Consider the following 63943-nt stretch of genomic DNA (forward strand, 5'->3'; position numbering starts at 1 on the left):
AATACATCACTCGTTCACTAAAATATTAATCTATAGTAATTCAATAATAAAGCAACAAGTGTAATCAGTCACCTTAAATGGGGAGTGGCATACACTCAGGTGAAAGGTTCAGTAAAAAAAAATCATCATATTTGCCCAACTCACAATTTCCATACCAAACTAACAGAAAAACACCAATCAAATCTCATATGAGCATAGATATTGCAGCATAAAAACATCAAATTAATATACAGATTTACAGATATCGGTGCAATAAAGGTATTTAACCTATATGTATATAATGAGTTAGGATGTTCTCCAAACCTGTCGTAAACAGAAACTTAACCTGGAACATCATATACCACATGCATTTCATCCAATATCTATTATTGCCTAAGGTCACAGTTTGATTTATATTAAGGTTCAAGGTTCAAGGAGACTTTATTAATACCCATAGGTAGATTTATTCTGCAAAAAACATTAAAACCCTGGACACATACAGGAGACAGATTAAAAACAGCACAGACAAAAGACATGGACAGGTACTCCCAGCAGCTTACTCATCATTGTAACAACATACTAGAAATAAATAGATTAAAAACAGACTAAAATACATACAAGTCATCAGATGTCACTAAAAATGCCAATATAAAACCTGTGAAAAGCATGATAAAAACATGATATAATGATATGATACAAGGGACAATAAATAAATACATAAATGATAAATAACTTAAGACCAGGTTAAAATAAACCAAAACCCAATATTAAGCTTTTTGACCAATGTATATAAATTTACATATTTGGTCAAAATGCATCTTCTTACCATTAAATTATGCAGTTTGTTGCATATAAATAATAGAAACATGCATGTATCTCTCAAAAATGATAAAAAAAAAAAAAACATTTGGTGTTTCCGAACTTTGGACCTTCGCACTATAACCTCACAGAAAAACTATCAAAGCTTCACATGATAAACTGTGACTAGAAAATACTGAAGTATCAAAACATAAATGGATATATATCTCTAGATATCTATAACACAGACCTTTGTGTGAAACAATACAGGGAGACTATTTATATTAACCCATAAAGACCCAAACAGTCACTGTTGACCAAAACCATCGACTGATTTTAAATGTTTAATCCCCATTGATCCACTAATCCTATCAATACATGTAAATAATTGTTGTAAAATACAGTTTGTCATCTTTTCATGGTCATCAGATATGACCCATTTGGACATTTAGAGGCTCCGTAGTGAACATGGAAACACCATCATCTTCTACAACATTGATTCACCAGTAAAACCCATGGACTTGGATCAATGACAGTGGATGGTTTATGCTCAGCTAATGGAGTATTTTACTGCAAAAGTCATTTTTTCTAAAGTTTTCTCTATTTTTGATATAATATTCCTCAACTTTAATCTGAGCTTTGATGAACATGTACATTATCATTGAATTAAATAATGGAAAATACCTGATTTTAACTGGAAAAAATGCAAAATACAGAGGATTATATCATAATAACTGGTGATAAATCAATTAAGAAAGGTTAAATATATAGAAAAAATCATTTGGGAACTGACATAAATTTAGCACTGGGTCTTTATGGGTTAAACACATTTAAAGATAGTGATGCAGTTTCTATAATAATAATAATAATAATAATAATAATAATAATAATAATAATAATAATGTCAGGTTATATGTAAAATAAACTTACCTTGATGGTAATGGAAGGACAGGCAGACAAATGTGACCAGGACTGTTCACAGTACATCACCTTATGAAGCTACTCTCCTCCTCTTTATGACCAAACAAACACCACCACATCATATACGCATTTATGTTGACACAAAAAGTCTAAATATACTGACAATGGGACCTTATTGGCCAAAAATAAAACTATTCATTGCTCTGACACAATAATCAACATCATATATGATATATTTATGTCTTCTGTATTTTATACTTTTGTATTAAACTGATTTATAAAGTCTTTCCTCTGCTAGCATTTAATCTGAATAATTCAGAAAAAACACCTGATATTACAGGCTACTTCAGTAAGAAAATTATTTTTCACATTCATCCAAGAGCAATAAAAACTTGTGAATGCAAATCTAAATTTAGAGGCCTCACAGGAGAGTGTGTTTAGTCAAATGTCAAAATGTGTTTGTGCATCAGTTATGAAAAGAACATGAAAATATATGGTTATTTTACCAGCATACGTGAAAAAAGCCTTTGTTTTCAGAGGCTCGAATGTACAGTGACATTGTAGGTTGAATTATGTCAGAATTCTCATTTAGTCTATAAATAAATGACTTGTACTCTAAACTGCATCTTACTACTATTGTGTCTCAACCTGACAACATAAACTGCATTTTAAGGCATAAAATATTAAAGGAGATGACACTGTTATTCAGCTGTTGTCACTGATATCATAAGAAATATTCAGATCATTTATCTTATTCATTTATTTATTTTATTACTCAGAATGTGAAAATACTTAATGTTCTGCATTCAAGTTTTTATGTAGGAGTATATAAGCATTATCAGAAAGTATGAAAAGTAAAAGTCACTGCATGGTCAAATTCATCAGATTCAGATTCATGTTACTGCTGTAGATTATTAAGGTTACTCTCATTTGAACTACTTTCAGGGTTCATTCAAATTTTTCAAAGTCAGATTCAAGCACGTTTCAAGCACTTTTAAGGGTCATTTACAATTTTACCTTATCACTGGGGTAAAATCCATATCTACAAGAATACATACAATTATGATTTTTTTTTTTTTTTCACTTTTTTAAAACAATGATGTACATCGTATTATGCTGTAAACATCTAAAATTATATTTCACAATAGCAAAAAATGTAGAAATTAAAGGAAAACGCAAAGTTTTATCCAAAAAAAGGGGAGCCATTTGGTGTTCTTCAGACACACTCACACTGAGACAGAAATTAAGATCAAAATGTACCTGGAGTCGACCTGAGAACACCTGGGAATTTGTTATTAATCTTTTTATTCAGAAGTTAGTCACAAAAACATCTATTGTTACAATTTGTCCACGTTTTGAGAAATAAACACAGAGTGAACAAACCAAAAGTACAACAGAGGAAAGCAAACATAACAAACACACAATTTAACAACCCTCATCCACCCACCCTCCCACCCCCCATCCCAGGACTTATGACAGACATATCACACCAAGGGAGGCCACATAATTTCTAATTATATTCAGGCTGAGTTATCAATATATTGTTGAAGAGGGATTCCAAATCTGATTAAACTGGTGCAGTTTATTTAACAATGAGAACTCCAGGTGAGAGAGTTGAACCATTTCTTCCAGCCATGATTTAACTGAAAGAACTTCTGATTTTTTCCAGAACAACAAAACAAGCTTTTGTGCGTAAGATAGCAGTTGATGGTGGTGTTTGTTAAGTTGCGAAAATTGGTTAGACTCCAAGTATAAACACCTGGGAATTTTATTTATGAAACAGGATATAAAATAATAAATTATGAAGTTTTATTTTTATAAATGTATCACCTCTGTGTAAGTAGCTTTGGTATGGCACAGCTAATATTAAAAATAAATAAATAAATCACATGAAAGAGTTATAATTTCAAGCACTTAACGTGAAATTCCAACACTTTTCAGACCTCGAAAACACAACATTGAAATTCAAGCATTTTCAAGGATTTCAAGCACCCATATGAACCCTGTACTTTATGTACAGTAAAACTCTTTCACCTACAGTAATGTGTCATATGTTTACTGTTAGAACTACACATTTCTAAAAACTCAGCTTTTCATGAGCTCAGAAAAACATGTTATTTGTCTTTGTGATGATGCATTTCCAACTAATCCAATGTTGTATTTACACTAAGAAAGAGAAATTTCCTGTCCTTTGTGGGAGTAGGTTTCAGTTGTACACATTAAGCTCATTAAGTCTGAATAGATTTATAGATATAAAAACAGTAAGGTAAAAGGAAGAGGGAGATAAATGTATATTACTGATGTTTTATGGAGGGGGGGTGGGATTAAATAAGTTGCACTTCTTTCCACCCCTTTTCGTGCATGTAAATGAAACTGTTGTGCTGTTCCTCTGTCTAAGATTGTCTTGATTGTTGATTTTTATATTATATATGTTTTGCTTGTTCACATATATGTTAAATTTGATCGCATGTTCGGAATAAATCACTAAATCACAAAAATCACAAGCTTCCTGAGGATATTTTAAGACTTCAGCACTTTGTTTCTTCGATTCTGCTGAATATTTGTGCACTTTTCTGTGTCTTACATGTATCACTGTATGCTCAAAATGTCTTTATTTATTTGAGGAAAACAAAAAAGGCAGGTTAAACATAATGAAATACTAGGTGACAGATACAGGGTCGGCATCTTTACTGTAAAAAGAGAAAATTACACCAGTCTGGAGCCACACAAAATACAGGCAACACATGACATTATGACGATGCACAGTTTTATGGGATAAACACTCCAACTCTGTCTGTACAGTAGAGGTTTTACAGGCTATTTCTAGCTTTTTAGGCTAACAGAGCTTGCGTTTTATTCTGAAACTGTCCCCTTTCTTGGACTTCTTGGTCTTTTAACCCATAAAGACCCAGCTCTACCTTTGTGTCAGTTCCCAAATGAAATTTTCTCTATATTTAACCTTTATTAAGAGATTTATCACCATTCATTGTAATATTATCTTCTATATTTTGCATTTTATCAGTATAAATCAGGTACTTTTCTATATTTAATTTACTGATCATGAAGATTTTCATGAAAGTTCAGATTAGAGTTGAAGGTTTTACATCAGAAACAGAGAAAACTGGAGAAAAAGTGACTTTTTCAGTAAAATATATCATTAACTGAACATAAACCAAGCATTTCCATCCACTGTCATTGATCCAACTCCATGGGTTTTACTGGTGAATCAATGTTGTAGAAGATGACGGTGTTTCCACGTTCACTATGGAGCCTCTGAACGTCCAAATGGGTCATATATCTGATGACCATGAAAAGATGACAAACTGCATTTTACACCAATCATTTACATGCATTGATAGGATTAGTGGATCAACAGGTATTGAACAGTTTAGATCAGTTGATGGTTTTGGTGATGGATGTTTGGGTCTTTATGGGTTAACAGATTTTTTTTATGTTCAAACCTGCTTAGTTTGTGTCTGTTTGGATCCAGCTCACTTCTGTGGCATTTAATCTCACCTGTTTGGGGTTAGATCAGGGGTCTCAAACATGTGGCCCGGGGGCCAAATGCGGCCTGCCAAAGGTTCTAATGTGGTCTGTGTGATGAATTTACAAAGTGCAAAAGTTCCACAGTCAAGGCTGTTGAACTCATTTTAGTTCAGGTTCCACATACAGACCAATATGATCTACAGTAAAATAATAACAGCAGAATAACCTACAAAAATAATGACTCCATATTTTCTTCTCAGTTTGATGTGAGGAAAAAAAAAATTACATTATGCTTATAAATAATGACAACTTCAAATTTTTGTCTTTGTTTTAGTGCAAAAAATAACATTAAATTATGAAAATATTTATTTTTACAAACTATCCTGAAGCAATCAAATGTGAATAACCTGAACAAATATGAACAACCTGAAATGTCTAAAGAAAATTAAGCACAATTTTAACAGTTTTCTGCCTGTTCCTCAGTGTTTAGTGTCTCTGTAGATCCGATCCATAATGCACATGTAGAAATGATAAGTTGAGGTATAATATTGTTAAAATTGCACTTATTTTTCTTAAGAAATTTCAGTTTTTTCAGGTTATTCACATCTTTTTTGTTTGAATAGTTTATAAAAGTAAGTATTTTCATAATTTAATGGGTTTTTGCACTAAAACAAAGACAACTATTTGGAGTTGTGATTATTTATAGGTTATTACGCGATTATTTTACTGGTTCGGCTCACTGGAGGTCAAATTGGGTTGAATGTGGCCCCTGAAAGAAAATGAGTTTGAGACCCATGGTTTAGATGGTAGTGAAGTAAAACAGTGTGAAATGAGTAAAAGTATGTAAGTTTTTAATAGTCTGTTACTTTTGTCTATGGATTAAGTCTCAGAAGGGTTAAAGAGCAGCATGTGGACCTGGATCAGAGTGAAGATCATGGGTGAAGGCATCAGCTGAACATTAAGTCATTGTAAACCTTTATAACTCTTGCTCCCTCCTGTGGTAGAATAAAAAACAACAGAATGCAATACAATTCTTCGAATATGTGTCATTTTTAATATTTTAACCCGTACAGGACCATTTCTACTTTCGTGGCACTTCCCAAATGAATTTTTCTCTCCATTTAACCTTTCTTAATTGTTTTATCACCATTTCTTACAATATTATCCTCTGTATTTTGCGCTTTTCCATGTAAATCATGTATTTTCCTATGTTCAATTCACAGATCATGCAGATGTTCATGAAAATTCAGAGTAAATTCTAAGGTTATTATATCAAAACAGAAAAAAACTGAAGAAAAAGTGATTTTTTTCTACAAAGATATCAATAACTGAACATAAAAACAAGTGTCTGCCATCAGTCATTTGTCTAACTCCATGGGTTTTACTGGTCAATCAATGTTGCAGAAGATGACGCTGTTTCTACGTTCACTACAGAGCCTCTGAATGTCCAGATGGGTCATATCTGATGACCATGAAAAGTTAAAAAACTGCATTTTACCTAAATTAAAAGATTAGGGGATCAACAATTATTAAATTTTTTTGATCAGTAGATGCTTTTGGTCACTGGTGTCTGGGCCTTTAAGGGTTACATAAAACCTTGAATGATAAATAATCAAAGTAATTAAATAAATCCTACAAAGATGCAAAATACAGACTTAGAAGCTAATAGTTTGTTTCTTTGCGTTAGACTGTGGAGGTGAACAATAGTACGGTGAATTTGGTGGTTTCTCTGAAGGCTGGTTCTTTCAACATCCACCTGCCTGTCTCCACCTTCATACTCTCACTTAATTTGCTGATTTATCTACAAGGAAAAACAGAAGTACCAAGTTGCTTAATATTTCTAGCCTATTATGCATTATTTATTTTTTAGCACCTTATTTGCTCCATTTATGAAGGGCATTTTCAAAGGTATGCTATTTTTTTATTGTTACTAAACTGCAACTAACGTGCAACTAATATGCCATATTTATACCGTCAAAACCCAACTGTTTAATACTATGTTGCATCGTTGAAAATGAAAAACAAATGACAGAAGTACTTCATTTTGCCTTGTGATGACATTCCTGGTGTCAGGTGATTTAATGGTGAGTTGGTACGTGTGCCTTTAAGAGAATGGATGTAAAATTTAATATCACATCAGGCACTACAGCAGACTTTTTTAAATCTTTATGCTAAAAAATATCTATTTATTTAGCTCTTCTTTTTAAATCTGATATAATTAAATATCTACATCGACACAAAACTTTAATAACTTATCTCTTTACTGTAGTTACATAATTCACAGATATAATGTGGGGTGCAGTCGTTCTCCTCACTCTGGAATTCTGAGGGATCTCTGTCACTGCGTGTGTTTCAGGAGGTGCCTCACATTCTCATGAAATAAAATAATGAGTTCATATTTCAGTCACAAAGCTGTACAGAGTACTGTGCGCAGGCTCTTCACGCAGGTGGAGTGAGGGTCATGGCGGCAGAGTGGACGGTGAATGCTGCAATGCTGATTTGACGCTTGACTTCCCTCCAGGCCCTCTGTGGCTCAACTGAGTTTTCAATGTCAAACAATGCATCATAGATTCCAGGAAAAGACTCTCCTGCGTATTTATTATGGCTGCTGGGAGCAAAAATCACATGCCTGAAAGAGACAGAAGAGCATTTGTTTTTCTGTAGTGGGTAAAACAAGTTCAACATATATAAAATAAAACAGTAATAACAACTATTACTCCAGTGTTCATTCCAAACAGTCAAGTCGTACAGTCGTTGAAAACATTATTTGACCAGCCCTTGTTTTCTTCAGTTTCTTGTTCATTTTAATGCTTGGTACAACTAAAGGTGCATTTGTTTGGACAGCTATGATGATAACAACAAAAATAGTTCATTAGAGTTTAATTTCAGAGCTGATATCTTGCCATTTTCCATGTTTTCTTGATAATAACCAAATCACTTCTGTTCTTACATCAATATCTATGGCATTGTACTGACAAAAACAGTGTTTTTAGGCATTCCATGTTTTCTTTTCTGTCTGTTTTAGTCACAGTATACACACAGGAGTTAGTACTTGATTGCACCAAAAACCATTGTTTTTGATGACTTTTGATGGACTAATAATTTTTTCCGCGACTGTAGTGTCAGTCCTTGTATGTCCAGACTCATATACACATGTAGCCTTTGAAAGATTTGAATAAAAGGTCATGTTAAAGAAGCTACCACTATACTAGCTTGTGTTATTCTGCAATTTAGCATAGAGAGCTTAGCTAATATATAGAGGAATACATGTATATATTTTATATATTATATTTACATAAACTAATATAGTTTGTGGGTTGTATACAAATATAATTCAGATAGTCATATATAGTTTAAATTATAGAGAAGGTTGTACAGAATTATAAATTATAGCAGATTGTATATCATATTTATATTGGTTTATATTTAGCACATATGTAGTGGATTATGATGAAGAATTATATAAAATGATTATAATACTGATTGATATAACATATGTTATATTTATATTCTATTAATATGAATTAATATAATTTGTGTGTTGGTAATGAGCTGAATTTGGGGTAGGAATGAATACACTTTTGTTTCAGCCTACTCCATCTCAATCATATTATGGAAATGATATAAATGTATGTATTTATTTATTATATTGCTCTACACATGGTCTTATCTTAAGGACTCTTTTTTTGTTACAAAGACTGATACAGAACTTCATCTCACGTGCAAAGAAATCACCTGAAGCTCAAATATTTTGGACATAAAATGTCACTATGTCAGATTTTCCAAATGTTGTGTCATGGATAAAAGTATGTTTTAAGGACACAGGGGCCTTGACCTTTGACCTACAAATTTCTTGTCAGTTCACCCTCAAGTTCAAGTGAAAGTTTGTCCCAAATTTGAAGAAAATCCTCCAAGACATTCCTGAGATCAAGTTTGCAAGAACAGGATAGAGGAATAACCCAAAAATTCAACAATGTGAATTAACAAAAAAATTATAGGAATAAACCATTCCACATTCCTCACAGTGCGGTTAAAACAGAGCTCAACTGTACAACAATATCAAGACACTTTCAAGTCTAATAAGACACTGTATGTACAAGCTTTACAAACACCTGAAATGAAAAAAAAAAAAAAAATTGCAGTAGTGTGTGGTCAGATTGTCATAATTCAAAGAAAATATTAAAGGTAAATCTGAGAAGTTGGAAAAGAAATAACAAAACAATGGCTGGATATAACAAAACAACTGTTAGATGCTGTTACAGCTTCTAAAGGTACAATCAAGATAAAAATCACATGGGTTAAACTGCAAACAACCAGCAAAACAACAACCATTTAATGATCACAGGTTTGCTTCACTGTAAGTTTTTGCAGGTTAGGGTAAAGATACTTTTTGTAGGATATTACATTTTTTGTGCATATATATGTCATTTTTTACATGAAGAAAATCCACTACATGTAAATGAGCATTAACCACACCCCACAATGTCAAAAAGTCACCATACCATCCATAAACTTCATTAGTTGGTGTGTGACTAACCTGTAGAAAGGTCTGCCAGGTAATCCCAGAGGGTCTATAAACCCTCTTTCCAAGTACATGAGTTGATCATTCACAAGTCTAACCTGCAGCGGACTGATGCACACACACACACACACACACACACACACACACACACACACACACACACATACACACACACAAACGCATGCATGCATGCATGCACGCACGCACACGCACACACACACACACACACACACACACACTAAATGTCATTAGTCCTAATAGAACTAGAAAAACTACAAATGTGCATCATTCGTTTTGCATTAAATGCTAAACCTGTGCTTACTCAGCTCGGTTGAGCGTCTCCAGTCGCTCATGGAAACCTCTGGCTGCAATAGTGAAGTTTTCCACTGCAGAAAACAGGGAGTCTGAGGATACACAATGAATAAATAGAGAGTTATTGGACAGGCCAACAGGTTTGGACTTTTTATTCCAACTATTTGAGCTAAATGCACTCACCAAATGACACTTGATACATTTGCATCTCCTCTGGATGCATCTGTCCCACATGTGCAATGCTCTGTGCGTACTTCCTCAGTGAGTCTGCATACTGGTTGGCATCGAGTGGGAGGAGCAGTGAATCAGCCAATGAGAAGATGAGTCCACCTCGGACCTGGGCCACGGCCTGAAGCCTTCTGAAGGACGGGTCATAAAACTTCTCCACAATCTCAAAGGTTTCGTACACACTGTGATAGACTGGATAACTGCTGTATCGCTCAGTTTTCTGAAACACACACAAAAATTTTGAGTCAGAAATAGATGATACAAATACAATATTTAAGGAATAACACAATCAACATTTTCACATACAGATATTCATAGTGTACACATGCACACACAATGATCTGTGTGTACAATTATGGACATAAATACTGTATGTGTGTGTTTCTCACCTTGTTTTTGGTGTACCTTGCTCTGCCAGCTGCAATTCCCAGACGGATGAAATAGGCCTCAAAGTCACTGCCTGAGCCCAGCTTACTGATCCTACAGTACACCACAGTGAAGGACACACTGACTTAGACATTTCCTTCAGTTAATGAAATATGAAATAAGAAATAAATATACAGGAGCTAAAATTATCAGAAACACACCCCTTTTCTTTTGCAGCTCTCTCCTCTCAGTCCAGATAAAACAAAACAAATACAAATAATCTGAACAAGTTTACACCACTATGGAAAACAGAAAACCCTCAAGCCACAGAGTAGAGCAGACGAGTCACACCTGACTGAATCAGATCAGTGATCAGTGATTACAGTTGTCAGTGATGCATTTAACTCGTGTCTGAAAACATGATGTACGTATGATTAACCAAATCTGTGTCACGGGGTAAAATTTCCACACACTTTACAGTAATGCGTGGAATTCTGTCAGACCACATCAGACAGATAATTATAGAGTTTTTGCCAAAATACTATCAACCATTGCTGTTGCCTCTTGGTACAGTCTGCACAGCTCCACAGAATCCCCATCAGCAGGATATGTTTTGTAGTTTGCTGAAGCATTAGGGCTGCAGTTTTAATTAAGCTCAGGTGTAGTGTACATTGAACATAGTTTCTCCAAACTTTGACATTTCATCATGAAAGGAAATGCTATAAAGTGGAATTTTAAATATCTTAAATCAGCATCTTGATGACATTAAACTGAAAATATGAAGAAATGATCTAAACATAGTCAGATAACTTAAATATTTTTTAATGACTGTCAGTGGACTAAACATCAAATAATCTCTTAACCTGAGCAGCGTTTTCTCAGACTATTCCACCCACTAGTGACAGAACAAACTGTAGTCTCTGTCTTTGCATCATTAAGAACTCTGTTTCTTAAAGCTGCTGTCATAGCTGCTTAAAACCCATTATATGAATCCCATTACTATATACCCATAATACTCTTTGTGCATCCTGGCTCTGGAGCAAAGATGTAACTCATTAAGGCACATCGTACCTGGGTGCATCACGATCATTTGTCCAATTGTCCCTCTTATGCCAACTCTCATACAGAGACATTCCCTCCTCTCCTTCTTCAGGGCTTGCAATCTACACAGAGTAGAAAAAGAATGGAAAAAAAGAGTTGATTTGCTGCTTTATGTTATGCGTTTGTGTGTTTGCAAAAATCTACTCACCTGTTTGGTGATATTATATACCAAAGTGTGCAGAGATGGAGAGCAGTCCACCCTCAGTGTGTACATGCCTGAAATACATGCATATCACATGTATCTCAGCACATCAAAACTATATTCAGTACTTTAAAAAGGATCAGTACAACAAACTAACTCACCCTCTATGGCTGAGTCTGCATTGATGTAGGCCACAGCTCTATCCTGTAGCAGCTTGGCATTATCCTGTTGTCAACAGACAAGTGGGGTTAGTACATATTTGTGCCTATGTGCATGGGGGAGGGGTCAGTGGGTTGTTGTGTTTGGTACCTCTGCCCATTCTGTAGATCCCTGCAGTCCAAACTCCTCTGCATCCCAGCTGGCAAATATTATAGTCCTCCTAGGCCTCCAACCTACACACAAATACTATAGTGACTATAATATTAATGAAAGTATATTTCACAGTAATTCAGTCACTGATGAAGTAATAAAACAAATTACTAGTAGTGTCTCTGTGATTGTCATGAAAGAATCAATTAACACTGAAGAACTACACACTAGTACAGGGTGGGGAAGCAAAATTTACTATGAACATTTAGTTGTTTTTTCTCAGCAGGCACTGTCAGTTGTTTTGAAACCAAACATATATTGATGTCATAATCATACCTAACGCTATTATCCATACCTTTTCAGAAACTTTTGCCCATATGAGTAATCAGGAAAGCAAACGTCAAAGAGTGTGTGATTTGCTGAATGCACTTGTCACACCAAAGGAGATTTCAAAAATAGTTGGAGTGTCCATAAAGACTGTTTATAATGGAAAGAAGAGAATGACTATGAGCAAAACTATTACGAGAAAGTCTGGAAGATACTATTAAAGAAGAATGGGAGAAGTTGTCACCCGAATATTTGAGGAACACTTGCGCAAGTTTCAGGAAGCGTGTGAAGGCAGTTATTGACAAAGAAGGAGGACACATAGAAAAAAAACATTTTCTATTATGTACATTTTCTTGTGGCAAATAAATTCTCATGACTTTCAATAAACTAATTGGTCATACACTGTCTTTCAATCCCTGCCTCAAAATATTGTAAATTTTGCTTCCCCACCCTGTACATCCATCCATCCATTTATTTTACATCATTTATATTTCTACTGGACTCGATCGAGGAGGTGACAAACAGACTGTAGAGGCCCTGAGTAGCTCCTTTAGCACCAGACCCTTACATCCCCTGTGCAAGAAGGAGCACTTCTGCAGGTCATTCCTCCCCACAGCTATCAGACTTTATAACAGTTCCAGTGACCCCCCCTCCTCATATCACACCATGTACATGTGCAGCCATGATAATGATGATGTAAATATGTAAATAATATTTAACTTTTAATTCAAATTCTTTATTTATATAAATATTAATATAAATACCAATTTCTTTTTATTTTTCTCTTTACGTTTTACATTTTCACTCATGTGGTTTTTCTACCTGTCTTTTCTCTCTGCGATTGCTTGTTGTATGTTGCTGCTGTTAACTGTGACATTTCCCCTTGATGAGATAAATAAAGTCTTATCTTATCTTATAAGGGTCTGTGTCTATGGGAATACCCAGGCATACCGAGTACACAGAATACTAAGGCATTCCTAGGCCAGCTGAGATATAACCCTCCAACATGTCCTGTTTCAACCCTGGGGCCTCCTCATGGTTAGATATGCCTCCAACACTTCACCTAAGGGGAGTCCAGATATAGTAAACTAAACATATCCAATCTGTCGGGTGTAGGGTTTTGGAGGAGTTTATCCTGAAACACTTGCAGCTATTACAACGGTACACAGAGCATTATTTACTTATTCACTGGGCTGCAGGCCTGTACCTTTACTGATCAGCCTGCCAGCACTCCTGACCGTCTCATGAACCACTGCTGCACCAGACATGGGATCAATTCCACCGAACACCCAGGCATCCCGGTGACCTCCCAGAATCACATACCTGTCTATGCAAACCCAGATGATGGTGTTCATAAGATAATAACAATTACAGAGAATATATTTCCTTATTTCAAGTAGTTTTTTTTCAATGTACAAATATTCACATCAGACAGTTTGGTGCATGAATGGCTGATAACAGCAGGTTGGGTTTCTGTACCTGGCTCCAGGGCTCCTCTAATCTTACCGATGACATTGTAGATCCTAGTTACCTGGTTGATAGTGTGAATGTTCATACGCACCGCACTGGGACAGACAGATTAAGAGGGGAGTGATACACACAAGGAATGCACACATAGATCTATAAAAAGAATAATCAACACAGATTATGGGGAAGGGGGAGCTGGATTACAAAGAATAGAGAAAGGAGGAGGGCAGGGAGAAGGGATCCAACTTAATGCAAATCCTATTCATGAAATGTTTTCTGTTTCTAAATTTAGTTCCATTGAAAATTAAATTAGGACAAAACAATCAACCTATGCCACTGTATTGTTTTTGTTGTCGCTCTAGAAATGTGCCTAACAGTCTGTACTGTTCAGAAGCACAAACACACACATTACTGCTGTTAGTTTTGGCTGCATACTACATGCTTAATTTGTGGGGGATGTATGTGTATGCATGTCTCTCATACACCGGGGGTACAAGGGGCTCCATTGTGCTTTTGTTTGTTACTTGCCATTGGGTCATTAAAGCTGAACAAAGCAAAAGAGCAACCAAAAGGGAGAGACGATTCAAAAGCTACAAAAGCTGAGCAGAGACAGCAGTGAAAAGTATGTGAACAACAGAGGAAAGAGTTTTAAGTGACGAAATCCAACGCTATTATTTTGACACTGAATTTCAAAGAAGTATCACAAAACTCCGTACTGGCTCTTGAAGTCGTCGATAAATCCCGGCCCGATCCTGTAGGACACGTTCAGAGCTCCCTTCCAGTTGTTGGGTGGGGTTTTTCCTCCCATATTCCTGTTGAATGGTAAATTATTCAAATATTCTGTTAATAATGCACATCAGCTACTTATTTTAAGTTGGGTCCATGATGAAAATTTTAGTTTCTTGCCCTAAATTGAAGAATTGAAATAAAAATAGCATTGCTCTCAATGACTGCAAAAAGGAAAGGACAAAAAAAAGACAAATGTTGTCGTACTTAAGCAGGTGAATTGCATCGTGGTAACCTATGGGATGCACAGGGATACTGGGCAGTCCCACTCCATCTTCAAAACTGTATCTATATGTGTATTCTGCAAAGAGGAAATAAGGACAGTGTTAGATATAGGTATTATTCACATATATACGATTACAATTGTTGCTTAATGGTTAAGTGATTGTATTGGTGCAGTCCTGACCGCTGAATAACATTAGGTCACTCCTTTCCTCTGCAGACTTAGAAAATGTCACCCAAGCTTTTATTTCTTCCAGACTTTGTTATTCTAAGGTACTTTCTTCTGGGATCAGCAGGTAAAACATCCAAATACAGAATGTAGCAGCTGGACTTTTAACACAGGAGCAACCACATTACACCAAGCCTCTACCAGTACCTTTAGTGGTTACTTTTGAGCTATAGAAGGGATTTTTACTTTTTTGCTGTTTGTTTTTAAAGCCTGACTCCTGCCCTTGTTTTTTTTATTTGTGAATCAGTCAGTTCCTCTTAGCCTGATTGCTACTTGAAATCCTGCATTAGTTTCAAAATCTTGATTTGAAGTAGGGCTGGGTGATGCTGGATGAACTGATACGCTGGTGTCAGTCTTTTTCATATATTATCATGCTGTGGTGTACTTGAAACAGCGGATATAATGCTTTGAGATAGAGCAAATTGCAAGTGATTTTTTTGCTAATGGAAGCTGTGCAGAGAGTTTTGAGAGGAGACCCTTACTTACTATTCATAATCTTATTAAACACTAATATTATAATACTGTAATTAATATAATATTTTGTTTTACAAGTAAGTAATGTCCAAGTTGCTGACATGCCTATTTTGTTAACTTCTGCTTTACTGAATTGTTTACATTCTTTATCTGTTTCTTGCAAACTGATAACTTTGTCACAGATTTTAAAGTGACAAAACCAAAGAACTGAATTGAAGCTTGATTTTAGGCAAAGTCAGGATACAACAAGTACACCAAGAGCAAGCACCCTCCAAAATGAGGAGGCTTAGATTGTTGACTCCGACAAATATTTTGTTCAATTCACAGCTCTAATTTAAAGAAAGTATTGAGCTGATCTACTGGTTCAACAGGATGCCTGTGAAGAAGAAGAACATTGTAAACACCCTTGTCAAAGAGTGTTTTAAGATTATTGGCATTTTGTAGAATAATCTGTACACCGATTATGGCTGAGAAAGCAAAAATAGTTAACAGCCAACCAGACCACATTCTGTTGACCAAGTTTGTACTATAGTATTGCTATAATGTGCCCAGAAACTAAAGAAACTGTAATGCAAAATGTTTTTTTAGACTATTTTTTGGAGGATTTGAATTTATTTATTGAATTTCAGTTATTGTTTTTTATTAATTTGATGATTTTATGGGCCCATATGTCTCTAAATGTCTCCTTTCCTTTACTAATCGTTGTTGTATGCATGTGAGAAAGCTACAAATTAATCATCCATTTGGGATAAATAAAATTGTTTGAACTGAACTGTTTATTGTGTCAATTTGTGAGGCCAAGAAAACTGTTTATTTATCAAATCATATTCATTATGCACTATGTAATTATATGTACTCCTGATAATAGAATACATCACAAAACTTATACAAAGGCATGACTGTGCATTGAAAAAATATTGTGATCTTGTGAACCTGCCAGAATTATAAAAAAAAAAAATAAAATAAAATAAAAATACAGTGATACAACTTTTTGGCAACATCACCAAGCACTAATTTTTGCAAGTTGTTGAAGGAATATTCTCATAAAATATTTCACTGCAGGTAAAAGTCCTGATTTGAAAGCCTTAATGATGCAAAAGGATGCAAGTATCAGTAAATGAATGAAGATGAACTCACACAGAACTACCCATCTCTTTTCACAAACTTAGAAAATATGCTGTTTTCATGTTTTGTGGCAGTAAACTTTCCAAATAAACCAAGACTTTGTTTAACTTAGATCTACATATTTTCACCTCACTTGCATCTCATTTTCTGGCTTTTGTAATGCACTTTGTAACTTTGTTTTAAAATGTATCATATAGGTAGATACTATTATTATTATTATTATTATTATTATTATTAAATCCAGGTTCTGTGGGTAGCTGTGCACAGATGCAGTACCTTTAGCTGGGTATCCTGGGGTCAGGGGGTCTCCAGCTCCGTTCAGGTTCAAGACGTTTCCTCTCTGAGCTCCTCCACCAGGCAGGTTCCAACCGTCAGGGTAAGGCTGTAAATACACAAATACACATGCTAAATGTTTAATGTAATGCTTTAAATCACGTTATATTCATGGTTCACGTTCTTATACACTTATGAGCACAGCTTGTGTACTTTCTTGGGGAATTTAAACATTAGCGATAAATGCTAACTACTATGCTAATGTTAGCGTGCACTATGTTGTTTCAGTTAATCATGTTCACTCGTTAGCATGTGCTCTTAAAGACTAATTAGCATTAGAATTGCAAGTATTTTGTCTGAAAAAGTACAATATACTCCGCAAATATTGATGTTAAATTGATAAATTTTCTGAAAAACGCTCTGAAGCCAGTAGTAGTGTAAGAAACTTATTTCTTTACAACATTTTAGCCACCATTAACGTAATGAGTTTCATTGTCTGCAAATCCTTAACATATTGTGGTTAAAATGAGGAAACATACTTTACCTGGACTCCATCAGCACAGTAATCTGCTGGATCTGAAAACATGATGATACCCTTTGCACCTGCTAACATGGCGTTTTTAACCTGTTGTAAAAAAAAACACAGAAAACACCTGCTGAATTTTGCTTTTTTAATTTATTTATTTTTGGATGCTGTGAGTTTTTTTTTTTTTTTTTTTACCTTATTGCCTCTGAATATCTTTCCATATCTGACAATGACAATCTTCCCAGTCACGTCAATCTCCATCTGCCTCTGCAACTGGAAAAAGTCTTCTGTACGCCCATAATTCACATACACCAAATCCCCCTGGAGAGAAAAATCAATATATGAAATCTTTCTGTGTTATTGTTTAACCAAATACACATGGATGGCACTGAACAATATTTAATATCCAGACTAACCACCTCTGAAGTTTTGTTAGTGTTTTAATACTGTAGTATCAAGGCTGTTTGTGTTTGCATTGTGTGTACCTTAGGTTGTCCTCTTGCAGAGAAGGCGCTGTATGGAGGCACAATATCAGAAACATCCTCATACCCCTCAGGAACAGGCTCAGCCAAGGAGGTATTAAAAACCTAGAAAAAAAGGATTAGATGTTTATCTCTGGTGATCTCTGCGCATCTGTTGTACATACTCATGAATTTTTGACTTTTTTTGGGATCAAATGTTTCGTGAAATTTTAGTCCACTCACATGTTGATGTCATATATAAACCAGCCTGGAAATAATCATTGGATGCCAGTGAGAAAGTAGTGGAAAATCATTATTTGTTGTAAATGTGACCTTTAAAGCCATCAGTTTTCTTGCGTGAAAACGTGAGGCAACAGTCTGGAAAAAGATACACTGACAACGGCACAATATCAATATGTATAATTTCTACAGAAAATCAGAGGTCATGTAATAATATTTTCCATAGCTGTACATGTTTACACTTTTAAGTCCATGCTGTTTTTTGATTTTTTGTCACGCAGTTTTCTTTTGTGTTATGGAAGTATTGCTACTCATGAAGTAAATACATTCATAGGTTTATCTCACAACAAGGCTATAAAAGGACCTTGGACTTGAATGAGCTGCCTTACACTGTTTGTGGTAGGGACAAACAATAGGGAGGTGACGAGAGGAACATTATGTGGTAAAACAAACTGAAAATTGGAGAAGAAGGAGTCATCACAAATCCCTATGAAACTCCAGTCACCGTGGATTAGGTCATTATCCACAAGTAAATGCAGCAAAATGGGTAAAAATTGGAAAAAGGTTGCTGCATATTTAACCAATACATTCTCTGTTAAAACACTTTGCTCACTTTATTCACAGTGGGTGGGGAATGATTAGGTTTGTCATATGTGGAAGTTTGTCTTCAGGCCATACCTCATTTCCATTTGCGTCCACTATTGAGATGTAATTAGGCCGTGATTTGTTTGGATATGACAACAGGACATCGTAAGGCACCATCTCCACAGAGTCCAGCCCAAAGTCCTGCCACTCTTTCATGATCTGCTCAGCATATTTCAGGTTCTGCTCTGTACCAGCGAGGTGGGGGAGGCGTGTAAAACTCCTACAAAGAAAACAGTAGCAGTTATCAACAGGGGTGACATGGTTAAAATGTTGAATCTCGTTCATAACATTCACCATCTGCTAACACTACTTCCACAAAGACAAAATGCAAAATGAATACAAATGTGACGTAAATAATGTCAGTGTTCTTGATAAATCTAAATATTTATCTTTGGCACACAATTGCAAGACATACAACCTCTTAACTCTCAGATTTCTTCTCCCTTTTCCGTTAAATAGCCTGAATGTCACAAAAAAAAAATTACACATTTTGTTGCAGCAACTATTTTGTTGCCTAGTCCAACTATTAAAGTTTACATAGAAGGATGAGATTTCTTATACAGCATTTAGTCAAATGGAAACTTGTATGTCTTTACAGTTCTTTATACATATTTCCTAGAATGACGCTGCTATTTTGACACGTAGAAATATCTGCATGTAGATTTTGCGTAGATTTTCAAATAAAGTTTATTATGAACATTGTGACTACACAACAAGAGATTGTAATGACCTAATGATGCTGTTAGTGTCATTAGTTTTAGAGTTAATAGTGATAATAATAATTATAATGATAAGCTATATTTGTTTAGCACGTATCTAACTGTGTTACAAAGTACTTTTGAACAGACAAAATATAACAACATGTGTGAAAAACTAGGCAGACAGTGGGAATAAAAGAGAAATAAAGCAAAGGAGGAATGAAAACCATAAATAAAACACCAGTGAGTCCATTAAATCTTAATATTAGAGCAATGCAACACTTAAGTGTAATGCTAGGAAAAGTGCAAAGTAACTCAAAAGTCTGAACAAATAAAAACAAGGAAACAAAGAAAAAATACCAAAATACCAGAAAAAGTCCTTAAAAGCTGCAGTCTTGTAAACATGTGCTATTGCTATAAAGTAAATTGTTTTGTCCAAGGAGCTGTTTTTGTCTATTTTGAACAAATTTTATGGCGATCATGCAATATTTCAGTCATGTTATAGCTGAACACTGTATATTCTTCTTATATGGATTCTCTTAGAGTTTCTTGCCTGATTTAACCTTTTTAATTTGTGTAAAACTACTGTATGCCTTTTTGTAATTTTCATGATTACTTATAAGACAACTCTGTCAGGGTGTGTGTTTATTCTATGATTTTTACCTGAGATGCTGTCTGATCGTCTCTGGACGCATTTCATCCAGAAACTCTCTTAGATAGTGTCTGGAATCACTGCTGTCTCCACTGTTTGGATGTGTGGGCTTTGCAAACCAACCTTCAGTGAAGAGTAAAAAGACAAGCAGTCAGTGCCAGTACTCATATGCATGAAATTATAAAGTAATTTATATTATGTTATATATGACAAGAGATGATAAACCTTTTGGCTTCATGCTCAGTTTGCTGAATTTTAACATAAGCTTTCCACTGTGTGGGTAGTTATAATCGAAAAGACTTGTGACTATGGACAGCCAATGTAAACTGTCAGCATACGGACGTGAAAAACGTAAGAAAGGTGACAAACAATAAACTCAGTTGCACACACTCTGCAAAACACCACTGCATTTAGATTCAGTGTAATATTGGAGAAGTTAAACTGAAGAAAAGTTAGGGTTTGTATTTTTTGTCATCTTACCTATGATGAAGCCCAGAAAGAACAATGCTGTTATAACCACAATCCAGAAGATCCAGCGTAATAACTGGCTCTCCTTTCTCATTTTGAAGAAGTACCAGAGGCTTCCACAAACACGAAATGACTGCAGAGCACGCTTGCAGAGATAGCGATAGAGTAATTTGTTTAAGTAGAGCACAGTGGGAGCAGTGGGAGAGAGAGAGAGAGAGAGAGAGAGAGAGAGAGAGAGAGAGAGAGAGAGAGAGGGGGAGGGTGACACTCAGTGTCTGGCAGGAGAGAGGCAGTGAGTGAGAAGTTGGAGAGGAATACAAAGGCAGAGCTAGTCATTAGTGCCCTGCTGGGACAGTAGACTGGTGATTGCCTTGTGCACCTTGGCTGTTACTCTGCTGAGTCAGTATAACTGAACCCACATCAAGATCAAGCTAAGAGTAGCATACAAAGACAGTATTTACAAAGGCATGTACAAGCACCATTTTCAGGTCAGACAGGATGAGTCAGAACTGTCAAAAGAGTGAGTGCATCATACATCTGCCACTCTGGATGCTATTCTGATGCAGAAAGCAGGACATGCAGAGCAGATTTTAGCATTCATTTCAGACATTTAATAGTGAAGTTAATGCAAAACAATGAAAAGCAAACGTGAGGTACAGTGGAATAATTTCAGGAATATGAATCATACACTGTTGCCTCTAAAGTTGAATTAAAATATTTCTACCTCTTCCTGAAATGATTATGAGAGTGAGATTTATTCTTGATAGAGGTGAATTACTGATGTGTATAAATAGGAATAAAAAGAGGAGTGTGTGTGAAAACAAAATTACTCCAACTTTATGGGCAACAGCGCACAAGGAGGATCCACAGGAGATTCTGGACAGACATACTGTATCCAGTCATCCAGTAATGGGTCACTGAGGTGAAAAGGCCGCTCAAATGGCAACTCCTGACTTTTGATCCACTTTAGACATCCAAGTTTAATAGCATCTGTGTTGTCTGGCGTTAGCATCTACCGTTAGAGTTACTCCCCCTGCAGCCAAAGGTTTTTATTTGCATGTAAAATAGTCAAATTAGAATCTCATGGCATCTGTCTGCTCCTCTAACCTAAAACCCATTTACAGTGAACAGAAGAAGTGACCTCTATCCAGTGTAACTCAGATGGGGTGTGCGTGGCTCTGGCTGTCTTCTGAAAATATGATGTCGAAACAAAAGCACAAGGAAAAGTTATTAAGATGGGGAGGGGCTCAGTATTGAAGGTTTAAAGACATTTGGACAGATATCAAAATGTTCCCATAGGATTTTCCCAGTGAAAATAAGACAGCTTCAGAAATGACAGTAGACAAGTAACTCAATTGTATTTATACGTGTTAGTAATTTAATATTGTTAATGTTGGAATTTGTTTGCTGATATCCAGGATTAACATTTTATCCTGAGCTTGTACCTAATGTGGACAGCAGTGTGCTCATTTTATTGTGAAAAAATGTTGATGTTATGTGACTTTGTCATATTTTTGTAAGTGCCATTCCCTGGGACACATCCTGTTTGAGATCCCCTGTGTATGTTTGTTGCAGCTTCATATATGCAAACTGATTTGTGTAACAGAGCAGTCAGTCCTATCAGCTCTAAACATGACTTTCACCGGAGAAGACTTGTTAGTGTGTGATTGAGTTGAATTAATGACAACTTCATTCCTTTCAGCTTTAATTCAGTCAAACCCGTCAGATTAATCCTGAGGGGAGCCAATCTCAGACCTCTTCATTGTGACGTATTTTCCCACACTTGGAGACATGGAGGTTCACGCAGGCTTTGGTCATGCTCGACCCCGTCTGGGTGCATGAACAGCTGTGTGGGCTGCAGGGCTTTGGTTTCATGCAGTGGGCTGGAGCGTGAAGCAGGAGGGAGGTTCTCTGTGCTCAGGAATGTAGGAGGACACAGGCCACAGCTCAGCCCTGTCCTCCTCACATCTGATCTGGGAGGAAAACTTAAGACCAGCAACCAGAAACTCATCATGTCATGTTTCAGTAATCCCTTTATGTGATGCTGAGTGATAACTAATCACAAATTCAGCTATTTAGTTTAGTATTAGGAATATACTCATCCCAAAACCTGTATTAAGACCATGACATGATACTATTTGAACATTTTATTACTTCTTGCATGGAAATACTGCAGAAATATTAGTGTTTACATCTCTAAAGACACTTAGTGAATAAATTTACATTCAAAACGTACTCTTTACAGACAAAAAATCCCGTGAATGGATATATTTACCTCTGCAGTGGTGGTAAACTGCATTGTATGCTTTGTTTGTAGGTTAGTGCATGGCGCCCCCTAGTGACAGGCTGGTGCAGTGAACCGCTTTCAAGTTTTTTTTTTTGTTTTTTTTTTTTTTCTGTGGCGTTACGGTATTTCAGTGCAGTCCTGCAGATCGTCACAGTGAAATGAGTTGAGGACAGAGATGCAGAGGTGCCTCGGCTGTTGAACGCCCCCGGGGGGGGATGAGAAGTGGAAGTGGGCGCAGACCGGGCAGGAGCGGCGTAACGTGGAGGGGTGTTGGTGGCGGTGGGGGGGGTACGGAGGGAGCAGACACCGGGCCGGTCTGTGGACGCTGCAGACACACACAGATCTGCACTCAGGGACCGTGGGTTATCTCTCAGACTTGGGGGGGAAAGTTTGGTCAGCTGCTGAGTGTTTGGAGGCATCATGGTCGTGTCGGTGCGGAGCTGGGTCGCCAACGAGGGAGGAAAGCACTTGGTCCTGGTGGGAAAACTTTTTTTTTTTCGCTGTTATATGTATGCATGTGTTGGGGCAGAGAATCCACCAGCGTTAATCTCACTACAGACAGTAACTTACATAAACACACTAATGTCAGTTTGTCTTGATTCTGCAGCTGCAACAATAGGTCGACATTAACTTGAACTGATACCCATGAACTCCATGTACACTCCACCACCAGCTGTCTAATAAAGACAGATGTAGCTGCTTCTTAAAGAAATGTGTGTTTTTGTGTGTAGATGCTGTGGTTGGGGGCTAACACCTGGCTGTTTGTGAAGACTTTCCTGCTCTACTCCACTGGACAGCAGTACTACTACCTCTACAAGATGCTTGGGGTAAGACCTGATGCATGGACATTTAGGATATAACTGGAACAAGCATTACTTTATTTTTCTTGAGAATAAAATTAGCTCTTTTGATTATCAGTACAGCAACTGCATCTACCACTGGTGTAATAACTTGACCAATTAAACTCATTACATCAAGGTTTAGATCTTTTGTCTGAGACTTTTTCTCCTTCTCATCAATTGGAAGCTGAACTTGTAAAAGTTAGTCACAGCCACAACATGTAAAAGTTGTTGTGTATCTGGTGATTACATAAAAAGAGGAAGTCTGTTACATCAATGCAGATTGTACCTGCTCGCAAAGGTCTCAGAAAACTAAAAAAAAAAAAAAAAAAAATTAACAGTGAGTACTTTTAATAATGAAGAAACATAAGAGTAGGGATGTTTTGTGTCAACAACCACATTTAGCCCTTGTTCATTAGAGTCATCGGATTTGCTGGTTTCAAATTAATTTAGTGATGGATGGTCATCTAGCACATGCAGGTTTAATTAGTTTGGACCATAAACTCTGTCACTGACATTTATGACATGTGCATTAATATTCAGTTACATACAATCAGGGATTTGATGCTCACAGGCAAATAAAGGTAATAGTGTAATAATAGTCACTTCTTAAATTTGGTGTGTGTTCCATATAGTGTTTGATTCGTTTTAATTTATCAAATACAATATATAGACTTCATTGCAATGAAAGTAGATAAGTGTAATTATGAGCACTGTAGTTAACTGAAATGTCATTTTAAAGATCCAGTGGAAGAAAGTGTGAAGTATGAAACATGTAGAAATCAGATGTGGCAGCGGCATGTGTGAGCTATTCATGCTCTGTCTGTTCATTGGGAGGCACAGGGGCAGAGGGGCAAGTGTGGGCACGCCACTAACTCTGACTGAATGCCTTGCCAGAGGGCTTAAGTTTATCTGCATGTATCAGGTGTGTGTGAGTTGCATTAATATGTACGTCAGTGTTTTTATGCTGTTGAGGGGAATTTAGATTTGACTTCAAAAAAGCATCTTGTCCCTTTACCTGTAGGTGTAATTGTGTAAGTGTTTGTGTGTCTTTGAGGATACTGGGGATGCACAGACAGGAGATATCAGATCCCCTTCTTGTGGTTTTGCCGTCAGCTGCTTTTCCTTGTTAAGCCGTGTGGAGTTATTAAAGGGTAGAGGTATCAGACTTTGTATGTATGCTGCTGTTAACCATGACCTGCTATACATGGATTTCAACCCTGACCTGAGACTATTTGTGCACAGTATGTCAGAAACTCTACTGTGTGTCTTACATTTCCATCTTTTTAAATCAGTTGTACAGCAGGTTTTTGTCCCTCACACCCTCATGGACTCTGTGGATTGTCAGTACTTGTTCAGTCATTTGCTTTTTCTAGGTATACCAAACCTTCAGCCCATCTAAACACTTATGGCCACATTAGACTGCAGTCAGCCCCATGAACTTTCTCCTTTTATCCTCTGTTATACCTTCATCCCTCACACTTAGATGTTTTATTTTCTTGGGGGTAATCAGAAGAGACAGCACCTGCCGTGCGCACAGACGCTGCCAAGAAAGTGTTTAAAGGCACTGACGCCAACGTACATCCAGAGTTAATCGCTTGAAAACAACCTTGATCACTGAGCTATAGCTGATAGCTATAGATATTTGCATAGATTTGCCTCTAATGTCTCTTCAGATGAACTTCACCTTTTTTCTGTCAGATTCTCAGACAACACAATTTTCTGAGATGTTGAGGAAACTTCCTGTCCCCTTTTTTTTGTATCTCCTGGCAACAGTCACAAGCTAATGGGGAGTCAAAGAATAAGTAGAGTGTAGTCTGACTATCAGAGAGCAGTGAAAAGGTTGTGTATTGGAACAAGAAAATACAATATTTCATGCACATCGTATTTTAGTAGTTAGGTAAAGTTGTTTTTGCTTATAGTTTAGGTATGTTTGAAGAACATCAACAGTAACATTGGAAAACAGTAATAACAGAATTAGAAATTGATAAAACATTAATAGTAAATAATAAAATGTAGTAACTGCAGTTATTTCTGAGTGACCAGAAACATCCAAAAATTCTTTTATTTAAAGGCTTATTCTGAGCAGAGACCCCTAAAGCAGACAGACCATGGTTTTCATCCCTAGAAGGACAAAGATGGTGTTGGATTTCTGTATGTGGCAGAAGTCATGCCTCAAGCTTCAGTACACTCAATCCAAAAGCTGAACAGGAACAGCTCAAAATGTGCATCCTGCAGACCCTGATCACTTTACATTCACTGCTGTATATGCATGTGTGTCTTTCCCAGCTAGGGCTATGCATCAGCCGGGCATCTGCTTCAGTGCTGAACCTGAACTGCAGTTTGGTGCTGTTGCCCATGTGTCGCTCCCTCCTCACGTTTTTCCGAGGAACACACACGGTAAGAAAGACAATGGAGGACAAATTCAGTAACTGATGGATGGAGAAGTTATGTTTGTGTTACAGAAAGAGTCAGATACTGACACAAAAGTTAAATTTGGTGGATTAGTTAATTGTCACACAAAAAGGGCAATTTTCAATCTGTGTGTTCACTTTCTGCTACTGTTATAATATAAGTCTAATAACACTTTAGTAATACATAAACTGTACAATAGAATACATAACTGGAAATTACATTTCTGTCTGGCTCATCAAATTTTGTCTACATCAGTCATTTGGTACTTGGTATTTGGTTTTGCACTTAAATTCATGGGGTTAATTCCCAATAAATGTGGATAGGTGCTCATCGAAATGGTTCAATATTAGAAAAATGCAGTGGGTAAGTGTCTCCGCAGAATAACGTCTGCAACAAGATGATTAAAAGATAAACCTAAAAAATGGAAGATGGCATCCAGCCATTTTTATACAGGAAAATGGAAACAATTCTAGCAATTATGCAAAATGATAGGAATCAAATAATTGTGACAGGTCTAGCAACAGAATGTTGTTTGATTAGGAAGAAAAGTTCATTTTTTTTATATCAGTCTATGGACATGTCATATCAGTAAGGTTTCTGTCAGCTGAATTGGAAAATTTGATGCCAAAATGCATACAGAAAATAAAAAAAGAGTTGCATCTTTGGAGCTTTATTGGTGAAATACATAATTATTAGGAGGGAAACTGATAAGCTGGAGAGCAGCCGTGTCATTTTCCCAGACTTAAAAATAACCCCATTGTCTTTCACACTCCTGCAGGTATCAAGCAGAAAGACACGCAGGTTGCTAGACAAGAGCAAGACCTTTCATGTGGCATGTGGAGTTGCCATCTGCATCTTCTCTGGTAAAAAACACTTAACACCACAGCTCATAAATCTGCTGGTATCATCGCTGTGATGACACTGTGTGTGTGTCTGGAGGGTGCAGAAATGGACTCAGGCTGGCTCAGCGTTCCTGGGGTACCAGCTGGGATGTTTTTCCGGCTGCTGGTGTGTGTTTATTTGGTGTCTAGTTGTGCGTTTGTGTTCTTGTGAGTCTCTTCTCATGACATCATGGGAGCCAGCAGCTGCATGTCCCCTGGCTCTCAGATTTACAGGCCTCTTCCTCCTATTCATCTTTGTTAGGAGTTTTCGCTCGGATCTAATATATATGTGTGTCTTTACAGTAACACAAGTCTCACAAACATGACATGCATTCTCAGCAGAACTGAATGAACTGTTCAGCTGATTAGCAGTGGTATGCAACACTTGGTGTGACTGTAGCCTGTGCAAGCCATGTGCAAGTTTACTTTCTACTTCTTTATAGATTATCACGAGACTTCCTCTTCTTTGTTATTTTAATCTACTTTCTAATTCAACATAGCATATAAAGGAGGGAGAAAAGTTTGTTTATAAAGGGATTCTCCATATACTTTTAGTATGGAGTAAACTTAAAACACTCAATATGAGCTCCCATAATGTAACCCCATTCTTCTTAATTTCCTGTATTTTTTTCCCTCCATGTTTATATACGGCCTTAATAGCATCACATTTAAGATGAGAACGTTATTCAAGAGCCCCTCATTCAATTTTATGTCACTGTTACTCTGACGTAGTTATTATATTCATAGTGTGTCCATCTAAGAGGAACAGGAAGAACTGGAACACTTCACTCCCTTTAGAAGAAGCTCTCAAGCTCTAATAGCAAAGTTTAAATTTTCTGGGAGAACAAATGATAATGAAGACAGAGGAGGGGGTGGCGGGAAGCAGTGGGAGTTAGAAAGGATGTGGGTGAGAAAAAAAGGACCCTTGTGTCTCATGATTACGCCCTCTAATTCCATCAGCTGTCGAACGGCTGCATGTTTAGCCTATGATGTCAAGGAGGAGTGTGTGAATGAGTCAGGAGGATGTTTTGCTGACTTTTCGCTGAATGGACAAAGAAAGGTTTGTGTGAGTGTCTGCTGGCAGTCCATTCTGACCTTTGTAATTAAATGTGTGCAGAGCAGAAAGCGGGTCCTGCACATATGTCTGCTGGTATCTGTGTGTAAAATTGTGTGTGGTTTAAATTAGTGTTATGTAACCACCTCTTTTCTTCTGTAGTTGTGCATGTTTCTGCCCACCTGGCGAATGTCGTCAACTTTAGCGTCAGCTTCTCAGATGACTTCCCTGCTCTTAATTTGGCTCGCTACAGAGGAGAGGTGAGACACAAGCACTGAATTAACACCTTCACTTACTCATAACTTCAACCATCACAGCTGCTTCGATAACCCTAATCTAAACCAACAATAATGCAAAACCAAATAGTAATATGTAAGGACTTTGCAGAAATTAGTTTAAAGTCCTTAACGACACATTAAATATATTCACAGTTTCCAGTGTCCCACAGCAGTGGCCAAGTCATCAGCTTACAGTTCTCACTCTTCACTCACAGATTAACACTCCAAGTGAAGTTAAGGTGATGAATGATGAAAACAATACAACATGGATAAAGTGGTGCCAGATTAGTGATTTTCTTGCTAGACCTTGCCTTGTTTAAAATCTTTTTAGTGTCTTTATTTTGGGAATAGTTCAAATCTATTACCTGTTTGGACGAACATCACCTTCTATTCCCTGAACAGAGTAACAAATGTTTTCCAGTGAATGTGTCTCCGGATCTGTGCGCTTAATGTGTTCAGTGATTGAATGAAAGCAGCCGCTCTGCAGCTACATAGCGATGTGAATGAATATACCCAACATACAACCCTCCTTTGCCTACATGTGTCCTGAATTACTGAAAACTTTTTCAAGTGCTAAAGACAAATAGATCTTGTCATAAACACGCAAATTAGCAGCTAACATAATCTAGCCACATAGCCACACATACATTGGCTGGCAACATCTGCTTACATTTTGCTTTTCATGACACACCAACAAGTCTCACAGTTTTCCTTCCCATCCTTTATTCCAGCAGGTTATAAAACAGTGTACAAGTCCACTCACATAATATTTTTTTTAATGTTGTCTTTCCAGGACCCCAAGCTGATCATTTTAACCACAAGTAAGAACAACATTTTGGTATTTATTTGTATGTAGACAGGAGATACAGACTGTTGTATTTGGCTGTGTTTTTACTGGTTTAACTGTGAAATGAGAACAAGAAGTCATGGTGTGTTCATGTTGTTGCTGAGCTGTAAACTCCTTAGATGTTTAGTTTGCGGTTACCGTGCTCTCTGATTGGCTGTTTCTCTTCAGTCCCAGGGGTGACCGGTGTCCTGTTGGTTCTCATCCTCTTTTTGATGTTCACATCGTCCTCTTACTGTGTACGGTAGGTCTCAACAATATACTGCAATCAGCCGTCTCCATCATAGTGAGTGTTTGCACGTTCATGCCTATGTTCTTTTGTATGTGGGTTTGTGCCCCCTGCATCTGTCTCTGTACATGTATGTATATGTGCCTCTGTCTCTGAGCTCATGACTCACCTGCTGTACATGTGTGTGAGAGAGAGAGGGGGCTGTTAGATGGAGACGATAAGCAGGCACGCTAACAGAGGTCTGTCAAAGAGCAAATCCCCACTAAGTGTTCCACTCTCAGTTCTGTCATTACTCGGTTCATAGTGGGTCACCCACTGTGCTTGTTGTTTGTTAACCCTTGCAGGTGCATGAGACTTGAAGTGTGTCTGTGTGTACTCTCTTTGCTTCCTTCAGCAGTTAAACACAGCATACAGTAAGTGGTTTTGTCCAGACTTTTAGAGATGAATTTGGTTAAAAGGCTTGAGAGGTGGCATTACAACTGCATTATGACAACAAAGAAACACTCGCATTATCAGTAAGATACTATCATTGTTTAAAACTCAGTCTTCTGTGACTCATGGCCTTTTTTGTCAGTATTTTATCATCATAATTTTAGTACCTTCATAGAAATTTTAAGGTTTGCTACCAAGTCATTTCAATTGGTGCTCAACTGATATAACAGTAATAGTTTGGAGCAGGAAAAAGTTGGTAGCCGATTAACTGTCCCCTCCAAAAAAAAAATAACATTGAACTTTTACATTATTAGGAACTTGATAAGCTGAGGTAATAAATACCCAAATAAACAAATCTACATAAATGAGCATCAAACTCACAGAAAAAAGTTAAGGTTATAGCTGTTGTTGTTACTAGATGTCATTAATTTGAATAAAGGAGCGTACATTTGTCAGCATAGATTGTAAAACATCCTTTTGGCTTCGGTTTATCATCCTAATGTCCCTAATTTAATTTCATCTCGATTCAACTGAATTATGACACAGTGCCACTTGAGGTCCTGTGATGAAATCAGAAGGGTTGGACTTCTACAGAAGTTGCATGTGACAGTTTGTTTGATTTTCATTGATTGAAGAGTTTATGGGGGGGTCGTTGTGAGTATTGACCCCTCTAACACTGACCTCTGAAGTGCTGCTTGCTCTGGCTTTGAGCTGGGAGTCTGGGAGTCTGGTCCTGAACAAACTCTGACAGTGCTCTCTTCTTTTGTTGTCTCTGCTCGGTGTTGCGCCTGTCATTGTTGTGTGTTCATGTGTCATATTACCAGGCTGATATAACTCTTTAACCACAGACTTTGTTTCACCACTAATTTATTTAAAATGTCTACGTATCTTGTCATTGTATCTTGGTTTTCAGGGCATCCAACTATGAAATCTTCTGGTACACACACAACCTCTTTATTGTCTTCTACATCATCCTCATGGTGCACATGGTTGGGTAAGTTTCTGAACATCTGTGTATTTTATCTGTGTTTTTTTTCTTTTTCTGCACTCTTTGTTCTGTTGATGTACTGTACACCTTAATCTGTTTCTTCTAAAACACCATGAGCACCGCTGTCTTCAAATGTCAGCAAATATAAGGCACTCTCCCAGATTAAGATGTACTTTTAATCTGCAGTTTAAACCACACTTTTAAAAAACTTTACTGTGGTTTAACCTCTATCTTACTTATGCCTTCTTTTCCAACTTTTAAAAGATTGCTTCATATCATCTGTCACAGATTGTATTTTACTGTATTTTGCTTGCAGACAGACATGAAAATCTTACTCAATTTGATTGACAGGGAGACAAATGCACTAACATGTTACTCTGCGTGGCACTTTGTTATTAGTTCATATTTCATCAACCTTATCCTTCTAAATAGGAGCTGGAACCTATCCCAGCATGCACAGGAAGCCAGGCAATGTTCCAACTTTTTTCAGGCTTCAACATGGACCATCATTACTGTGATTACGTGTCCAATGAACTCTGGCCTGCATGTTTATGTGCTAATGTGCTAGGCCTATTGCACTGCGTAATTGAAACAAAATTATGTATTTGTTAGGAAAATCATCAGTTTACTTCTTCTTTGTTCAGTGGAGCTCTGAAGTATCAGACCAACATCATGGCTCACCCTCCTGGGTGCTTCAGAATGAACCAGAGCAGCTCAGCAGAACAAGGGGAGGAGCTGAAGCAGCATGAAGATGGAGAGAGGAGATGCAGAGAGGAGGCTCACTTCCAGCCCCACTACCCCCAGGTGTGTGTGGATGTGAGTGGGTGGTGTATTTGTATCAAATGTGTTTTGGCATTTAAGTTTATTGGTGTGCAAGTTTTTGCTGAAGAAAGTGTGTAACTTTGTGTGTGTGCCTCTTAGGTGTGACTGTGCTTTAATGGAGTGTGTCAGGGTTAAGTACAATGCACGTGTGCAGAGGACATGGGAAGTGTTCCAGGGAGTGGGCCCCATTTATTAGAGGTGTAGCACTGTTAGGGAGGGGCAGGCATCCTCGTTCTACATAAAGGTCTATGTTTGTGTGTGTTTCTTCTCGCATGTGTGATTATATGTTTGCACACGGTCGTTAAGCAACAAGACGGTTCCATAAAATCCCCTTTAAACCTGATTGTGCTCTGCAGGCTTTACTGAAGCTGTGAGCAATTAGTATTCTTCAGGTAAGGGCCAAAAGAAGAAAAAAAACAAACACCACACACAGCGGTACAAAGGTAGAGAGATTGAACATAGATTATCTCCTGAGTCTGCTAGTTTACTTGAAGCTATATGAGATTCCTAAACTTCCTACATCAGGGCAAATGCCACATTCATATTGTAACATACAGAAGGTGAGCAGCTACATGAGGGAAAAAAATCACCAATAGTAGAAAAGATATCCAGGCCTTCAATTTAAATAAAGGTATTAATACTCAGAGTAATAGTTCTGTGCTGAAATTCTTTGCTTGAGTAAAAGTGTGCAAATATAATTAGCAAATTGTACTAAAAATCTGGAGTGTAAAAGCAGGCACTGAGTAGTAAAATAGTCCCAGTGACTGTTCAATGATGATGTTTTGGATTAATTTTACTGTTGCATTAATGTGTATGTTGCATTTTACTGCTTTAGGTGTTTTAGACTGAGATCATTATAACTACACCACACTGTTGGTTAGTTTGACCCACAGCAGTACTTCAAAGTCTGTAAGATCATTACGTGTTTGTAGCATCAGTATCCCGTAAGAATCACGCATCTCAAAAAACTCAACTCTTCATGAGCCCAGAAAATTTACTAGTTATTCCAAAGGGTTTGTAATGACTTTATTTAATCAAGATTACTTGAGTGTATTCTCAATTTACACTTATTACATTAGTTTATCATAAAAAATCTGAATAAACACGTTTGGAGATGTTTGGTTTTAACTGAACAGGATGAAAATGTTTATTCTGAGAAGTAACTAAAGATAGCAGACAAATGTACATGAGTAAAAACAATACCTTTTGCTTCTGATATGTATTGGACATATAAAGTTGCATAAAATGGAATTGTCTAGATAGATTCCACCAGTGAAAGATGTGTTTAGTAAAGATGGAAGTGTTTTCATGATGCTTTACAATAACTTTTTTGTAAAATAAACTGTTACAACATTGACTTATCCCTTGTGTGTTTCTTTGTCTATATAGACATGGCTTTGGGTGTCCGCTCCCCTCTGTCTCTACTGTGCGGAACGCTTCTATCGCTACATCCGGAGCAGTGACCCTGTTACCATAGTGACAATCATCAAACACCCCTGCGATGTAATGGAGTTGCGTATGTTGAAGAAAAACTTCCAAGCTCGTCCTGGACAGGTGAGGAGACATAAAATTTGCCTTCGTCATATCTCTATTTAATTATGAAGTGAATCATGAATGGACATTTCAGGGTTGGAAATGTTGTTTATTGTGAATTGAAGGAGGATCAGATCTCCAAGATTAGAGGACATTCGAGTCTCCACCTCTGACTCCCTCCCGCTTCATCTCCCCACATTCCCCCTCTCTAATCCTCTCCTGTTTTTCTTTTTTCTCTTTGTCATCCTGCTGTCACTCCACCTCGCCTGTCTGTCTCCCTCTCAGTATATTCTTCTCAACTGTCCAGGTGTCTCTTCATTTGAGAACCATCCCTTCACACTAACGACGGTAAGAGGTTTATGTAACTCTCCATGCAACACATTCCTCACTTATGACACAATGCAAACACACACATATCCAAATAACCGCACACATATGTTTCTGAAACTTTATTACCCCTGGCAAAGAACATGCATTTCTTTATCCCTCTCATCATCCCGCCTCCTTTTGTACTTGCTGGCACTTGATTGACAGCTCTCTCATCCAGTCACACTCTACTTGACATAACTTAAAACATTTTTTTTTAGATTTTGCTGAGTTTTTTTAGAGAGAGGAACAGAATACAAAGAAGCTAATTCTAGACAGCATACAGTGATGTGCTCGTAGGCACACAGTCGGTCATTCTCACACAGATACACACTGTGTGCATGCCTGAGCCTGGTGTGTTATTGAGCTTTGAGGAGGAAGGCAGAGAATCACACTGACAGAGAGCAGACAGACCCCTGAGGCTAGTAACGCCGCCTGCCAACAGGAAGGCTGTGTGTATGTGTGAGTGTATGTATGTGTGTGTGTGTGTGTGTGTGTGCACTGTTAAATTTAATGAAAAGACTTGTGGCTATGTACTGTATGTATAGGTGCTACCGTGTGTGTTTGTTTGGTTGACACATGTTCTATATATGTGCGTTTTCTTGTACTTCCATCAACAGAGTTTGAGTTCCTTTGTGTGTCTTTATCTTTTTCTGTTACTGTGACTCACTGTCTATTCTCTAACTTCTCACAGTGTCCCACAGAGAACAAGGAAACTTTTGGCATCCATCTTAGAGTTGTGGGAGACTGGACTGGTGGGTTCACACACTCACACATGTATTAGGATGCTGACTTGGGTGCACGTGCAGCAACAAAGATAAAAACAAATACATAGATTCTGTTCCTTATCAGACTTGACAGGATGGAGGCAGTTTTGTTTTGTCCTCCTCTGAGAACACCGCATTTCCAAAAAGTGTTTGAGAAATGCAGACTCTCGTGTATCTGTGTGTTGCTCTTTTTTGTGCATGCATTTTGACTTGGAGGCTTCACTCTTACACTTGTTATTGTTTGGTTGAAAAGAAACCACAGTTTGCTCCCATGATGATATGTCCAACTTTTTTTGTGTTAGATTTCAGTTAAATAGATAAACTCCAAAACCACTGTTTCTTTACTGCAACTTCAGGTGAAACACAAAAAACACAATGTACACCAAATTGAGTACACGTGAGTAAGCTGGAAAATTCAGCGACGTCATTCCATTGGCAAAACACTACCCTTTGTCTTGCAGTTTTTAAGTTTGACTGCATCGTTTGCCCTGGTATGCAGAAGACGCAGGAGGAGGTTCACTTCTACAGGAAACTGTGGCCTTTTGGGAGCCTGTGACAAATGCTCGAACATTTCCACTTGCTACTGTAAAATATTCACACAGATAAATTCAGAAAACAGGAAGGGAAGTCAGTTTATTTGTCTTGGCCCTTAAATCTGCTGTGACTGCATGTTGTGAAATGATATAGAAATGTACAAAAAAAAAAACACCCGAACTGTACAGTGTATAGTAATTTCTTTTACAGCAGTGTGTTTGCATTATTTATGATAATCTGCTCTGTGTAAGAGTGGTTAGATAAAAAATAATCAAATCAAAGCCTCCTCTCCTCTCCTCTCCTCTCCTCTCCTCTCCTCTCCTCTCCTCTCCTCTCCTCTCCTCTCCTCTCCTCAGAGCGCTTCACACAGCTGTTACTTCCTCAACCAAAGATAGACGTGGAGGTCCTTCCTGTGGTGCAACAGAGGAGATACCCCAAGTATGTATTTCTGTGTGACTGAGTGATGTGGCTGACATAATTTCTCATGAAGGCTCAGAATCACAGAGGGGTCAGAGGTTTTGACCTCCTGACCTCTGACCCTGTGCTCTTCCTGCTCTGTGTTTGACAGAGAGATAGATGCAGATAGTGAGAGGGAAACGTGATGTTTGAGTTTGTTCTGTCAGTAAAGCTGAGAGAAACAAACCATTAAACCCCCATCCTCTCAGTTCATGTGTCATGTTCAATCATACTATGAAGGAGGCTTTAGTTTTGTTTAAGGATCATGTTATATTTGATAGAAAATGTTAAATAAATCATCATATTTTGTTTGTTGCTGTATCTGTTTCATACACGTGAATTGTAGCTTACTAATGTGAAAACTGGGGTAGCCATTACATTACAACAACTAATAATTACAAAGACATAAAGCCAGTGTATTACGTTTTGGCTCACCCATGTTGGCAATGATGGATAATTTTCTCATAAGTGTAAGTGTAACCCAGCACAACACTGAATATGTGACAGCTGCATTAAGCCAAGGGTCCTTTGGCTCATTGTTAGGTGTTAAGGGTGTGCAAAGACTGCCAGCATTACCAACCATTTACTGGGCTTGATTCTGAGTTTCATGGGTAATGTGATACTTATAAAACACTTAATGAATGTGTGTGTGCATGTGTGGGGATTTCTGACTGTCTCTTCACAAATACACGGCCTGTGTCCAGATACTGGGTTCAAATGCAGGGTATTTGTGTTTGATTGGTAAGAGGAAATCTTATCTAAAAATGTTGTTTATTTGTCAGTTTCTGTCCTTAAATGACTTTTGTAATTTTGTCCACTACTTTTTGTCTGTTTTCAGGGTTTATGTGGACGGTCCATTTGGAAGTCCATCAGAAGAGGTGTTCAACTACGACGTCAGTCTTTGTGTGGCTGGTGGGATAGGAGTCACACCCTTTGCCTGTGTGCTGCATGCTCTGCTGTGAGTTTGAAGCTGCACCTGTCTGTCATCATTCAGTCTGTAGGACATGAATTAATCAAAAATCTCACGTTGACAAATATTGAACACGTGTTCTGTTTTGTGCTCCCAGTGATGGCTGGACTGGTTTTAGGCTGCAGAGGTTGTACTTTGTGTGGGTCTGCAGGGAGCTCCAGTCCTTCTACTGGTTTGCTGAGCTGCTGTGTGCCCTGCATCATAAGGTCAGCACCAAGGATATTGTTGGTAATGAAAACAAAATAATGAAAACTAGGTGTGAAACAAAAATAAAAGAAAGGCAAGGTTTTTATGTGGGTATGGGAAAGTGGGCTCAATCTGGGATGACTTTGTAAATAAATGTTACTTAGGTAAGAACAAATTCCTTGCAGCGGTAAGTGAAAAAGTATTTGGAGCATTTTCTCAAGAGTAAAAATCCCTCAGACATAAGTCCATTTGACTCATAAAATCTCACCTACCTTACAGGACAAGGTTAGAGAGAACCCCCCAACCCAAAAGATGGACATCTTCATCTTGTGTACACTTCCATATTTGTGCCCCATTTACATTTAAAGGTCCAGTGTGTAAGTTTTACAATGATTTAGAGAGTCTAATTACACAAATGGGATATAATATTCAAAACGGTATGTTGTCATTAGTGCATAAGTACTTGAGACCTTAGTGTTATAGCTATATTTGAGTATGGACCAGAGTTACACTTGTAATTGATCACTATGCTGATTACCAGTGTTGGGAATAACAGCGTTAAAAATAACAGCATTACTAACGCCATTATTGTTTTCCAGTAACGGGTAATTTAATTAATTACTCTGTGAAACATTACAATGCCGTTACCGTTACCGGCAGTGAAATGTGACTCGTTACTATGCACTGATATCTAACAGCTGTTATCCGTCCTGGCTCGCTCAGCCAGGCATGAGAGATGTTACATTCACGGACGAGTCGAGCTTTGGAACGGGTCTTTAAAGTGACGATAAGAACCGATTCATTGCAAGCTGTTCTTATATTCAAATTGCCCACTCTGCCTTCATGCTTCACCTCTGTGCCCCATGAGTCTGAGTTGTCCACGCTGCCTTCACCTGAACGACTAATGACATGACTGAGTTTGAGTTGTCCGCAGCACACCCCATTCACTTGAACGCAGCTCTGTGCACAGCTAATTTAGGGGAGGAGTTATCAGTGAGTCCGACTGACTGGACTGAAGACATTTACCGCTGTATCAGGGAGGAGCGACTGAAAAAAGTAGAGATGTGGGACTAACTGGAGGAGCATCTTCTTCCTATAAATGCAGATCCCCTTATGTGGTGGAAAAGCCGGGCCCTGGTGGAACCCAGCCTTACCAAAGTCATGGTATAGAAGCTCTGTTTCGTGGGAACATCGGTTCCATCTGGATGAGTATTTTATCTAAGACAGGACTAATATTATCTGATAGAAGCCGCCTCAAGACGCAAAAGTGAGATCACTTGTCTTCCTTAACTCAAAGTTGCCGAAGGATAAGAAGGAGAGGCAGTAGAACCAACAAAGGATGACACTGCTTTATCATTTCACGCTCCAATAAATCTGAAGGTAAATGATGTCCCTGCCTGCTGTTCTACTCTATGAAAATGACCTGTAAAACACGCTCAAAAATCACTTTTCTTTTACATATTTGAAGATTTTTCACAAAAGTAACTCAATAATTACTTTCCCTGGTAACTAATTACATTTATGAAGGAGTAATTCTGTCACTAATTCAGTTACTTTTTTGGGAAAGTAACTAGTAACTATAACTAATTACTTTTTTAAAGTAATTTGCCCAACACTGCTTATTACTGCATTTTCCTCTCTAGTACATGTAATTGTAATGTCCTCGCTAATATAGTGGCAGGTATCCCCGCCCAGGTTCAATTCCCCGACGGGGAGAAGAAGTTTTTTGCCTTTTTTTGCCTTCACTGCCCGTGCATCGATAAGCATCCTACTCAGCAGAGAACCTGGTGTCAGGCTTTTCTTATGATACTATAATAACAGTATAACATCTCCTTTTCATTCTCTCTTGATATTCCTGCAAAAAAAATTGACACTTTAGATCTAAACTGATTTGAATACAACATAATTCTAAGGTGTAATTACTATATCAGCCACATTTTCCACTCTGGTACATCTATAGCTAACATACCAGCTCCTCGTTAGTATAGTGGTGAGTATCCCCGCCTGTCACGCGGGAGACCGGGGTTCAATTCCCCGACGGGGAGAAGAAGTTTTTGGCCTTTGCCCTTAGTGCCTGTGTATCAATACATCTTACTCATCAAAGAATCTGGTGTCAGGCTTTGCTTATGATACTGTAATAACAGTGTAACAACTCTTTTTCACTGTCCTTGATATTACTGGGGGAAAAAAATCATCCAAGCTGATTCCAATCAACATGATTCTGAGGAGTAATTATTACAACAGCTACATTTTTACCTCCGCCAAGGAGGTTATGTTTTTGCCAGGGTTTGTTTGTTTGTTTGTCTGTCTGTTTGTTTGTCTGTCCGTTAGTGTGCAACATAACTCAAAAATTTAAGGACAGATTTGGATGAAATTTTCAGGGTTTGTTGGAAATGGGATAAGGAAGAAATGATTAAATTTTGGTGGTGATCGGGGGTGGGGGGGCCCACGGGGGGGGCCACTGATCAGCCTTGGCGGAGGTCTGCGCTCTCCGAGTGCTTCTAGTTCGCTCTTGTACATGTAATAATCACGTTACCACTTCTCATTAATATAGTGGTGAGTATCCCCGCCTGTCATGTGGGAGACCGGGGTTTGATTCCCCGATGGGGAGAAGCATTCTTTTCATGCCTTTGCCCTCTCTGTCTGTGTTTACAAGGAACTTAAATCAAACTTCACCCAGAGATATTTTGTCAGTGAAAGCAGAACACATCTGTGGACATGTAATACATATATTCCATTGTTACAAATTTCCATGCTACTGAATGTAATAACAATCTAATTAACCCCTGATTGGGTATTCTTTTGCAATGAAACAAACACTGACTCTAAAAAAAGTACTTCTTTTGTGACCACTGTGGATCAGGGTCAGGTTGAGGACAGCAGTGTGTTCTACAACTTCACCACTAGATTTCACTAAATATTACCCTGAACTCTTGATGCAGCGTTGTTCTTCTAGTGCCCTGTTGAATCCTGTACATTAATGACACAATCACAATGTAGTGGACCTTCATTTTTGTTTTTTCAACTAACTTAAGTGAAGACATTTTTTTAGAATGCTACTATACTGTTTAAGATTTTACCTCCCCTGACCTTATCGAAGATGACACCATGCAGATACCCCATAGTGTACTACAAAGGCTAAACCTGAACTTAAATTGAAAACACACGTAGAAAACACACATTAAAATGGGATATAATATTCAAAGTGGCATGTTGTCGTTAGTCCATAATTATTTAAGAATATGAATTGCTGCATTGTTGTGACCTTAATTTTATAGCTATGTTTGAGTATGGACCAGAGTTACACTTGTAATTGATCACTATGCTGATTACTGCATTTTCCGCTGTAGTACATGTGATCTCAATGTTTCATCTCCTCGTTAGTATAGTGGTGAGTATCCCCGCCTGTCACGCGGGAGACCGGGGTTCAATTCCCCGACGGGGAGAGAGAGGTTTTTGGCCTTTACCCTCAGTGCCTGTGTATCAATATATCTTACTCAGCAGAGAACCTGGTGTCAGGCTTTGCTTATGATATTGTAATAACAGTGTAACAACTCCTTTTCATTCTCTCTTGATATTCCTGGAAAAAAATGGACACTTTGGATCTAAATTGATTTCAGTACAACATAATCTTCAGGTGTAATTGCTATATCAGCTACATTTTCCACTGTAGTACATGTAATAACAGTGTTACAGCTCCTCGTTAGTATAGTGGTGAGTATCCCCGCCTGTCACGCGGGAGACCGGGGTTCAATTCCCCGACGGGGAGAGAGAGGTTTTTTGCCTTTGCCCTCCCTGCCTGTGCATCAATAAACATCCTACTCAGCAGAGAACCTGGTGTCAGGCTTTCCTTATGATACTGTAATAACAGTGTAACATCTCCTTTTCATTCTCTCTTGATATTCCTGCAAAAAAAGTTGACACTTTGGATCTAAACTGATTTCAATACAACATAATTCTGAGGCGTAATTACTATATCAGCTACATTTTCCACTCTGGTACATCTATGGCTAACATTCCAGCTCCTCGTTAGTATAGTGGTGAGTATCCCCGCCTGTCACGCGGGAGACCGGGGTTCAATTCCCCGACGGGGAGAGAGAGATTTTTGGCCTTTACCCTCAGTGCCTGTGTATCAATATGTCTTATTCAGCAGAGAACCTGGTGTCAGGCTTTGCTTATGATATTGTAATAACAGTGTAACAACTCCTTTTCATTCTCTCTTGATATTCCTGGAAAAAAATGGACACTTTGGATCTAAATTGATTTCAGTACAGCACAATTTTCAGGCGTAATTGCTATATCAGCTACATTTTCCACTGTAGTACATGTAATGACAGTGTTACAACTCCTCGTTAGTATAGTGGTGAGTATCCCCGCCTGTCACGCGGGAGACCGGGGTTCAATTCCCCGACGGGGAGAGGCATTCTTTTCATACCTTTGCCTCTCTGTCTGTGTTTACAAGGAACTTAAGTCAAAGTTCACTCAGGGATATTGCGTCAGTGAAAGCGTAACACATCTGTAGACATGTAGTACATATATTCCATTTAGGGTTGCACGATTAATCGATTTTAAATTGAAATCAATTTTTTTTAAATAGGACGATTTTTAAAAAAGGGAAATCGTCAAATCGATTTCATCTTTCTTGTGCGTCTGGGCCACATGCCTGCGGGTTACCACAGGCTCTTCCTCCTATCCCTGAGAGCGGTCATTCACAGAAGTCTGTGTAATGACCACGGACGTTAAATCTGTTATTGAGCCCACAGTACTTATAGCAATATAAGCCATCACTTCACGCATGGATCCCGCAATTCAAATACAGCTGCATGGGGATCACTCATCTTATGCTGTCCCGGATCTGTGCCATACTGTCTTCTTCCAGTTCGGGTCCGGGTCGTAGGGTCAGCAGCCTCAGCAGAGGAGCCCAGACAGCCCTCTGCCCAGAGACCAGCTCTGGGGATATAATCCCTCCAGCATGTCCTGGGTCAGTCTCTTCCATGCACGGATCCCCCAATTTAAATATAACCGCATGGGGATCACTCATATTACGTGGTCCACGTACGCACGACTGATGCCTGTCACTGACTTACATTGGTATCACTTGTGTGGGCCCAGATACCCCAAAAAGGAAAAAAAAACTTTTTTTTTTTTTTTTTAAATAATGAATTTAGTTCTCTTACTTGCTAAATTTTTCATTCACAAATGTAAGTTCTGTAACACAAAACCAAATATTTATTTTTTGCTCTGATTCGGACATTGTATTGTAGTGTATTCCCCCTGGCAAACTTATGTTATTTTCTAGTTGTATGCATTGTTTGAATACTCTACTTCATTCAATAAAGATTTAATGAAGAAAAAAAAAAACTTCTGTGGGTTCATCACGTGATGCCATCACAGATTTGAGGTAGGGAGCAGTGGCTTGCATTGTGGGCTGCTCACAAAAACGACCTGCTGACTTCTGTTGTCTTTTGTAGCTGTACCCAAAAATTGAAATTGATAATCGAGTTTGTAGAGGAAAAAATCAGGATATTATTTTTTGCCAAAATCATGCAGCCCTAATTCAATTTTTACAAATTTCCATGCTATTTAATGTAATAACAGTCTAATTAACCCTGGGTATTCTTTTGCAATGAAACAAACACTGACTCTAAAAAAAGTACTTCTTTTGTGACCACTGTGGATCAGGGTCAGGTTGAGGACAGCAGTGTGTTCTACAACTTCACCACTAGATTTCACTAAATATTACCCTGAACTCTTACTGCAGCGTTGTTTTTCTAGTGCGCTGTTGAATCCTGTATATTAATGACACAATCACAATGTAGTAGACCTTCATTTTTGTTTTTTCAACTAACTTAAGTGAATACATTTTTTCAGACTGGTACTATACTGTTTAAGATTTTACCTCCCCTGACCTTTTTGAAGATGACACCATGCAGATACCCCGTAGTATACTATAAAAGGCTAAAAGTGAACTTGAATTGAAAACACAAATAGAAATTAAATTAAAACAAATATAAAATGCAAAGCTATTATAACTTTGGTCTTTGATTTGAAGTGGTACAACCTGTATACGTTAGACTGAATGTTTAAATTACCTGGACATGAGGTGAGCAGTTTCAGATGCTGTGTTTGTTACCTGAGATGTTTCTCCTAAAGGGGTCTGTGCACATCTTTGTCCTCAGTGTTTGACAACAGTGGTTTAACAAAGATAATGTTCTTGCCACCTGTGTTTGTGTGTGCCATTAGTCAGGGTAAAAGCTTTACTGGGTTTCAAGGGGAAAAGGAAGGTCAGAGGTTAAAGGCGAGAGGGAGCGTCATTACTATGACACCTGTGCCTTAAAGCCTTGGCTTTCACCACTCCCACTGAATTTGTTTGTGGAGACTTATATTTATGGATTAATCACCTCATTCAGTTATTATTAAAACACTGAAACAAAGTTACTAATGCAAAGTTATTGTAAAAAAAACATTTTAAGTATTGTATTCAAAGCCAGTGTAGAAGTGACAGACCTGGAAGCAATATAAAGAATTCAGTTAAATTACTATCGTATTTGTTTATGAGTCTTGTTGTATTTTGTGTCTGTTGTGATTTTACCTCTGCACTCTGAAAGACAGGTTAAATAATCCTTGTCATCTTTACTGTCAATTCTCTGCATTGTACCAAACTCATTAACTTATCACTAACACCACCAAATGTTCTATGTTTGTGTTTGTGCTTCAGCTCTGGCAGGAGAACAGACCAGATTACTTTAACCTGAAACTGTACATAAGCCAAGAAGACAGGCTGCAGGTGGGTAACACACACACACGTGCGCACACACACACACACACACACACACACTTGTGCACCTTGTTTTTCACTCATTTCCTCATTGTGCTATTGTTTGTCAGTCATCCACCACTAGAGGGCAGTACATACCATGGAGCGAAACCGTAAACTGTGTCTTGCAGTTTCAGCTCTTCAGATGACGTCAGTTCAGACACTCAGTGGTGGCATTTACTCTTGTATTTAAAATGATCTCTATCTCTTTAACAATTCAGTTATACCAGAACAAGTTAGAGTATTCATCTAAAACTGACTGATATGTTTAATCACACTTCTGTAAATTTACAAATGAATAAAACCCTGCATGACAAAAGGCACTAACAGTAACACAGTAACCTCTGAGCACTGATATTATTAGCAGCTCTGTAAAACATTGTTTTCCTTGCAGTTTGAACGTAAAATTATTTATGTCTTGTATTGTAAGAAAGGACAAGCGTTATTTGTTTTTAAGTTCTAAATGTTAGTTGACTACATATTTGAAAAGGACTAATGGAACAAGGTAAATTAACTCATGCTGTAATGTGTTATCACGTTAACAAAGGAATTTAACGTCCTGTGTAGGTGTGTTACAACAACTCCTCGTTAGTATAGTGGTGAGTATCCCCGCCTGTCACGCGGGAGACCGGGGTTCGATTCCCCGACGGGGAGAGGCATTCTTTTCATGCCTTTCCTCACTGCCTGTGTTTATAAGCAGCCATGTGATAAATCAGAGGTTAGTCACAGTGAGCACAATGACTGCTGTGTTGTAATTCATTTATCTATTTCCTTTCACTTGGGTCTCTATTCCTGAGAGCTTTTCCACTCTACTGACCTACTGTTCAGAAGTGTTCAATGGTCTGAAGTGCCTTTATAGGAAGCAACAAGAAACTCAAGTCAAAGTCCCCTCAGGGATACAAGTGTCAGTGAAAGCACAGAAAGTGTAAGAGCATGTTTTTTGTCTTAATGTAAAAGGGTTGACATCTGTGAACATCTGTGTACTTATATTCCATTTTTGAATGATTTTCACTATTATGAAAATCCATGCTATTTTATGAAATAACAGTGAGGGACATTCTGTTTTGACGTTTCCTGACTAAATATAGTACTTTTTCTTGTTTTAAGAGTCGGACCAACACAACCAGGTAATTTGACTTAAAGTTTGTTTGAATATCAACATTTAAAAACAATAACAACAAGGAAACATATAAAAAGAAAAAAAAACATATTTAAGAAGGAGCGCGATTAAGTTCATATTATATATTATATAGTCCTGTACAGTGGCCTAGAGGTGCAACAGCCCAAAAAATTATCCACTATAAGGAAAAAAAGAAAACAGCCCAAAAAATTATCCACTATAAGAAAAAAAAGAAAACAGCCCAAAAAATTATCCACTATAAGAAAAAAAAAGAAAGCAGTCCAAAAAATTATCCACTAGCCCAAAAAATTATCCACTATAAGGAAAAAAAGGGAACAGCCCAAAAATTATCCACTAGCCCAAAAATTATCCACTGTAAGAAAAAAAACAGAACAGCCCAAAAAATTATCCACTAGCCCCAAAAAATTATCCACTATAAGGAAAAAAAGAGAACAGCTCAAAAAAATTATCCACGAGCCCAAAAATTATCCACTGTAAGAAAAAAAACAGAACAGCCCAAAAAATTATCCACTAGCCCCAAAAAATTATCCACTATAAGGAAAAAAAGAGAACAGCTCAGAAAAATTATCCACTAAAACAAAACAAAAAAAAGAGAACAGCTTTTCTTAGAGTGAATACTTTTTTGGGCTGTTCTCTTTTTTTCTTATAGTGGATAATTTTTGGGGTTAGAGGATAATTTTTTCTGCTGTTCTATTTTTTTTCTTATTGTGGATAGTTTTTTGGGCTAGTGGATATTTTTTGGGCTGTTCTCTTTTTTTCTTAAATGGATAATTTTTTGGGCTGTTCTCTTTTTTTTCTTATAAGGATAATTTTTTTGGGCTGTTGCACCTCTGGGCCTCTGCAGTCCTGCCCCCTTACCCCATCTTTTTGTACTGACCATAAAGTCCCATGTCAGGGTGTGGTTAATGTGGAAAAGTGGAGGACCTTTTGTTCTTGTACTTGGAACCAAGAAATTTCTCTGTTCTTGTGGAGTATGTGGTACGATTAACTTGACTCCCACTAAAGATTATGCTTCTACCCTATCAAAAGTCATAATGATCAAACGCTTATGTAATGACCTTATGTAATTAAAGTAGCTCCCACACTTTCCCCTCTAGTAACTGTACAGAAACAGCAGCAACTCCTCGTTAGTATAGTGGTGAGTATCCCCGCCTGTCACGCGGGAGACTGGGGTTCAATTCCCCGACGGGGAGAGGCTATATTTTGCCTTTGCCCTGTTGTCAGGCTTTGCTTGTGATAATATAATAACAGTGTAACAACTTCTTCTCTTTCTCCTCGAGAAAGTATACATGATTCTCAGGCATAATGACTATATCAGCTACATTTTCCGCTCTAGTACATGTAATAATCATGTTACAACTCCTCGTTAGTATAGTGGTGAGTATCCCCGCCTGTCACGCGGGAGACCGGGGTTCAATTCCCCGACGGGGAGGGGCTTTGTTTTCATGCCTTTGCCCTCTCTGTCTGTGTTTACAAGGAACTAAAGTCAAAGGTCACTCAGGGATATTGCGTCAGTGAAAGCAGAACACATCTGTGGCCATGTAGTACCTGTATTCCATTTGTGTTTTTTACAAATCTCCAGGGGTTCAATTCCCTGACAGGGAGAGGAAGTTTGTCCTTTGCCCTCAGTGCCTGTGTATCAATACATCCTTCTCAACAGAGAACCTGGTGTCAGGCTTTGCTTATGATACTATAATAACAGTGTAACAACTCCTTTTCATTTCCCTTGATATTACTGGGAAATGAATGATCTAAGCTGATTCCAATCAACATGATACTCAGCTGTAATTACTGTATCCGCTACATTTTCTGCTCTAGTACTTGTAATAACTATGTTACAACTCCTCGTTAGTATAGTGGTGAGTATCCCCGCCTGTCACGCGGGAGACCGGGGTTCAATTCCCCGACGGGGAGAAAAAATTCTTTTCTGTGCCTGTGCATCAATACATCCTACTCAGCAGAGAACCTGGTGTCAGGTTTTGCTTATGAAAATATGATAATAGTAATAATAATAACAATAACAGACACTTTACATCTAAACTGAGTTGAATTCAGCATGATTGTCTGGTGTAATCACAATATCAGCGACCTTTTGCTCTCTAGTACATGTACAGTAATAGCAGTGAAAAAACTCCTTGTTAGGATAGACAAGTTTCTTGTACATTTCTAGTTTATTTCTGCATTCGAGCCGGAATTGCATCGCATTTCTGGTTGATCAGGGTCACGGTTTGTTTACGTTTGTGTTAGCAATGGCTCTTAAATGGAAATATTCGAGTACTTGTCTAACAAAGGAAGATGGCGTGTCCACATTCCACATCCTACTACAGTAAACACCTGGGAGGACAATATGGTGAAATGGCCTAGCGTCACGGTCACCGGCAACATTTGTTCATATTTTGAGGACAGAGGCATGCCAGTATGTGCACAGCCACAAAGTCGGTTATGTACTGATAGATCAACACAGCGGCTTTGTGTATTTAAATGTGCAACCAAGTCAATGCGTGAACGATTCCTGGCATAGTACATGGGTGGTGGTAACTGAGGCAGGAGACGTGGAGACTGCAGGCTGTATCTGTGTCTGTGTAGCCATGCTGCGCCAATCTTGTGGAAGGTAAATGCTAACGTTGGTTTATTGTTATTGTTCTGCGTTTACAACTTAGAACAATTTACATTTGATTTATTGATTATTTTGAGTGAATATCAAAGGAAGCTAACTGTGCTGTGATGCTCAAACCGTGTATTATTTATTATTTATAGATAGCGTTATTCACATATGGTGCTTAATTTTCCCTGCACAATGATGATTTGGTGATTTAAGTATTTATTATTATTATTTTAATATTTGTATTGGGCTGCTTGATCTATGCTTATTTTGTGTATCTGCAAGCCCATGGGCTGAGAAGCTCTTGTGTGTCTGGTGAAACCATACACAGCACATTGTCTCCCAGAACCTTTTTTGGGTTTTCTAACATCCATTGTTGTACTGGAGATTTCAGGAGCTCCTCTAGTATCCATGGTCCGATCTGGCACTGACTGTGTTAACCGGAAATTTGATGTAAAAACAAACAAACATGGCAGCCTCCGGGGTTCAACTGGAAATGCTCGTCTATAGTGATGAGTATCCCCATCTGTCACATGGGAGATGAGGGTTCAATTCCCCAATAGGGAGGGTATCTTCATTTTTATGTCCTCACTGCCTGTGTTTACAGTGATAAAGCTTTTCTCAATGACCACATTGACTAGTGTTCATGAGCACTCATAAAATCACACATCTGTAACAAATCACAGCCTTTTCACAGAGAGTAGTGCCATGCCTAGTGACTTGTAACATCTTCACTGAGGTCATTTCTCCTTGAGTGCTTGTTGCAGATTCCAGCTCTTGTTCTGAGCAGATGTCCACCTCCACCGATATATTGTTCTGATAGGGTAACCCGTTAAAACCACGAAATCTGGTTAAAGGGGTCATATTTTGCTAAGCCCACTTTTATTAGTCTTTGGTACATTTATTTTTGTATTTGGGGACCGTAATAGTTCAAAAAGTTTGAATTTGAACCCTCCAGGTGCTGCAAAGCTATCTTTATATTCATTTTGGCAAAGATTGCGTGGATTTCTACAACCTGTTTTAATTCCTTCTTAATTTGTTGCGTTTATAACTAGTTTCATCACAACATTCGCCCATATAAGGTCAAGACTTCCGACGAACATTTCTCAGAGTTCGCTGTAATTGTTTGTCAGCAGTAGCGGTTGTAGTCCATACTGAAAATATGTTCAAACTTCGAGCCGATTACCTAAAATGTTCAGTTGTTGGTTGTATTAACGAACACAAGTGACTGAACGGGACAGAGCAGCACGGTCAACAATCTGGAGGGGGTGGGGTGTGAAGTGGCTCATGTACATAACATACTGCATGTATTTGGATGAAAGTGATGTTGTTCTACATTGCATTTGTATATATAAGTTACTTATTACAAAAAATGTTTGCTGTAACTGTGTAAATCAGGGGTCTCAAACTCCGATCCTCGAGGGCCGGTATCCTGCATGTTTTAGATGTTTCCCTCTTCCAGCACACCTGACGGTCGTTATCAGGCTTCTGCAGAGCTTGATGGTAGGCTTATCATTTGAATCAGGTGTGTTGGAAGAGGGATACATCTAAAACATGCAGGATACCGGCCCTCGAGGATCTGAGTTTGAGACCCCTGGTGTAAATGCACAACAGGAAAGAGAAAAACTAGGGATCAGGCTCTCAGGTTGTGTGACCCTATGCTCTCATTGGCTGGCATTCTGTGATGCTGTGCTCTGATTGGCTGACGTTCTGTGACGCTACGTTCTCATTGGCGGACATTCTGTGACACTGTGCTCTCATTGGCTGGCGTTCTGTGACACTGCACACTGATTGGTTGATGTTCTGTGATGCAGCGCTCTCATTGGCTGACGTTTTGTGACGCGGCGGTCTGATTGGTTGATGTTCTGTGATGCTGCGCTCTCATTGGTTGACGTTCTGCGATGCTATGCTCTCATTGGCTGGTGTTCTGTGACGCTGTGCTCTTATTGGCTGACGTTCTGTGACGCTGCGCTCTGATTGGTTGATGTTCTGTAATGCTGCGCTCTCATTGGCTGGCATTCTGTGACGCTGCGCTCTCATTGGGTGACATTCTGTGACGCTCCACTCTCAGTGGCTGACATTCTGTGACGTTGCGCTCTGATTGGTTGATGTTCTGTGATGCTGCGCTGTCATTGGCTGGTGTTCCGTGATGCTGCGCTCTCATTGACTGACTTTCTGTGACGCTCCACTCTCATTGGCTAACATTCTGTGATGCTCCACTCTTATTGGCTGGCGTCCTGTGACACTACGCTGTCATTGGCTGCTCAAAACAAAAAAATGAATGAATGAAAAAAAGCCTGTTTTTTTTTTAAATCATGGCTTCCTGGTGCTTTTTAAGGCTAAAAACTCAAAAGACTGTTTTAGGTAATTTGTAAATGCCCATGTTCCAGTGACTTTAATAAAAGTAGCCTCAAATCATCGCAACTTTCACTGCAGTTTTTTGGAAAAGCTGCCGCAAAATCAGGCATTTTAGGCTGCAACAATCAAAAAAAAATCCCGCAAAATCCTGAAGGGAGTGATTTAAAGGGCCAGCGCTCAAAACAACCTTTCTGGTGTCATTACTCAGAAATAGAGTTGAAGATGGACCTGTGGAGTTTAATTAATGAAGAATTCAGACCCAAGCAGAGCATTTACAGTTTATGTAGACCACAGGGAAATGTTTTAAAATACATCATTCCATTTAAAAAACTATATATATATCACTGCTTTAAGTTCCTACCTTTTAAAGTTATCTGTTGAAGTCAGACTTGTGGCTTTGAGTCTTTTAACGCACAAATGGCATCTCACAAATAAAGACTTAAGAGTTTTGCTAAATTATCTTAATGATGTGTGTAATGATTTTGTGCTGGAAAGGAAAAGGATTGTTGTGTGGTAGTTGCACACTGCTTCATTGATTAGAAAACATAAACTGAAAGTATGGGTTTTACTAAGGTAAGGCCCTGTTTTTTCATTATTAAAGTATTTAACTGGATCATCCTCATACCTCAGCTGGTAGAATATGTCCTGTGTGCCTCAGCATCCTGGGTTTAAACCTGAGTGTTCCCTGCTTATACATACAGATGATTTGGGTTTATTTAGACGCTGTGTATTTATGTTCACGATTGCCCTCTTTTTAAGTGGAAATTGCTATTCATGAATCCAGATTTGTTTACATTTTTACTACAGATTTACAGTTCATTCAAAGGTACATCAGTGTACCCATGTGGATTTCTCAAAGAATGACTTCAACTTAATCTCCATATTTTGCATATTGAAAGCCCAACACAATACATACAAATCAGGTGTAATTCATATCCTTGATGAAGGACAGGAGAATATTTATTTTGACTAAAACTGAAAAAAACTACTTTCCTTCAGCGGTTGTCTGAGAGGTGCCTGTGCATCAATACCTCCTACTGAGCCAAGGTGTCAGGCTTTGCTTATGATAGTGTAATAACAGTGTAACAGAGAAAAAATGGACACTGTGGATCTAAAGTGATTCCAATAGAGCATGATTCTCAGGTGTAATCACTACCTAGATTCTTGACTCTAGTACATGTAATAGTTGTGAACCAACTCCTCGTTAGTATAGTGGTGAGTATCCCCGCCTGTCACGCGGGAGACCGGGGTTCAATTCCCCGACGGGGAGAGGAAGCTCTTTTCTTGGCCCTCAGTGTCTGTGCATCAATAAGCATCCTACTCAGCAGAGAACCTGGCATGAGACTTAATTATGATAATGTAAAAGCAGTGTAACAACTCCTTTTCATTCATGTGGAAAAGCGTAGGACCTTCCAGGTGTTCTATGAATGCACTTTGTTCTTGTTCTTGCCACCAAGAACTTCCTCTGTTCTTGTGGAGTATGTTGTATGATTAAGAGAACAGCCCAAAAATTATCCACCATAAGAAAAAAACAGAACAAGCCAAAAACATATCCACTAGTCCAAAAATTTTCCCCTATAAGGAAAAAAAAGAGAACAGCCCAACAAATTATCCACTAAAAGAAAAAAGAGAACAACTTTTCTTATAGTGATTACTTTTTTGGGCTCTTCTCTTTTTTTATAGTGGATAATTTTTTGTGCTAGAGGAAAATTTTTCTGCTGTTCCATTTTTTTTTTTTTTTTTTTTTTTTCATTTCTTATAGTGGATAATTTTTTGGGCTGGTCTCATTTTTCCATATAGTGGATAATTTTTTGGGCTAAAGGATAATTTTTTCTGCTGTTCTTTTATTTTTTTTTCTCTTATAGTGGATAGTTTTTTGGGCTGTTCTCTTTTTTTCTTATATGGATCATTTTTTGGGCTGTTCTCTTTTTTTTTTTTTCTTATATGGATCATTTTTTGGGCTGTTGCACCTCTGGGCCACTGCAGTCCTGTCCCCTTACCCCATCTTTTTCTACTGACCATAAAGTCCCATGTCAGGGTGTGGTTAATGTGGTAAAGTGGAGGACCTCCCAGGAGTTCCATGAATGAACTTTGTTCTTGTTCTTGCCACCAAAAAATTTCTCTGTTCTTGTGGAGTATGTAGTACGATTAACTTGACTCCCACTAAAAACTATGCTTCTACCCTATCAAAAGTCATAGTGATCAAACACCAACCCACACTTTCCCCTCTAGTAACTGTAAGGAAGTCATAGCAGCTCCTCGTTAGTATAGTGGTGAGTATCCCCGCCTGTCACGCGGGAGACCGGGGTTCAATTCCCCGGCGGGGAGTGTTAGTATTTTGCCTTTGCCCTGGTGTCAGGCTTTGCTTATGATAATGTAATAACAATGTAACAACTCCTTTGCTATATCAGCTACATTTTCCTCTTTAGTACATGTTAAACCATGGATTAACTCCTTGTTTGTATAGTGATGAGTATCCCCACCTGTCACACAGGAGACTGGGGTTCAGTTCCCCAACAGGGAGAAGCATTCCTTTTATGCCCACGCTGCCTGTGCCTCTGTAACAACTCCTTGTTATTATCCTTGATATTCTAGGAAAAGAAAAACACAATTTGGATCCAAACTAATTATAATGTTGCATGAATCCTATGTGTAATTACTGTATCAGCTATACCTTCTGCTCTAGTGCATGTAATAACAGTGTATTAACTCTCATTAGTAGAGCAGCATTTTATAATGTCATATCACAGCCCTCAATGCAACCATTGAATTTAAACACATGATGACATTGAGTGTTACTTAAGCAGAGTTTTTTTCCCATACCATTTGGCTGCAGAGCATGTCTGAGGAGAAGTACGGACCTCTGGCATCGAGGCTGCAGGTTGGTCGACCCAGGTGGAAGCTGCTGCTTGATGAGATTGGACGGGCCAATAAGCAGTGAGTTGAGTCATGGATTAATCCACTCTTTTAGCTGTTGAAAGTGGATTAATGTAATGTGATTGTTACCACAGTGTCCCTGTGTGTGTGTGTGTGTGTGTGTGTGTGTGTGTGTGTGTGTGTGTGTGTTTCAGAAAGCGAGTGGGGGTGTTCTGCTGTGGACCTAAAGGCATTTCCAGGACTCTCCACAGACTGTGTAACTCAGCCTGCTCCTCTGGAACCACCTTCGAGTTCAACAAGGAATCTTTCAGCTGACTGAGCTCAGCTGGTGCAAACAAACTCTGAAAAAAGAAATCATTTTGAGAGGAATAACATCCACTTTGGTGCTTGATGTCCTTGGGCCAATTTTAGTTACTTGAAATTTCACTGATATTATTTATATTTTATGTTCACGCTCGCCCCTGGTCACTGAAGGCGAAGCAAGGCAAGGCCTGAGCTGGCAACACAGGGACTATCGCTCTTTACAGGCCTTCCTAACCACCCGGCTCAACAAGCTTCAGCCTCAGTGTTTGATCTGATCATCCTCTTAGAAAAACAAGACAGTCCGAGCATATAGAGGAGGCGCGCTTCACTGCACTGATTCTCCACTTATCTTTTCCCCGGAGCACCCCTCTGTGGAGAAAAATGTGTTTTCATGTTGGGAGTCAAATGCGAAAAAAGTCCAACACAAGCTTCAAAACCATGACCACAAACACAACAAGATAATAATATTACACAGTGGGAATTTGTCTTTGAGCAGCTGAAATGTCACTGTAACCAGACAACTCATGTAAGAAACACTAGACTGAAACCACACAGGCAAATCAAAATGGCCACCACAGAGCTGAGGGCCATGCTGCAGTCGACTTCATTCAACCTCCAAATGGTGTCAAAACACATCTGATTACATTCATGTATTTATATGTTTACTATATTTTGTGTTTTATAAAACAAATGCAGGGCTCTGGTAATTTCTTAACAATGTAAGTGTCCTTTGTTTCTACAGAGGTAAAGTCACTGACAAAGAAGAAACATCCGCTTTCAAACAAAGAATCAGCATCTTTATATTTTTTTGATTTTGTCACTGAACAACTATGTTAGATGCCCTTTATTTAGCATTTCAGCTTTCACTGTACATTGTATGTTTTCAGGATTGTCCTCTTTTTTAAGAGCAAAGCAAGATCTGAAAAAAAAAAAAAAAATTATTTATTAAATTTTGAATAATTAACTTGTTGTAAGTGGAACTTACTATCTATCAGTCTGATTAATGCGATGCATTTTATTACACGTTTACAGCGTAGTCAATGGTACAGTTTTGTTCCTGACCAAAGATTATCGTAGTCAACTAGTAGTGCACATTTGTGATATTAATTTAATTACTTATTTATATAGCATATGGGTAACGAAAACTAATTTGAGTTTGATAGAATGTCATTTGTACAGTGACATTAATGTAGTAAGCTCTAAGGAAACGGGTAACAAGAGTCATAAACCACTACCCACTGACATCAGAATAAATGTAAAGTATGAGTGTCTGGTTTTAGACTAAGCTTTTCACTGTGTTTGCAGAAAAAATAAGTCCTGAAATGACAAAGACAGGATTAAAAAAATCACATATGCTTTGGATTTTATCTGGTTTTAATGCAGCATTTACAAACTCATGAATCCCATTTGTTTTCATGATATCAGACACATTTTCCAAGCCAGTTAAAAACTCCTTAGCGGTCCCTTAGCACCACTACTAACATACAAGCGAGTGTGTTGGACATTTTATCAGTCATTCACTTTTAGGAAAATCTAAGTCAGATTACATCTTGTTAAAAGCTGTTAAAACTGAGGTAAACAGGTAGATGGTCCCACATTTGATTGTTCCTGAGCTAAACCTGCTCATAAAAAAGGAATAGATAGATAGATAGATAGATAGATAGATAGATAGGTAGGTAGATAGATAGATAGATAGATAGATAGATAGATAGATAGATAGATAGATAGATAGATAGATAGATAGATAGATAGATAGATAGATAGATAGATAGATAGATAGATAGATAGATAGATAGATGTGTGAGTGCAGTTTGAAGCTAAAGCCATCAATAAATTCTGTCACAAAACACTTAAGTAGAGACATGATAGGAATATAACAGTACTACTTTCTTCTGTCCAGACAATGGTTTATTCAGCACAAGGAAGCAAACAATGTGACTCAAAACCAAATCCACCTGACTATAAAATACCTCTTCATGTGCTTTTTTTTTTTCTACTTAGGCTATAGTGCAAGACGGTACAGTGGGCCTTGTAAACAGAATCACAGTTGAATCCAGATCCATTTGATCAAATAATAAATAAACCACAGAGTTAATAAAATGTTGTCAAGGTAGGAATACGATCACATTTTTTGCTTTCTCAGTACACTGGTAATGTGTGTGCTGTGCCTGTTCATGAATTTATAAAATATTAGGGACACTTTCCTGATTAAATTCCTGCCACTGGTGCAACCTTAAAAGGTCACCTGAATTCCAAATGTCATATTTTTTGACCTGGTAGTATTTAACTGAAAGTCTTTTTAACTTCTGCCGCCATCCAAATATTTCAATTCACTTTTGCTTATGTAGCCAAGCATCACAAAACATTTGTTTTGTACAATCTGTGTAAGTACAGCAAATGTGTTTTAGAAGTCAGTTTGTGTTGATCAGAAGGAAAAAAACTCAAAAACTTTTTGTGGCTGTTATTTTTATGTTTTGTTTTTTTCATAATAATTGTTCATGGAATCTGAGTTTAGCTGTGCATTCAGAATGTATTAGTGTTTCTGAAATGACATTTTTAGATTCTTCATGCATTTGGTTGACAGCAGAAGTCTGCACAGTAGATATGTGTAAGGTAGCACCTCTCCAGAGTCAGAGATCTCAGTAAACACCTTAAACCCAGCTGTGCTACAGATTGGTCTGATATGAAGCTGAACCATCCTCTGAGCTGCTCTGCAGCAGTGGTTGTCTCTCTCCATAGCTTGATGCTCTCTTTCTCCTTTGGCTACGCTTCCATTTCCTTCTTGCAACAACAATCACTGCAGCAATAATTGCAGCAATCACTGCACCGAGGAGGCCCGCTCCGAGGAGCCACTGCCAGATCTCCTGAGCCTGCTCCAGGTAAGGTGTCAGGAACTCCTGGACGAACCTCTGACCTGAGTAAAGAAGAACAGAATAAAATAGTTTGTCCTCAAGTAAAAAGCAAAACAGATGAATGCTTCACTCCACATGTCTGTACTGACCAGGGTCGAGCAGATAAGCATATTCATATCCTAGGGCCTTGTTGGACAGGAAATAGTCTCCATTTCTGTACAGGGGCAGGAAGGGCACCATGTAGTAACCATCGTTGTGGCCAATGGGAGCGTTGGATTGTGGGTAGAGAGTCCTAGGAGGCTCATGGGTCCTCAGCCAGCGCTCAAAGATACTAGGAAAGACGATGGAGGACAAGGATAGGAACAGGCCAAGACGTGGAAAGAGGGAGGAAAAAAATGATTGTTATACAGAACCTGACTGAAGCGTTTCATTTCCTCTTCTCTGCTTTGATGTTCACCTTAAAGGTTTTTCTTCATTTCATGTTTTACATCAGTCATACATCTTTTATTACGCTTCCCTGTATTTGATCAACATTTATAAATGATGATATATCTGTTTTGTTTAATTGCACAAAAAAACTAAAAAGCAGTAAATCATCGTGTACATGACTGGATGTTTTTTGTATCATGAGTGTGTTTTCTGTTCATCGTTGGTGGACAGGTGTGCACTGTTTGTGCTGGTGTGTACCTGTCGATGAAAGCATGGTGCAGGAGGAAAATGGGGTCATTGGCTGATCCCTGCACTGAGGACATGGAGCCGTTCATAAAGAGATGCAGGGCGTTGTGCATGGTGCTCTGACCCAGAATGGCCATACCTGTGGTGGGACTGGCAAAACCTGTAAAAGAATGAAAGAATATACAGTATATGGAGACAGTGACAAAGAAAACAAAAATATGAACTAGGTGAAGTATGGAAAAGCCATGAAAAACACATGTAACTGTTAAAGCATAACTACAGAACAACACACTTCCAGGTGTTTTAGAGACTCTCTGGTATTGGAATCAGTTCATGCCCAACCCACTGCAGTTCTGCTCCTACCCTCTAGGACGTTTCTGAAGCTCATGTTGGCGAATCGGTCCATGGGCCCCGTCTCATATTCAGGGAGGCCCACTACGAAGTCCACATCAGCTGTCGTGGGGAGTCTTGCCACGCGGTTGGGATCATGATTTCCAGGATTACGCAAGAGTGGACCTTCCCCTGTGCCGTTGCACAATGCCTCTCGATTGTTGTATTCCTCTGGTTGAGTGCAAATCACCTAAACACATACGTACAAATACATGCACACATAGTGAACCACTGTGGATTGTTGAGTAAAATGTGGATGAGGGACTGAAAGGACACACAGAGGGAACAAAAGTGCAAATATTTAATACATCTAATTCCTAATACAGCCCAAACAGACTGCTATGGCTTATGTAACAGTTTTGTTGAGTAAACTATTAAAATTTAAATCCAATAGAGCAAAGTAAATCTTGGTCAAACATAAAGTGTCTTGAATCTTCTTAAACTAATTACATGTGTTTTTGGAAAATAGAGACAAGTCTGCGAAGTTGGATGTTTGAGGATGAATAGTTAAAATGTGTCCCTGGTCTCGTACTAACAGATGAGGGAGAATTATTCAAACAGTTACACACACTGAAACACTCGGAAGAAGACAATCAGACTGTTGTACCTTCCATGAAGAGAAGATGGATGCAGGGCTGATGAGGTTGGGGTTGAGGGAGTTCCGTCCGCCCATCAGAGCATCAGTGCACACCTCACAGGTCTGGGCGTCTCTCCAGTCCCAGTATGGAATGGTGAAGTTAAAATCTCCCGTCAGCTTCCTTATCTCATTCTCCCAGTGAAGCAGGTAGACTCTGTGCCAGGGCAGAAAGGCTGAAGACTCATGGGCAAAGTCGATATCTCTCCAAACATTCCCCGGTCCTCCCAAGAAAGCGTCCCTGGACACGTAGTAATGCATCCAGACAAACAGGTCATAGGTGTTGATGTCAGAGAACATGGGGTTTTCTCCATTTTCACCCATCTCGGCTCTAGTGCCTGTGGAGATGACATAGTCGCGGCTGACGGTGTTCTTTGCCAGGTTCAGGTAGGAGAGGAACTTCTGCTGCTCAGAGGTCGACAGGGTCAGGATGTTTCTACGAACCGACTCCCGGTACTCAGCACAGTTTGACCCCCAGTAACCGAACCTGCATTCCCCACAGTTAAAGCCCCCATAGTTTCCGGCGCAACGACAAGTCCGGTTGAAGAACGCTAAAGGCCAGCGCTCTCTGTCGTCAATCCCACTGTGTGGGTACTGGGGGCCGTGGGGCTCTTCTGAGACCACCACCTCAGCACAGAAGCCTCGGCCTGACAGGGCCCCGCACGCTGAGCCGTCACCTTCCCACACGGGGCAGCACTCTTTGGTCCGAAGTCCCTCTGAGTTGGCACAAGGACGAGGGAACTGGCACATACAAGACCCCAGGATCTGCAGCAGAACTACAGACACACACAGGCTCCTCATGATGGACAGTTAAAGCCCCTCCAGTGTTGACAAAAACCACAACCTGAGAACTGGATGCCTCACAAAACAGTAGCAAAAGCACCAGAGATAAGATGATTTACAGACAAAATGTTGTGAAGAGCTGCTTTTCTAGTTACTTCTAATCTCCAGAAGGTGATGAAAAAATACACCTGCACTTTCAGCCTGCTCTCAACTTCCACAGACAAAACTGTACTCTGCACAGACACCTGTATTTAGATGGTTTTGGCCTTCTACTCTGCTACCACAGACCCCCAACCTCCGTCTACTCTCTTCTTCGTCTTACACCCAACCAACAGTCTCCCGTTCTCTCCCAACTCATTGAGCTGGTTTAGGGCCAGCCCTCTAACAAAGAGTGTGATCTCACGCACTCAGTACAACACACACACACACACACACACACACACACACACACACACACACACACACACACACACACACACACACACACACACTTACACAAGCCAGTACACTCACATCACATGCTCAGGATATTCCTGATTCGTCTTTCATTTTGTCTTGAGACCAGCTGACCTCTGTTCTCCAATACTTCAGGCAGAATTATGTGCACCCCTGCCTCCAAACCCACCACCCCTCCTCTTGGTAGATCCAGGACTGGGATTAGTGTGTGAACGAATCTGCAGAAGAATAAGAAACTGGAAGTTAGAAAGACTATTTGTTAATCTGATTCAATTCTTAAGTAACTGCGGCATATTTTCAACTCAGCCAAAGTCACAGGTTCTCTTCTAATTACTGATACATTTATTTAAAATCAATACTTTACTGGAAGAACAATTCAAACCTCTGAATATGGACAGGTGTTATGGGGACTTCTTTTCAGATGATAATGAAACAGTAGTAGAATTATGATAACAATAAAAAAAAAAGTTACAATATGATTATTCACATTAAGTTGACCTGTCCAGACAATATATTAAATATTTATTCATCTGTAGGACAAAGATGTATACATGGATCTTTTCATGTTTCCATAATGCATGACCTTACCAAGGTTATCGAAAACTAACGAATGGCGAAAACTAGAATTGTAAAAACATTTTCGTTAACTGAAATAAATAAAAACTATAATTAAAAGAAAAAAAATGATAACTAACTGAAACTGTATTGTGTGCTGACAAAACTAACTAAAACATATAAAAATTATGGATAAAATTCCCTTCGTTTTCGTCTTTGTCTATGTCGGATTGATATGGAATCGATTAATGTCGCTCTAGCAATTTTAGCTGATGGCACCATATGATATTTAACGGTCCATCACTTCTCGTCACTTGTCATTTACAGTCGTCTTCTTGTCCCCACTCTACCTGGAAACATGGAGACTAAAGTTGGGAAAAAGCAGCAGAGTCCTGTCTGGGATTTATTTGAATACGACAGAGAAGAAGAAGATAAAAGATATAAAAAAACTAAAACTAAATTAAAACTACGCATTTAGAAAATAATGAAAATTAATAAAAACTAGCAAACCTGCTTTAAAAACTAATTAAAACTAACTGAATTAGAAGGAAAAAAAGTCGAAACTAAATAAAATTTAACTATAATGAAAAATCCCAAACTATTATAACCTTGGACCTTACATGACACATAAACATGAAGAGGACCAGACAAAGTACTTTATCCAAGTTATGCATATTGAACCACAGTTGAACATAGAGGAATATTTAACATTATGAAGTCACACACTGAAACACATGACTCAAAAACACAGCAAAGAGCAGGTCATCTCAAAAAAGTACTAACAGAGGAAAATGTACAAACAGAGGATTTTCCAGACCAGTGCAAAATATGAAAAGAAGAAATACTAAATGTGATCTTGAAATAGATGATAATTTTCACAAAGGTGTGAAAGGCCATGAGAAGGATAATGTTAAACTTCTGTATTTAAAAAATAAAATCAATATATGGCTCTAAAAAACATCCACCATAAACAGTACCATAAAAATAATCTATTGGATAGAATTGTCTATTTCTTACTTATATTTTAAAACAGAAACGTCTGGATGTAGCTTATGTTTCCAGCTTGGATCTACAGAATCAATTTTAAATGACTTGTCACTAGTTAAAATTAGGTGTATTTATAGTCCATTCTCTTTAGATTGGAATATACTATCCATGTGCATAGATAATGTTTCCAAATATGACACTAATAATGGGAATAATGGGAGCAGAGCCACATGTTCAGTAGAATGTGATTAAAAGCTGATAACAAACTTTTCATCATGTTTTTACAGCTTAGTGTTTGTAATAAAAGTTGCTGAAGCATCGTCACTAGTGTTGTTGGTGACAATAGGATACAGTAAACAGTCACATGTTTCAGTCCACACTGCAAATTATTTGGTTCTTACCAAGATTTAAAAAAAAACAAAAACTTAAATTTAGAAATGTTAGACAATTTTTCTTGTTTTATGAGTTCATTTCTTATTTTAAGTGTTGACATATCTGTAGACGTGCTTATTTCTAGATTTTAACAATCTTAATACAAGAAATTTTGCCAAGTGAAATTATCTTGCTGCATGGACAGATATTTCACTTATTTTGAGTACCGTTTTCCTCAGATTCAGTGTTTTTATCTTGTTTTTTGTCACCCTTTTTTGCAGTGCAGTGGTCCATCATAGTGGAATGGTTGTGTGTCTGTGTCTGTATACACACACAGAAAATAGAAACTCTTTTGGTACTGTCTCAACCAAAATCTGGTGAAGGATTTTAGGATAGAATATGATCAACCTTTATTTCTGTGTTAGTGCTGTATGTAGATTCATATGGATGTACATAATGGGTATGTATGTGTTCATAAGTATGCATATATACAGTACTGTGCAAAGGCATTTAGCTTTGTTGTTTTTTCAAGGTTGTAATGGGTGTGTGTGTCTTTCCTTCTTACAAGAAATGCCATAAAACATGTGCACAGCATTAAAACATATATACACAAAAATCACAACTAAACACACTGTGCAGGTAAAGTCAATATTTTGTAGGGCCTCCATTTGGATTCAGTAAATCTTCAGCTCTCTTGGGCTGACTGAATATTTTCTTAATCCATAAAGACCCAAACATCCACCACCAACCCAAAACTTCTGCTGATCTAAAATGTTTAATACCTGTTGATCCACTAATCAATCCATGTAAATAACTGGTGTAAAATACAGTTTGTCATCTTTTCATAGTCATATGACCCATTTGGGTGTTCAGAGGCTCCGTTGTGAACATAGATCCTCTACGATATTGATTCACCAGTAAAACCTGTGGAGTTTGATAAATGACAGTGGATGGAGACATTGGGTTTATGTTCAGCTAATGATAGATTTTACTGAAAAATCCACTTTTTCTTCAGTTTTCTCTCTTTCTGGTATAATAACCCTCAACTGTAGCCTGAGCTTGAATGAACTACTACATGATCAGTAAATTAAATATGGGGAAATACTTGATTTTCACTGAAAAAAAACACAAATTACAGAGGATAATATTACAGTAAATGGTGATAAATCACTTAATAAAGGGTAAATATAGAGAAAATGTCATTTGAGAACCACCATAAAAGTAGCACTGGGTCTTTATGGGTTAAGTAATCTTCTATTAAAGTACACCCCTTCCAGAGGCTTTTGTGGTCTTTGTCCCTTTCTCAGTTTCTACAATATTCAGATTCATATTTATACTGAGATTCATGACCATAAGTACGCATTCTCAATCTCTGTAGTAACATGTGTACAACTGGAATATACAACAAATATGTGAACGGCGTTAAAAACTAAAAAGCCTGACAGAAAGGGAAACATTTCAGTTCTGAGTGCCGCGCACATATTTCCTTTAATTTCTTCTTGTGTTTGAAGAAAAGTGCATGAGAAATACTGTAAATATGTATGCTCAGTTCAACCCTACAAAAACAACAAAGCTAAAGGTGTCCTCAGACTTTTAAACATTACTGTACTGTACTGTACTGTATATTATTATTATTATTATTATTATTATTATTATTATTATTATTATATACACTGTTGCCCATAAAGTTGGAATGAAATACTTTTACCTCTTCTCATGAAATGATTGCGGCAATGTGATTTATTCTTGATAGATAAAATGTAACTGGGACTCAGTAGTCGTAATACCTGGTCAAAAGTGATTACTGATGTGTATGAATAGGTATAAAAAGAGGAATGCGTCTGAAAACAAAATCATTCCAACTTCATATATGAAATTCTATTTAGAGCACAGGTGTCAAACATGCGGCCCGGGGGCCAAATCCAGCCCGCCAAAAGTTCTATTCTGGCCCGCGGGATGACAGTGCAAAAATTAACCTGAACAGTCCAGGTTGTCCAAATGATTTTGGTTCAGGTTCCACAGACAGACCAATGTGATCTCCAGTAAAAAATAACAACACAATAACCCATAAATAATGACGACAAATTTTCTTGGGGAAAAATTATGTGGAAAAAATTTAAGTGAAAAAATAACATTACACTGTGAAAATATTTATATTTACGAAACTATTAATTCACAATAAAATGCAAATAAATACATAAATAAAAACAAAGATGAACAACCTGAAATGTGCAATTTTAACCATATTCTCCCTATTACTAAATGTTTTGTGCATTTATGGATCCACTGTGATCTGTAGTTGTGTTAATAATAACAGATGTAATATTCTAGAAATTGTTCAAATTTTAGTTCCAAACTCCAAAATTTTAACAATATTCTGCCTGTTACCAAATGTTTATGTAACATTGTGTGTAAATGTACATGTATAAATAATAAGTCGAGGCATAATATTGTTCAAATTGCACTAATTTTTCAAATGAAATTTCTGTTTTTTCAGGTTATTCACATCTTTTTTGTAAAATGTAAATAATTTCATAATTTAATTTGGGTTTTTTTTGTACTAAAACAAAAAGAAAAACTTGGATTTGTCATTATTTCTAGGTTATTAAGTCATTATTTTACTGGTCTGGCCCGCTTGAGATCAAATTGGGCTAAATATGGCCCCTGGACTAAAATGAGTTGGACACCCCTGATTTAGACAGACTTTTTTTGAACTGCAGCACTTTAATGCACCTTTGTGTGAGGAGTTCTTAACTTTAATACAATTAAGTGTTTTTCTGGGGGAAATTATCTAGGCCTATATTTTGCATGTTTTTTTTTTTGTTATTTTTTGCCACTTGTCTTACTGTCCCCTTTTATGTACATTAAGTTGAATATATTTTAACTGGGTGTGTGGATGCAGCACAGGTAGGAACTCAAGAAACTACTAATAAAGTGGATATTGAATTAACCCTTTCATGCACAGGTCACTCCAGTGGACAGTTATTCTCCAGCTGTTCTCTTGTATATTAATGGGTTTTGTTGTTTTAGTTCCTTATCAGCCAACACAGCGACGCTTCTGCACCATCCCATACACTGACATTCATACAAATACTGTAACTGTGCTGTTCTTTATAAACCTGAGCTGCACTAACATGTTTGAGTGTAAAACAATTGTTATTTGTTAGACAAAATTTTTTTTTTTTTTTTTTGCATATTATCTCCATGAAGTGAGTAATTACCAGCAGTAGAATATGTTAAAATGTGAGAAGACATCAGATTAGCAGCATTAAAAATGTTTTTATTTCATTGTTTTCATATCACTTTCTGATATTGGGTTTTAAACACGTTTCTTTACTTCAAAAATTAAAAACATGAATATTTTTCTAATTCCACAGAAAAAATAACTCAATCACATTGTTCTTTTCATGCCTAAGGAGGAACAAAAACACTCAAGAAAAAAATCTTGACTAAGGTTCTCATAATTCATGCATGAAAGGGTTAAAGTAGCCCATTATATACCT

At 38.0% G+C, this 63943-nt stretch overlaps 3 protein-coding genes and 11 non-coding genes across 14 annotated transcripts; 12 read left to right on the top strand and 2 right to left on the bottom strand.

Moving 5' to 3' along the window:
* Positions 1 to 7204: 7204 nt before the first annotated feature.
* Positions 7205 to 20917, bottom strand: naalad2 (N-acetylated alpha-linked acidic dipeptidase 2). Its single transcript, XM_030151175.1, has 20 exons — positions 20770 to 20917; positions 20301 to 20412; positions 18973 to 19159; positions 18079 to 18180; positions 17789 to 17914; positions 17612 to 17692; positions 17071 to 17176; positions 14952 to 15045; positions 14675 to 14770; positions 13971 to 14056; positions 13699 to 13818; positions 12165 to 12247; positions 12017 to 12080; positions 11862 to 11929; positions 11684 to 11775; positions 10636 to 10726; positions 10202 to 10466; positions 10029 to 10110; positions 9722 to 9814; positions 7205 to 7813 (listed from the first exon to the last, which is right to left on the bottom strand). The coding sequence occupies exons 1-20, from the start codon at positions 20849 to 20851 to the stop codon at positions 7624 to 7626; spliced, it is 2220 nt and encodes a 739-aa protein (XP_030007035.1). The 5' UTR covers positions 20852 to 20917; the 3' UTR covers positions 7205 to 7623.
* A 2394-nt stretch (positions 20918 to 23311) lies between these two features.
* Positions 23312 to 52783, top strand: nox4 (NADPH oxidase 4). Its single transcript, XM_030152777.1, has 18 exons — positions 23312 to 23521; positions 23776 to 23871; positions 26173 to 26283; positions 27077 to 27161; positions 28396 to 28493; positions 29305 to 29332; positions 29527 to 29599; positions 30930 to 31010; positions 31649 to 31808; positions 33216 to 33380; positions 33645 to 33707; positions 34420 to 34480; positions 35383 to 35464; positions 36321 to 36440; positions 36550 to 36658; positions 43357 to 43425; positions 52393 to 52493; positions 52628 to 52783. Exons 1-18 carry the CDS (start codon positions 23465 to 23467, stop codon positions 52746 to 52748), a joined length of 1680 nt encoding a protein of 559 aa, XP_030008637.1. The 5' UTR covers positions 23312 to 23464; the 3' UTR covers positions 52749 to 52783.
* Positions 38612 to 38683, top strand: trnad-guc (transfer RNA aspartic acid (anticodon GUC)). The gene has a single exon. It is a non-coding gene; the product is annotated as a tRNA-Asp (tRNA).
* Positions 40013 to 40084, top strand: trnad-guc (transfer RNA aspartic acid (anticodon GUC)). The gene has a single exon. It is a non-coding gene; the product is annotated as a tRNA-Asp (tRNA).
* On the top strand, positions 40336 to 40407 carry trnad-guc (transfer RNA aspartic acid (anticodon GUC)). Its single transcript has one exon. It is a non-coding gene; the product is annotated as a tRNA-Asp (tRNA).
* On the top strand, positions 40662 to 40733 carry trnad-guc (transfer RNA aspartic acid (anticodon GUC)). Its single transcript has one exon. It is a non-coding gene; the product is annotated as a tRNA-Asp (tRNA).
* On the top strand, positions 40985 to 41056 carry trnad-guc (transfer RNA aspartic acid (anticodon GUC)). The gene has a single exon. It is a non-coding gene; the product is annotated as a tRNA-Asp (tRNA).
* On the top strand, positions 44038 to 44109 carry trnad-guc (transfer RNA aspartic acid (anticodon GUC)). The gene has a single exon. It is a non-coding gene; the product is annotated as a tRNA-Asp (tRNA).
* On the top strand, positions 45718 to 45789 carry trnad-guc (transfer RNA aspartic acid (anticodon GUC)). The gene has a single exon. It is a non-coding gene; the product is annotated as a tRNA-Asp (tRNA).
* On the top strand, positions 45957 to 46028 carry trnad-guc (transfer RNA aspartic acid (anticodon GUC)). The gene has a single exon. It is a non-coding gene; the product is annotated as a tRNA-Asp (tRNA).
* Positions 46439 to 46510, top strand: trnad-guc (transfer RNA aspartic acid (anticodon GUC)). Its single transcript has one exon. It is a non-coding gene; the product is annotated as a tRNA-Asp (tRNA).
* Positions 50755 to 50826, top strand: trnad-guc (transfer RNA aspartic acid (anticodon GUC)). Its single transcript has one exon. It is a non-coding gene; the product is annotated as a tRNA-Asp (tRNA).
* On the top strand, positions 51813 to 51884 carry trnad-guc (transfer RNA aspartic acid (anticodon GUC)). Its single transcript has one exon. It is a non-coding gene; the product is annotated as a tRNA-Asp (tRNA).
* Positions 52784 to 54718: 1935 nt separating the features above from the next.
* tyr (tyrosinase) lies at positions 54719 to 58458 on the bottom strand. The gene is made up of 5 exons (XM_030152778.1): positions 57261 to 58458; positions 56627 to 56843; positions 56276 to 56423; positions 55738 to 55919; positions 54719 to 55650 (listed from the first exon to the last, which is right to left on the bottom strand). Exons 1-5 carry the CDS (start codon positions 58086 to 58088, stop codon positions 55403 to 55405), a joined length of 1623 nt encoding a protein of 540 aa, XP_030008638.1. The 5' UTR covers positions 58089 to 58458; the 3' UTR covers positions 54719 to 55402.
* Positions 58459 to 63943: the final 5485 nt, after the last annotated feature.

This window comes from Sphaeramia orbicularis, chromosome 13 (genome assembly GCF_902148855.1).
Source record: "Sphaeramia orbicularis chromosome 13, fSphaOr1.1, whole genome shotgun sequence".
NCBI classification, from domain to species: Eukaryota; Metazoa; Chordata; class Actinopteri; order Kurtiformes; family Apogonidae; genus Sphaeramia; species Sphaeramia orbicularis.

Coding starts and splice junctions, on each gene's coding strand:
- naalad2 (XM_030151175.1), bottom strand. CDS start 20,851: ATGAGAAAGGAGAGCCAGTTATTACGCTGGATCTTCTGGATTGTGGTT. Junction 20,413..20,769: donor CTTTCTGGGCTTCATCATAG/GTAAGATGACAA, acceptor TCTTCACTGAAG/GTTGGTTTGCAAAGCCCACA. Junction 15,046..17,070: donor CCCAGGATACCCAGCTAAAG/GTACTGCATCTG, acceptor TCCTCTTTGCAG/AATACACATATAGATACAGT.
- nox4 (XM_030152777.1), top strand. CDS start 23,465: ATGGTCGTGTCGGTGCGGAGCTGGGTCGCCAACGAGGGAGGAAAGCAC. Junction 34,481..35,382: donor AGTTGTGGGAGACTGGACTG/GTGGGTTCACAC, acceptor TCCTCTCCTCAG/AGCGCTTCACACAGCTGTTA. Junction 35,465..36,320: donor CAACAGAGGAGATACCCCAA/GTATGTATTTCT, acceptor GTCTGTTTTCAG/GGTTTATGTGGACGGTCCAT.
- tyr (XM_030152778.1), bottom strand. CDS start 58,088: ATGAGGAGCCTGTGTGTGTCTGTAGTTCTGCTGCAGATCCTGGGGTCT. Junction 56,424..56,626: donor CTTCAGAAACGTCCTAGAGG/GTAGGAGCAGAA, acceptor ATTCTTTTACAG/GTTTTGCCAGTCCCACCACA. Junction 55,920..56,275: donor CACCATGCTTTCATCGACAG/GTACACACCAGC, acceptor CGTCTTTCCTAG/TATCTTTGAGCGCTGGCTGA.